Raw genomic sequence first — 72,089 nt, 5'->3', positions numbered from 1 at the left:
GTGAATCGTAGCAATTCGACCCTGGATTGGTCCAGGGAGACCGTAGTTGATTTCCACTGAAATATTGAAGAGCTTCTTAGTGCACCCAAAGACACCGGAGGAAGTCTCAGCTTCTTGGGATTTGACCAGGTTTAGAGGATCGTATTGCACACTCAGTTTGTTAGTCAACAACTGTACTACAGGTGCTGGAATCACACAAGGACACCAAGGCTGTGTGGCGTCATAAAAATGCAGTAGGCGAACCCTCGTTCCCGGCCACCGCTGACCCATCCTACCCGAGCGCTCCTGGGAGATCACCACAGAGACAGTGCAAACACAATTTCTCTAATGTCATTTGCGGAAGTGAAGCAAAACCCCAGGCCTGTCATCGAGACTCAGCTCGGAGCCAGAAAATGCAGACTGACAGATGATAGATTCTTGGGTTTGTGCAATCAGACAGCTCCCACATCCCCACAAACTCACGCCTTCTCAACATCGCCCCTCGCCCCCCCACCGCCTCTCATGTCAAATGGGCAAAAATTAATACATTATTAACTCCCCAGAAGAGGTCAGGTCACCTCATCATGGCTAATCAAGTCAGGCAAGGCATGCATGATTTCAGCGAATTCGGAGAAAGGACTCTCCTCTCCACAGAACCAACACCCTTCCTTGAGGAATTTGCCCCAATTAAAGGTCTGAACCCTCAATTTTTGAACTTCCACACTTGATTGATCACTTCATCGACTGAATCAGTGAACTTGAAGAGTTTAAACTCAAATACGTGTGCAGAAGGTGCTGACCTTAATAATATCTTAAATTGGAAGTGCACTAGAATTTGTTTACCTGTGTAACCTCTGTAAATGTATTTGCCCCTCCAATATCCTTCAAATGTTTGCGTTTTTAGGGTGAGGGAGTTTTGAAGAACAATAATAATAATGTACACCAAAAAATGAAATATAACCATCCTTTGCCTTTTTATTTCAATCTCTTTTTCCAAACAACACAGCAACTCATGTAGCATAGCATTAGCCTTTCACATAGGGTGGATCAAGCAGTTGTAGCACTATACATTTCCCTTTTTCTTCTCTTCTGTAATTGTGAAAAGGTGTTCCTGTCTGACCATGAAAGCAAACCATGCCAGTTGTAGTTGAATTATATTCTTCAAATCAGCTTTTTTTGGGATGCTCAGCAGGAGAAAGTTGATCTATAAGACTATGTTATAACATGTTGACTGCACTGATGAGACACCAATGTATATTTGTATGACTGTGCAAATGACTAATACATATTTATACATAAAAAGTTTTACAACTGTGTTATAAATGTTACAACTGTACCCTACAAAACTTAATGTTGCATACACTTCATTTTACCGTAAACATGAAAGGCTGTTATTTTCTTCCATAGTCCAACATACATTTAGGACTGTAGGACAGTATTTGGTTTTATCCATCCGGAATTAATGGGATAATGAAAAATTGCCATTCTGGAGCCAGGCGGTTGGAGTGGAGGGGTTAAAAGCTAAGAGGGATTTGTGACATCAGCTGTGTTATGACGTTGTCATAACATAACAAGAAAACATCATGTCTACTCTGAGAATGGCACGTGCCTGACTCTATCCTCCTTCCATCTGCTTTTAACACGCCACTTTTGGTTTGTGACACGCTAACAGAGCTGACCTCCACCCACGCTCTCTGTATGTGGGGCGTGCTGCGGTTCACCAGCAGATGGGTGCAGTCAAAGCATTGACAGGTGAGTGGGCGAAGGTGCGAATGGCCGAGATGCAGGGCTCACTTTCTCTCTGCCAGTGAGTAGGAAGCCAGCGGGTTAAAATTTAACCAGGCCCTTTCCAGCCGCAATCCCCCAACCCTCTGTTAAAGATGGCCATGATGGATAGCCACTGTCAGAGTGTTCAGTAGAGGGTCTGGGGCTCAGTGGGGACAGGGCCTTAATCCGACGTCCCTATTCCTATCTGGACAAATGAGAGTAATGCTGTGACGACCTCCAAAAATGTGCCGCACGATTGAAGGACAACAATGGAATGCACAGGAATCTGCACTCGCAAAATTCCAGACATGGTCTGATGGGCGCACATGTTTGGGGTTGACCAGCGTTGGGGGTGACACATTACAACATGAGCTATGCAATCAGATGACTTTTTTCAAGCAACTATTAAAGTAACACATTACTTTTAAATGTATGGCAAAATATGTACTTTGTTTTCCAGTTTATTGACTGACAACTCTTCTGTCCCCATGTTCAGAGAAACTGTGAGTGCAGAGGCATTGTGTGCGCTTGTGTGTGAACATGATGGTTATTAGTTCTGTTAAATGCAAACTCAGAATATTACACAAACCTAAAATAATTTAATATGTTAAATAACACAACTATACTTTATGGATTTAATCTCACTTTATTAACCAATGTCTTTGTTGCTGACCTTTGATGATCCGATTTAGCCATATCAATGAACACAAATTACTTTACTTAAACATTCAATTTGTTTCATTTTTTTATTGCCGAAGAGTGTTGAACTTGTTGTTGTTGTTATTATTAAAAATAATCAAGCCAAGCCCAGGTGAGAAAAAGTTATGCAAAAAAAAGTGACACATTTAGCAATTATTACTTTTTTAGGGAGTAACACTATATTGTTAAGCATTACTTTTAAAAGGAACTTTCCCCAATGCTGGCCAGTAAATACAGTTCTCTCCGCTCACTTTACCATGCTTAAATCCACTGAGCATTGAAAAGTATGAAATGACTGTGCTGAGTTCATCTCGGCCTATACCATTTCATTTGTCACTTCTTCTCTGGCATTAGATGTGTTTAACAGAGATGTGTTATCACACAATACTGACACAATTCAAATTCTGCACTTATGCCCTATGGAAATTAATAAAAAAAACACTTCTCACAAACTTAATATAATTTGTGTAGCCTACTACAAATACAGGAAATTACATTGTAAACAGATTTTGGAGTAAAATGGCAGACTTTGTAAGGAAATAATATTTTTAACAAGTATTTCTTTCACACAATTTCACAAAATTACAGCTTGATTTTAAATGATAAATTTCACAATTGATATTTACCTTCATTTTTTTCTTCGTTCTTCACTGACTGTCCTCTTGGTAAAACAGTCCAGCAACTTAATTGGGTATATATAATCTGTGATACATTTGTGATCAAATTGTTATAAATCACACAATAAAAAACTGTTTAATATTTCTTTATTTCCAAATGTGTTTAAATGATCAAATAGTTCCACAAAAATGTAAAAAAGCTATGCATTAAAACCGCAAAAGTAAATGTTTTCAAAAGTACCCGTAGTTGAAAAAAACTCCTTCTATATATTTGGTGAGATGCATTTAATTCCGGTCTCTGTCCCTAAAAGCCACACTTACGTTCAACCTTTTGAGCGTAGGTCATCTGGAAAGTGTTGCTCAGAGGTTGTGTTTGTGCCCAGAGGTCTCATGGGGAGCAGGAGAGAGTGAGAGAGAGGTAAAAAGAAATATCCACAAACCCCTTTTGCTTTTCTATGAAAAATGTGCCCTGCGTGGGACAAGTCCATGTAGACTCATCCATCAAGCGGACCCGAATACAGCTCGCACCACTGTTGACGTGAGGTTAACAACTTGACACTGACAGCTAGTCAGGCATGGCTGCAGTGCGAGGAAAGGGCAAGATGGAAGTGGTGATCTATCTAAAAATAAACAGGTAAATCTGGCCGCGAACAAACACTAGCCTCAAACAATGAGCAACCAATCCAGTTTTACTTCCATACTTTCAAATCTCGATTTCCCTTTTGGACATATGTTTCCATCGGAAATATTCTAGGTGATATATGCCACTGAGAATCGGTTCCGACGAGGAGGTAAAAGCTGGAGTTGGACATGGGTGCTGATGGGGTGTGTAACGTGTGGCATCCCAAAACACAGAGGTGAACTCTCTTTAATCCAACCCCCCGCTGGTTCTGTAAAATGAGATGTGGTTTCAAACGCAGGCCCAGTTTTTAATTGCACTTAAAGCAGAATGGCAGAACATCAATCTTGATGAGTAGATCTGCATCCCCACTCTCCCCGGCCAATTTATCACCATTCACGCCTACACACACACACACACCCATTACACCATCCCATCTGCGGATTTCCCATGAACTTCCCCCTCTTCGGCCCCCAAGTCTCCATCACCATCAGCACACTGCAATCTTAAGTCAAAAATATCAGTATGCATCTGATCAGTTGCACCACCATGGAATCATATTTGCTGAATGAACTCCAATATTTGTTTCTTAATTTTGCGATGCTGATTCCAAAAAGAGTTTTTTACACTTTCTCACAGAATGTATTTAAAGGGATTTTTGAATTCGAGAACCGTTTGTAAGGGGAAGAAGTCTTGTGTTTCCCCTAATCACCAGACAAACTGCCAACACATGATTCCTGTCTATCTCTGAGCCAGGGTACAACTATTTGTTCAATTCTCAGCCAATTTTCACTTGTGTGACATTATTATTTTATGCCTAATCCCGATTTCCAGGTTAGAATTATGGCCTGTGTCAGAAGAAGCTAGATGTTTTCTGCTATATCTGTAGGTGTTAAAGAAAATTGCAGATTGCGTGGGGGGAAAACAGCTTATTTATTTATTTATTTATTTAAAACTTTGACATTAGAGTATTTGAAGATTTTCTTCTTCTTTTTTCTTTTTTTCTTTTTTTTGATTCCTTTGCAGATTGTTGCAGAAAGCTAAATTAAACATTTTGAACACTATTTTTTTTTTTCTTTTACTTTTGAAATTTGACTATATGTTTGTTATTTTGATAAATTAAAACTGACTATATTATATTTACATATGCTTTGAAAAAAAAACTAGGTTATTGAAAGTTTTAGTGATATTTTTGAACTCAGCATCATCAAATTAGGTTATATTAGGCCTTTTTTTTTTTTTTTTGCAAATCAGCAGATTATTATTTCAAAGATGCAGGGCTATGTAATAATCAGATCAATAATCTATCACATAATATAAGTGAATATAAAGGTGAAGAAAAATGTGTGTGTGTGTGTGTGTGTGTGTGTGCAGAGGCTTTTGAGATAAAGTATGGGCAAAAAAATGATATTTGACCATGCTGAAAATATTTCCATGCTGGTCTAGACTGGTTTATGCCAATTGATACTATTTTGGTGCTGGCATAGGTTGTAGACCTCAAACCCATGCCGTTAAACAGCAACATTTATTTGGTGAAGCTGGCTGGTTAAGATAGTTCAGACATCTGGTTGTTGACACCAGCACAACGGCATCCAAAACACAACATACTATGTTGTAGAACAGAGATTTCACACATTGCTGTGCACTTCCACATCCAGGTGTGAGGATCAGTTCAGCTATTTCACTGCACAGACGTCTGCAGCCCACTCAACTTTCTGATACTGGTGTTCCCATCATGCATTGGGGCATGCATAATGTTTTCAAGCTGTATTTACACTGTTTTATCATTGCTTTTGTGGTTGGGTTTAGTGACTTGCTGTTTTGTGACATCTGGAGTTAATTCATACAAAAAAAATTATCCAACAAAAGTTACAGTTATTGTGTACCAAGTATTACTTCTGTTATGCAGATATGTTGCCTAGACAATATCTACTGTATTATTTACTTAGATGTTCTAAAAAAAACATGGCTAAATTCAGTGTTATTCGGTTTGAGTAAAATGTACTTGAAACAGGGTAGAAACTTCAACTTAGTAGAAATTACTCAACAAACTTTAACTGGCCAAGTTAAAGTTACTTATTTGATTTGTTAATGTTACTTTAGTTAGTTAAGTAGATTTTACGTAATTCCATATGTGAAATTTACTTAAAAAATCTGCGTGCAAAAACTTTTGTTTGTTTGTTTGAAAAATGTAACTAACTGAATAAAAACTACAACTACCACAAGATATGAGATTAATTGCTTGAAAGTTGGTTCAAAGATCTTGATTTACCGAACCGAAAAGTGCTCTTCCAAAGAGAACCAATGGCAAATTAGCATTCTGGATTGGCCTGGGAAGTGAAGTCATGCTTGAAGAGTGTCCTTGGGAAACTTATCATATTGACGGTGAAATAAATTTTCAGATTCGCCAACTGTGCCAATTTTTTATTTGCATTTGACACTCGACGAGTGTTCATTTGTTCATTTGGACCAGGACCAGTGTCACCAGAATGACCATGCTGCAAGTTTTTCTGCTGAAAACCATGGCTATGCTGGTAAACATAAATGCATGAAAAGTACATTTCCTTTAAGAAATATTGCCAAGAAAAACAAGATGGCAAAAGAGGGCCAAATTGAGGAAGGCGAGAGGAAGAGGGCAGATGAAAAATGAGCGGAGGAGAGGGGTGTAGAGGAGTGGGTGTGTGAGTGGGACTGAGAGCCGCTCTAGTCAGCTCTTTTGAATAGAGCGAACATGACGGAGTGGACAGGTTATATGGGAAACCCTGAATGGGGCTTCTTCCCCCTAACATGATAACTTTGATCCCTTGTGCCTTACACTGCAGTCAGCAATATTGACTAATGGGTCTGGGTTAATACTTTAACCAACGCACAGCATGGGGCAGCTGGGGATCTCACTGCCCTTAGAGATCTGCATCTCAATCACTGTGGCATTCCCAAGCATACAGTACACAGAGAGCCAATGAGAGAATCATCTGAGAAACCTGGTAAGATAGACACATTTCCATTCAGTCAAGTATTAGGTATAATTTGATTGTATTATCTTTTATTAAGCTGTGTTATAACTTGGACATTCCATTACGTTGGGGAAGACTAAAAGCATAGATAAACCGACAGCGAGGGAGAGCGTGACACATCAGCTCTCTGACAGCAGGGGGAAATCCTCACTTCCTGTAGATGACAGGACGCACAATGGTTTCACCGGCCATCATACAGAACACAGAGCGAGGCAGGTTAATGATTCAACCGAGCCAGAAAGAGAGAGAGGAAGCCATGTAAAACATCAATTATCTCCACTTACGGCATCATTACATAAGCTCAAGTTAAGCTTTTTCATTTTCCGGACCTCTTCTTGGAATCATTGTAGAATTGCATGTGGTGTTCAGCAGGAGTTTCGCTTTAATGTAGCCTTCATCATCATATGATTAACTCATTATATCATATAATTAACTGATTTCATTAGAGCTGTAGTTTGTACTGAGTAATACAGTCCTTTGTTTCACCGGAGGGACGAAGTTAACCACCGTGACAAATTACTGACATCAGCATATTGTCTCGTTCTCTTTCTTTACCACGCACGCGCACACACACACACACACACCACCGGGACACTTACAAACATGGTACATTTTTATTGCTCATTTAAACTGTGCATGGACTAATGAAATCCCTGTTCTCAAGTCACTGGACAGTGTCCAACTGACCTTCACCCTCTGAAGTGAGCGAGCCAAAACGCAGGGTTACAGGATCATTTGGACGATCAAGCATTTGATATGGTGAAAATTAACCTAAAATCTCCATTATGCAACTCAGACTTTTGTCTATCAGGAGGATAAACACACGTTTACACTGGTAAACAACTGCCAAAGGTAGAAAGAGATTTATATTTATACCCAGAAAAAAGTCGCACTGTATTGATGGCAGTACCATAATTTGCTTTGAAGTATAATATATATGCACCTTGGTATATGAATATGATAATCAAACAGTATGGTGGAATATATGCAATGCTGTTTTCTTATTGGAATTCACTCTGCAATTACAAAATGACAATTCAAACATTCAATTCAGAACTGTTCTCATTCTCAAATAAAATTATTCATTTCTGTGATGACACTTATATAAAAAAAAATCTGGCCGCGGATTTAAAAAAAAAAAAAAAAAAAATGTTCTAAGAACATTTTGCTAATGTTGCCATTAAGTTATGAAAACATTATTTCTGAATGTTCTCTGATTATGCCCAGTTTTTTAAAAAATGTTTTAAAATACTCTTGGTTATGCTTAAAACATCATGGGAATGTTACTTCTGAATGTTCTCTGAACCTATCACGTTTATAAAGATTATCCAAACTAAAATGTTTTCGAAAAAAAAGTTCCACGAATGATGTATAAATAATATTTTGTGCTAACATATTGAGAACATTAGTAAAGATCAGAGAAGTCTGAGTGAACATTCTATTAATGTTAGTGGGTGGGGGAATCCTCAATCTTTCCTCTTTCAAGAAATGGGTCGTGAGAATATTCCAATCTCATCTTTTCCTTTTTTCTTTTTTCGCCTCTGTATTGCCATTTCTTTTAAAACAAGATTCATTCCAACACCCACACAGTCCTGAACCGTAGCTGGTCCAGAAAGGAGGGAAGCCCCCTGTCACTGAGTGTGTTGGCATTCAGGTACACAGAGGTGGGAGGGGGGAGTGAGTGTGTGTGTGACAGAATAGGATGTGCTTCGTCACTCGATGCAAAGAGTAGACGCTTCCTATACATGGCAGCTGCAAGACTCCAGTAATGTATCACGGTCAGCAGAATCATTGATTACTGCTGGGGTTAATCATTGATTGAACGGGGGGGTTAAGGAAGCCTCTATGGGGACACCCTCAGACCGGTGAGGGGACGGCAGCCCGGAGAGAGGGCCCGTGGCAGTTCCATTACTGCACTGTGGCATTGTGGGTATATTTTCTATCAATCCTCATTGACTATGACGCGTCTGGAGCCGTATTTAAAATAAAGACCACCCCACATATTGACATAATCTTACACCTTATGTGGGTGTATGTCACAGAGCCTGTCAAGAACATGCCCAGGTCATATTTCACTCCGAAATCACCTGCAATGGGGAAACAAATCTCATTGCCATTGGTGTGAAGTTGAAAAAAATACTATGTAATCAAAACGTTACAGTAAGATTTTCACTACAGTAATCTAATGAAAATCATTATTGAGAATGAGAATTGCTAATAGACTCAAAAGTTAAACATTTGAAAGCATAGGAATGACACTTTTTCACATTACAGTAATGAGAGAAATAAAACAAGGAATTTGTTGCCGTTATAAGGCGTTCCCACATTGCACTTTTACACATACAGGCAATGCATTGTAGAAATTACACGATACGGATACCAAATACACTGCTTAACCAGAAAAAATAAAAAAATAAATAAGATAAAATAAAAAAAAACATTAACAAGCCCAAATAGACTGATTAGCAACAAAATATGGTCTTGTCAAATGGAATATTAAATAAGTATTCCACTTATATAATATTTCTTATTAAACAAGTATCACACTTAAATGTAATTTAATTTTAAAAAAAGTGTAGAGTAATGTAAAGAGTAATGTAATTGTAAGTCCAGTCCTTTAGATGTCATGTATTATTTGAACTCTCTCTATAACCAAAATTATTCAACCCCCATTGCAAATCAGATTTATTGGCAAAACTGACAGACTTTCAGCTGTTTGCAATGAACAATTCAAACAAAAGTAATTGAAATAGTTCAACACAACACGTTTCAACAGGTTTTCCCAAATTCAACTGAAAGTGCAACTTTTAATGACAATCTAACATGCAGTCAAACATGACACTCAACAAATCTAGCCAGTTCAGATATTTCATGTGTTCTAGCTCAAGCACACCTGGTTACACTAATGAAGCCCTTGATTAGTTGTATCAGGTGTGCTTGAGACAACACCTTTTTTTGTGAGGGATTCTATTCAGGGGGTTGAATAATTTTGAGACTGCAGAAGTCATTAAAAGTTGAATTTTCAGTTGAATTTGGGGAAACCACTTGAAACATTTGTTGTTCAGCTATTTCAGTTACTTTTGTTTGAATTGTTAATTGCGAACAGCTGAAAGTCTGTCAATTTTGCCAATAAACCTGATTTACAATGGGGGTTGAATAATTTCGATTACAACTGAATAATCCATTCTATATAATGGAGTACGGTGGAATTTTGCTGCATATATACAGTTATATATATACAGACATATTTTTCTCAGGCATGAACACCTCATTAAACCTATATCTGTCCCTTCAGGTTATCAAGTAAACCACAAATCTGCATTGAGAGCAAAAAGCCATGCACAAAGAGTACTGTTTCCTGCCATTTGTGTGGATGAGAAATGCTTCCTTTTACCGAATTGTTTAGACAAAAATTACCTAGAAATTGATGTTCCTCAGGATATATGAGTGCAAGGTTACACTCTCCCCATATAAGTGGAGATGCGTCATTAAAAGTGATAGGAAACAATAGAGTAAATGACTGATGACTGATTATCCTCACTGGATTTACAATGGCCTGACCTAGATAGATAGATAGATAGATAGATAGATAGATAGATAGATAGATAGATAGATAGATAGATAGATAGATAGATAGATAGATAGATAGATAGATAGATAGATAGATAGATAGATAGATAGATAGATAGATAGATAGATAGATAGGCAGGCAGGCAGGCAGACAGACAGACAGATAGAGAGACAGAGACAGACACATAGATAGATAGACAGATAGAGAGACAGATAGATAGATAGATAGATAGATAGATAGACAGACAGACAGACAGACAGACAGACAGACAGACAGACAGACAGACAGACAGATAGATAGATAGATAGATAGATAGATAGATAGATAGATAGATAGATAGATAGATAGATACAGACAGACAAATAGAGAGATAGATAGATAGATAGATAGATAGATAGATAGATAGATAGATAGATAGATAGATAGATAGATAGATAGATAGATAGAGACAGACAGACAGACAAATAGAGAGACAGACAGACAGACAGACAGACAGACAGATGATAGATAGATAGATAGATAGATAGATAGATAGATAGATAGATAGATAGATAGATAGATAGATAGAGACAGACAGACAGACAGACAAATAGAGAGAGAGACAGACAGACAGACAGACAGATAGATAGATAGATAGATAGATAGATAGATAGATAGATAGATAGATAGATAGATAGATAGATAGATAGATAGATAGATAGATAGATAGAGACAGACAGACAGACAAATAGAGAGACAGACAGACAGACAGACAGATGATAGATAGATAGATAGATAGATAGATAGATAGATAGATAGATAGATAGATAGATAGATAGATAGATAGATAGATAGATAGATAGATAGAGACAGACAGACAGACAGACAGACAGACAGACAGATAGAGAGACAGACAGACAGACAGACAGAGAGATAGATAGATAGATAGATAGATAGATAGATAGATAGATAGATAGATAGATAGATAGATAGATAGATAGATAGATAGATAGATAGATAGATAGATAGATAGATAGATAGATAGATAGATAGATAGATAGATAGATAGATAGACAGACAGACAGACAGATAGAGAGTCAGATAGAGAGATAGAGAGGTGTGATGTAGAGGGGTTACTGTGGGGGACGGTCCACATAATCCTCCTCAGAATGGCCGGACTTCCTAAACAGAGGCGATGTGGAGCCGGATCCTCTCTCTGTCCACTCAGCACAAAGCATTCAGTGTCCTGAGCTGCAGTTAATAATTCAATAGAAGAGAAGTGAAAAGGAGGATGTGTGTGACTGACAGCATGAAGCTGTGCAGAGGAGAGCGTTTACACACAACCCTGACAAATACGTTCAACAAGCGAAATAAACGTATTATCTCAAATGAATGTGGAGAAAATACATTTAATAATAATGATAACAATCAAGAAGAGTGAAAATATTCTATGATTATGACATTTAGTGGGTGATAACTTTTTTACAGAGAAAAACAGATTCTCTGTCAATATAACAGAGAAATAACGGTAACACTTTATTTCACAGTGTCCTTGTTATATACAGTACTGTGCAAATGTTTTAGGCATGTTAGTATTTTCACCAAAAAGAAAGAAAGAAAGGTTTTAAGCCTGTTATTTAAATCTTTTGCTGTCAGTAGGAAATATCAGTTTACATTTCAAAACATTCCTTTTGGCATGAATTGTAATAATTCAGTGATAAAATACAATACAGTGTAAAATACAATGTATAATTACAGTGTAACAAAGACACCTCAAAATAAAGTGTAACCCACTTTATTTTAAGGTCTCAGTATTACAGTGTATTTATACAATTAAGTAATGAGTAATAATAAGCAACTACATGTACTTACTATGAGGTTAGGGTTTGGGTTTGGTTTAGGGTTAGTTGCATGTAATTGTGCATAATTTATGGTTATAAATACAGTAAGTACATGTAACATACAGAATTGTGCAATAGTCTCACATTAGGATTTTCACAAAAAAATAAATAAATCTTTTGCTGTAGTGTGTCAGTAGGAAATATCACTTTACTTTCCAAACATTCCTTTTGCCATTAATAATCCAGAGGTTTTTTGTTAACACTTTATTTTACAGTGTCCTTGTTACATATGTTACATGTACTTACTATAGTAATATCTATAGATAATGCATAATTGCATGCAGCTAACCCTCAACCAAACCCTAATCCTAACCCGAGCCCTATCCCTACACAAGTACATGTAGTTCATGAATATTACTCAGTACAAATGAAAAATTACACTGTAACAATGACACCTTAAAAAAAAGGGTTACATCTTATTTTAAAGTGTCACTGTTACAGTGTAATTATATATTATATATATATACTATAGGGTTAGGGTAGGATTATGATTTGGTTGAGGGTTAGTTGCATGTAATTATGCATAATTTACTGTTATTACTATAGTAACTACATGTAACATTTGGTATGTAAAAAAGACACTGTGTGTAACTTAAATAAGTTATCCACAAAAACAAACAAACATTGCATTACTGTGATTCATGGACTGTAGTAATAATGTGATATTCTCTGAAGTACCTTGGAACAAGGCCACAGTAAGCAATTCTTGGATCCAGTACAAAACGGTCCGGCCTTGGTTGAAATCGGGATCATTTTCTGGGCCCACTCTTCTCGATTCAGTTCAGGCCCCCTCAAGTCTGGAACAAAAGTTCCAGCTGTCCCCCCTTTTCCGGCACCCCTGCCTTGGAGTACCATGTAAATACCATGGTACATGAATACGGAAATCATTCAGTGCAACAGTTTGAATCAACGTAACATGGTACTAATATCTGATCCGATCACTTCACCAGGACACCACTGTACTTCAGCAGTTTTCTGACAGATCCACAGCAGATCCAAAGGGCAGTCTTCTGTTACAGCATTAACCTCAATCGCAGTAAACAAGTCCATTAATCTCTGACACTAATGCACACATTAATGAATGAATAAATAAGCCGTGTGTAATGGGTAATGGCTGTTGTGTCCTCACATGATGTCCTGACCGTTTCCCTGCTGTCCTCTGACCCAGAGCCTGTGCCAGATCTCCTTCCTGTCTTCCCGTCCCTCCGGGAACACGCTTCCCCTCTCGGCCCGCTCAGCCATTACGGGAAAACTTTAAAGCCGTGCTTGTTTTCCCCTCTTCTAGAACTCTTTTTGAGAACCCCATGGCTGGGAATGCCAAAAATGTGCACATGAGAGACACGTTTGGTAAGAAAAGACAGAAAAGAAAGAGTTGTACGAGGGAGGGCTGAAAAACACGGCCATAAAGATGTCAAAGAAAGGAAAGAATCTGCTGATGGTACAAATAAATGCAGGGCAGTGAGGAGTGCTCCCCGTTATTGTCCCTCCACCTGGGTAAGGATGTCCTCCGCCTGGAGTGGTGTTAATGTTTAGCCGGGTAACCCAGCTTAACTGGGAGAACTCTCATCTAAAAGCACCATGCAGAAACACTCTTTCATTTAGACTCCATTAGCAACTCCTAGTTTTAAGCTTTGTTCAAACAAATCCGATTTGGTTTTTAAATCTAATCTTTAGGACTGATGGTTCAGATTTGGCAAATATGAATTTGAATCTGTTTGTTCAGACATTGTTGTCAGAATCCAGTGAATTTACCCTGGTTGCTATAGTGGTGAAGCACAATAGAAACAAGTGAGAGTAGTTTCACCTTTATTTATATAGTGCTTAATATAATACAGATTGTTTTATAAAAAGCTTTACAGAGATAACACTGATGATTCAATGATGCAAACAGAGTTCAATTCTGCTGTAAAGGAATTCTAAAAGAAAACAGTGAGATTGTTCAGCTGAAGTCAGTTCAGTGTTGATTCAGTTCAGGGTTGTGTTTCCCGAAAGCATCGTTAGCCAACTATGTTCGCAACTTCCGTCGTTATCGTTGTTCAACGAGTCAGTGTTTCCCGAAACCATCGTTCATCGTTCAACGCCAACGAACGAACGAACATGGTATGAAAATGATTCCAGTCTGCATCGCAAGTCAGATTGGTGGAGTGGTGTCATTCAGAATATTTCATCCAGTTCCTTCTGCTTGACGATTGGGATAGTTGTCAGTGAGGATGGAAAAAATAATAATTTTCGACAGTTTAGACTGAGATGCACTAAACTGATTTCAAACCACTTATGGATGTAGTTTTTTTGTTTTCATTTGGATTCCATCATGTGTATCTTTGACATTCCCAACCCTGGTCCTGAAGTTCCCCCAACTTTGCACATGTTTCCCTAATCAAATTAAACTTAATCTACTCCTCAACTTGTTAGAAAATCCAAGAGCCGCAATGGGGTACGAGAGAACTTATAGGGATACTCCAGGAGCCAGGTTGGGAACTATTGGCACAGACTAAAATGAATTCAGATATGCCAAAAATCCGATTTTTGCTGCCTGTCTGAACAAAGCCTATATCTGCTAATATGACACCCACAATAAAGTGTAATAACGCCCACGTTGATCTTTCCAACGACGGCTCTGTCAAACCATCAAACCTTCCTCAATCAAAAATCCACACTCATGCCTACCCTTCTTCAAAGCCATCTACCCTCGGCCACCCGCGCCTCATCTCCACGACTCACTACCTGCCTAGTTAATTATTGAGCAGATACGAGCGGAGGAAGGTGTGTGGCAGCGGTGAAGAAAAGAGGAATGACAGATCTGCCTGCGTCGTCTCTTCTCAAACGCAGGGAAAGAAACTCAGGCGTCAGAGAGAGCAGAATGGAGACGTTCAGTGGAAGTGCTCTGGGGCGGTTCGTTATTGTGACGCCATGGTTTGTTTCGCGGTTCGCGCCCTTGAGGGACACCGTTGATCACACCAGCTATTTGTATCTTTCATCAGAATGTAAAGCAGAGACACCATTGAAGAAAAGTGCAGCATAGAAAGTTACTGCAGTCGTGGAACACCGTCGCTTTCTGTCTGCTCCGCGACAAACGACATGTGACTGTGATATTCGGGAACTTTTGAACACGTTAGTGCTTTGATTAGTTCGTTTTAGATTGATTGAACTGGAGGATTTCATCAGAATCACATCTTTGATCGCACGACAGTCAAAACCATCACAGTCCTCTGTCAGAACGTCACAGCTGTCACTCAGGATTTCCAGAAGTCTTACATGACAACTGTAGAATGCAATTTAAGAGAGTCAAAGATTTGCACAACTAAATTGGCAGTTCAGTTCTTATTGGTATTAGTCTTCAGCACTGTGAGAAATGTTTCAGCAAATTCATGGTTCAGAATTGACAGCTGCAGTTTCCAGAACGTGACCATTGAGAATAAAGTGGCAGAGCTTCAGGCATCATGGGATGACATTTCAAAGCTCAGCTTACTTTAGTGCCATTTCTATTGAAACGTATATGTCATGTATTTAATATATTTGTAATTACACATTTGTAAGGATGAATTTGCAATTCGGTACATTTAAAATATATTAACTTTTAATATAGTATCAAGTAATACACCACACTTGAAATTATAATCAAGCACTTTTCATGTGCTTTAGTATGTTAGAATAAGTGCACTTCTTTAAAGCCTGACAAAAGACTACAAAAACATAATGAAAAAAAATATATATAAGTAAAACTTTCATTTGACATTATTACCAAGTGCTCTGTGTTAAGTGTTAACAAACATAGTCATGAATGTGTACTGCCATTAAAAATAAATGTAAATGGATTTTGATTTCATTATATGTTATTTGCAAGTACAGTTTTTACTTTTAAGATTTTACTTCTTTTTCACATAGTGATAACCACTAACCCAAAAGAGGTGGTGAAATAGAGGTTATAATTACAAACATTTAATACTTTTGTTATGTATAATAATCATTTAATATTTAAAGGTAGATTTTACATTTATTTGTAAGGAATTTTTGACAAACAACACATTTTCTTTATAACACTATAATTTGGCATTTGGGCGACGCGTCCCCAATCCCTCTTGAGGATCTACACCAGCATTTTTAACAATAATACTGTATGTTGTTGAGAAAGAAGTAAACTTTGGGCTGGCGATTTCATAAATCTCTCTGTTAAATGGTGAAATCTCTCTCTCTAATGGCTTGGTAATTGACGTCACGCCAGGCAGATTCAAGGTGCTTTCACTGCTTTGACAAGTTAAGTGGGGGGTGGAGGGGGCATGGGGCCATTGTCTTTCAAATGAGCTGTCAAGAGGGGGCGTCCCGTCAGCAGTTTGCCTTAGTACCTGCCCGTTAATAATTGAGCCGTGAGCTTGTGGAGGTGTATGGCGTTTAACAGACAACTTATGTGCTTTGATTGACAGATGAGCTAACTGCGACTTTTTTTCCCTAAAGGATAAAAACAGAGGCAGGAGACACACCAGTGATTGAAATCAAAGAGAAACGGGAGGTCTAAATAGAAATGATGAGTGTGTTCAGATGGGTTACTTATTGTGTGGTGTGTGTGTTCTCAAGGCATTGTAAGCAACTTCCTTTTTGGGTTCTTGTTGGTGATAAGTGTAACTGAATGGGTGCTAGTCCATGACATGCATGCACGCCTGTGTGTGTGTGTGTGTGTCTGTGTGTGTGTGTGTCTATTCAATGCAGAAAGAGGATGATGCACCCAATGTAAGGCAGCATAAGTTTCCAGAGCCGGGTGTCATCCATCACTGGTTGCGATGTGTCCGCTCTAACCTGGTTTATGACAGCCAGAACAACATTACACTAAACAAACCTGTTTTATGGCACTAGTGATTGATTCCCTCTCTATTTCCACACTGTGCTTTCACATGTCACACATGCCAGAAATCACTGTCAAAGCAGTAGACTCAACTGATTCTTATTCAAATCCGTTAAAATAAAAAATAAATAAAAAAAATAAGACTCAAACTGAATGATTTTCATGATAACGGACCTTGAATATCTTCATTCTTCTCCAATGTGGATGGAACATCCATAATAAACATCTGGCTGTATTTACTGCACCACTGTTGAATCTACACCACCACATCAAAAGGAATTATGATTTACAGTTGCTGAGTTGTAGTTCGATTCACACACTGATTCCAATCACATGCACACACATTTTGGAGGGCAGGTGCTTCAGTGAAAAAAGGGCATCCCTCTTATAATTATGCATAGTCAGTAAAGTTACATATTGTTGATAATCTTTTAATTAACTACACTATTCAACACTAGACACTATAGGGCTGTTATACCAATTAAATGAAACAAAACTCCATCTTACCATTCATTAAAATCCATTTACTGCAATTACAATTGAGATTAATGATCTAAATATAACAATTTGAATATAGAAATATCAAATGTTTGGGAAAATGAAAACGATACTATTCTATATTAAACTGCATCCGCCAGTGAATAATCAAATTACTCACGTCACGCGAGAATTATTCATTCAACCTGTTGGTTCAAACCAGCTGATTCATTCATAAGAAGCACGTGTGATGAATGAGTCACTGAATCATTGACTCAACCAATTTGTTCAAAAACTGAATGAAAATGAAACGCCACTGTGTGTTGCTGGGAGATGCAACTTGTCTGCATTGTTTGGCAATATTTTTGTTAACAAAATAGAGCAAAAACAGTCAAAATGCACAATATTTTGTAAAATAAAATTGTCAATTCAATATAAAGAACTAAAAGGATTAGTTCAGTTCGGAATTTTTATTTCCTCACCCCCACGTCATCCAAGATGTTCATGTCTTCTTTCTTCAGTCGAAAATAAATTAATGTTTTTGAGGAAAGTGCAAGACGAGCATTAGTGGTTAAGTATATAAATGTTTTTTTTTTTTTTTTTTTTTTTTGAAAATGGCCGATGTTTCACTTGATAAGACCCTCATTCCTCGTCTGGGATCGTGTCGAGACTTTGAAGCTGCACTGAAACTCACATTTGGACCTTCAATCCGTTTTTGTGTCTGTTCCTTTAAATGCAAATGAGCTGCTGCTCCCGGCACAGGGGGCGGAGCTTCAAGAGTGTGTTAACAGCTTCGATTACCTCACACAGACACACTGAACATTTCTACAACTTTTAGCCTTTTATGTTCAAACCGGAGTCAGACAAAGATGGAGAGACTCAAGAAGAAGTGACAACATGTAGAAGCAACATTTCTGAATGGTTAGTTGATGAATTTATATAGCTTATGTGTAGTTATCTTCTAGTCATTGATTAGCATATTCTGTCATGATAATCTATAAATCGTGTTCAGGGGGCGGGGTTTATGTAAATTCTAGGGTTGGTGATGTCACTAACCTGGGAGGAATGTGTTGTAGTCTCTACCAGCCGTTTGTTGTAGTCCTTAAAAAGCGATTTCTGTAAAAGCAAATATCTCCCTTTGCTTTGAACTTTGAGCGTTGTAACTTTGCAGATGTTGTTTATGCTCAAACAGCAACATTACACACTAACTAAAGTTACAAAAGTGAAATCATAATCAACCACCCCTTTAAACATGAACTAAAAATGCAAAAAGGGCAACTTGGGGTCTATCTGTGCAATTGCCTGACAAACTGATTCTTTTTAATGAATCAAATGGATAGAAAACAAAAACAATTATAATTTCAAATCAGTTTAATAATCCACTCACTGAAACTATCCGAATGATTCTTGACTCGAAGTTATTACTCTCATCAGTGTAATTCCTGGCTGCTAGTTCATAGTAAAATTGTGTGTTTAAGGAAGAGAGCTTTGTCATAAATTTCTAAACAAACAAACAAACAAAAAAAATTTTATTAGCACCAATTATTCTTCAAGCACAAAAAGGATCATTGATGGAATGGGTCCACGAACTGGAATCCAATTCCTTACGATTCCCGTTCCTAATCAGAACAGCAGCGTTTGAAAGAGCGTTTGAAAAGCACAAATATTTTTCTAAAAGAGATGTTCTGGTTCCTAATTAACAGGAAGACGTCCGGAGGCGGTGCGGAGGTTGAGGATGGCTGGGAGCTGGACTGGAGGAGCTGGCAGGCTCGGGGAGGAGGGAGTCTCTCCTTAAACCAGGCAGACGTGAAAGACACAGTTAGATGCTGTTTTGGGAAGTGAAATTGCCTCCCCTGTTGGGCATTAAGGCCTCTGCAGTCCCCCATCACAGAAAGCCTGTAATTCCCCGCGTCCCATCAGCCCCTCCTGAAGTCTTTCCCAGCGAGGCTTGAATTCAAATAGAAAAATTAATGTGGGAATAATAGCCCTGGGCCTCGCCATCCCGAGATGCTTTCATACACTCTCCTTTTACGAATTTTATGAGAGGGAGGTGTAAAAAAATGAGCTTCCATCCTTTCTTTCTCTCTTCTATCTTCCATCTCTCATCCAGCATATACATGTAGCATGTGTTACACCCAAAGATGCCAAAGTCACACATTAATGTGCAAAACTCTCTCACATATAAGAGAGCTAATCTTTCAATATATCAATATGTTAAAAGGCGGATTAATTCTTATGTAAAAGCATATCTGTGTTCTCTCAGATTAGCGATGCTGTATATAAGCTTCATTCTTTCTAGGACAAAAAAAATCCTGTATTGATTTATTTTAAAAAACCCATGAAATCGATTGACAAGCCTGGTTTCTTTTTATTTATTTATTTATTTTTATTTTTAATGTTTTGCTTGCTTGTATGTGATTTTTGGTTCATTTCCCAGTTTGTTTGTTTGTTATTTATTTCCAACCTCAAAACTAACAGCCATGAAGTAAAAGCCACATAACTTATTTATATAATTTATGGAATTAAACATAATTAAATTGTATGTGGTCTAAAATAAGTTTAAAAGGTTTAAAGGCATTTATGAAAAGTGTAAACACTTAAATGAGGATAAGCAGTTTGTACATAAGGTGTTTATCCATCATTCCAAAATAATAATTCACCCAAAAATGTAATTTTTGGTATTTAATGGTATTTCAAAAATAAGATTTCAATATATCAGAAAAAGAGATAAACGACAGCATGTCTAGGTTGCTTTATCCAGCTAGATTGTGACCAGTGACTATCAAGTTTTAAAAATGTAAAATATATATAATTTACTTGAGAGGCAAAAGCATAAGATAAGATATTTTAAGTTTCTTTTTTTTACCCCATGGCAAACAGTTTTTTTTTTTTGTTTTTTTTGTTGTTGTTGTTGTTGTTGTTGTTTTATGCATAAATCAAACAACATTTAATGAGGTTTATGCTTAAAACCAAACACAATTTGCCGATGGAGTAATAAAAATTAACCAAGTGTATATATATATATATATATATATATATATATATATATATATATATATATATATATATATATATATATATTTGCTTCAGTGTACAGTTTATGTGCAATATGTTTCTGAAGTGAAGTTTTGTGGGGAATATTTGTGTACTTTGCTCTTTGTGAATGTAATAAAATGCACGTGCAGTAAACATGCCAGTGCAAGGTACAGTTCAAATGTTCACTAAGGCTTTTTTCCGAGGTCTTTCACTAAACCGAGATGTGTCCTGAGCCCACTCATGATGATAGATAAACACATACAAAAAAAACATAATTACAGGAGAGCTACAGGACTGTGTCTTTGACAAAAAAAAAAAACATGATTTTCTCAGCTTTTTGCATAAAATGTTGTTGTTTTTTATGAAACTTACCAAATTTCAAATGTTGATTAAAAAATCCCAATGCATTAAGCTAGAATAAAAAAAAAAAGTTAAAAAAAATGATAAAAGCAGAGGCTCTGTTCTTTCTTTTGATATATTGCATGTTCAGATATTCATACAACATGAAACGTTTGTGAAAATGATCAAAAACGCTGGCGGTGGTTGGAAACTTGGTGGCAGGGAAAGAGTTAATAAACACTAAAATAATTGTCAATTTTGATTTCATGGTGACTTTAAGAATAAAAATATGTTTCTGCACTTAGGAAAAATGACAAAAGTCAGATAAAAAATAAATAAATAAATGTCTGTACTAAACAATCACAGAGTGACCATAAAACAAAGCTTGAAACACACAACTGGTGAATCACCGGCGACTTTACCACAGTAAAATACAGACTGGAAAAGAGGAACTGAGGAAGACGGAGTGTCATCAGTAAACGCCTGTGCATTTACCATGTTTTCCAAAGCCACAGTGTGGTGACGTAATACCACTGTCCATTTCACCATTACCCGCTCTGATAGGGCCATTCCTCGGCTATCTCAGCTCTTCTCCTCCCTGGCAATGAAACGTCTCCTTATGCATCCTTACCCAGAATCCTTTGCCACAGAAACCACATCTGCAGCCACTGCCACTAGTATATTGTAGCAAAAAAATACAAAGGCTGCAATTATAATCAAGCAGATCATTTATAAGCCGAAGTCCATGGCTCTCAGGCTCGCAGTGAACCAAGATCCCTATGACTGCGTTCGTGGACTGATAATACGTCATATTCCCACAGCAAAAGAGAATGAATTCATCAGGTCTCATGGTCGCTGATTTCAACTTTGCATGACAAACCTTTTTTTTCAGTTTTTTTTTTTTTTTTTTTTTACTGACAGAGAGAGTACAGAGATAAAATGAGGGAAACAGGATGTGGTCTGGACTTAACCCCTCGTCTCCCACATGAGCCGGACATTGTCTTGGAGACATTGTGCGATAGCCACCTTATTGCAAAGAGGTTGGACCTTCAGAGCTCAGGAGACTTTGAGAAATACACAGTTCTCTTCATTTATAAACTTTGTGTGTTTTTATTAGGCAGCAGCTATTTCCAATAAGTGCAAATAATGATAGATGCTATTTAGTGCCGATTGCAACAAAACATACTTTCTACTGCAAATAGTGTTAAATGATGTTTACAGTAAGTGTAGATAGCCATAGATGCTAAGTGGAAAAAAGCAGTATTTTCATTGCACTAAGTATAAATAGTAGTTAGATGCTATTTATATAGTGCAAACAGTGGCCAATACTATTTGCACCTCAGTGTATTGTTGTACAAACAGTTCAATAATAACAAGTTTAGTGTATTAAAATCATTAATGGATGCTGATTTATTGGGACATTACCTGTACTTGACAAATAAATACTTGATTCCCACAATTAAATTCATGTTAGGCACTATATTCAAATATATTCAGATTTTTTTTTATAAATAAAGGCCTCTCTGAGCTGATACGCACTGGGAAACGGGAGAAGAATGAGTTGGGAAAAAGGCGGATTGGGGTCATTCACGTCAAAAGCTGTAGCGCCACTCGCCGTACTCTCCACGTCAGTCTTCCTGCTGTCAGTGGGATTTCTTTTGTAATTTAATTCATTTGAATAGCATCTGGTGGGCTATTTGAACCTTGTCTTTATTATTTCCTATCAAAGATAGCTTTAAAAATGTGATGAGAAATAATCGATGTTGAAATCTGTGACTTTGGCTTCTTGGCTAATCTGAGACCACTATGTGACACTGTTGAGAGGAGCAGCATGTGAGATCATTGGGACTTTTTCTCAAGTGAAATATCAGAACAGTTTTTTTACGCAACCTTATGTCGCTCTGAACCCGCTTTTTTCAACAGATCACACACAAAAAATGGATTCAAACGACTCCATCTAATCTCTCCTCCCCCTAGAGACTGCAAAAAAATAATAATAGAGATATTACAGAGATCTCATTAGTAATGTCTTCCCTATGGGCATATAGAGTTCCTTCATGATTGGAGGTCACTTTCACAGTCATTTCATGAACGCCGGGTTGAGGAGAGGTGTTGTGGGTTCACAATATACCAATCTCTCTCTTATTTCCTTCCTCTTTCTCTCTTTAATGCATTTTAAGGCTGGTGTGAAGCGCAGGAAGTTAACGAGAGTACGCCTGGAAAGCCTGGTGAGTGTTAGGAGCTGATTCAGTGCCAGGTTGGTTTCAGGCGTTATAAAAATCAAAGTCTCGGCCGCTTCCCACACACAGGCAGCCGCACAGGAAGAACTGCAAGTTGGACGGCAGGAGTTTAGCAGCGGAAGAGTCGTGCAGATTTGGGTCTTGAAGTCAGGGATGCCCGGTGGCCGTTTCTGTTCAAACATTTGAAAGGATTAACCTGCCGTGCCGCGCGCACATCGCCAGGGCATGTGGCGGGATTCCTGTTTCGGGCTTCCTGTTTCTCCTGACGTTGAGGAATTTTGGGCGGTGAGCGGACTCCCCATGCTATGATCAAAACGCACATATATACCTGGATCAGCAAAAATATGAAGCAGAGAGACCTTACACTTTCCAGGCACAAATATAAGAAGATAAACAGTACACAGCCGCGGGTGAATATCATGTTAATGGGAGCACATATTAAGATCAGCATGCTGATGTGAAAGAGAGTTCAATGGGCAGTGGAAATTGACAATTTCTTCTAATGTTTAATACACCTTTTCAAGACAAGAGGACAATAAAATAGATGTTTTACATTTTGTGAAGAAAATGTGAAAACTCGCCATCACAATGCCAGAAAGTCAACCCAGGCTCCTTGGGGAAATTATATCCCATTGCTTCTTGCACGTTTTGCGGCATTTTCAAAGCGAAATTTCCAGTGAGTGGGGCTAAAAGTGTGTTAGGTTTGACCCTAATCTGCAAGATGCAATCTGCCAATGTTTTATTATGTTGGCAGAGATTGGTATATTGTGAATCCCATCAGTTAAACACTGTAAAAAATTAAACCGTGATTTTTACGGTAAAAAAACGGCAGCTGTGGTTGCCAGTATACTTTACCGTCAAAAATACGGTAGCAACGTTATTGGTTTTACAGACTTAACTTAAAATTTACAGTAATAAACCGTAATTCATTATCTGATATAATGTGAATTTAACGTCCTATTGAAGTATTAATATCTGTTTTGTACCATTCTAATACACTGATAACCATACACTGATAACCAACAATCACAGCAGTGATGAGAGTCACATGATCAATCAAAGCTCATCACAAGCAGCTCTTCCACAAGAAATGTAGTAATAATATAATAGAAGCTGCACAGTGTCATTCACACAAACATTAAACACCATCACGGTAACACACATGAAATTTAAAAAATGCAATAAACATTAATTTAACAACATTAAATGTAACATAAAACCCTAATGTACATAACTGATTAGAACAAACTAAGAAAACTATGAAGAAACATAGTTATTTTAACAAAAATAGATCAAATGTGAAATGTCACGCAGGGAATTGTGGGAATGTCAATTTACGGTTTTTCACTGTAAATTATACAATGAGTTGTTCTTTTTCACTTGCAAAAACCATAAAAATGTAACGGTATTTTACAGTAAAATTACATTAAATGTACCATTAGATCTATCACAGTTATCTACCGTATATAGTACGGAAACTTTCTGTTAACCAATTAACAGTTTTTCACTGTAGCATTTTTACAGTCTTTTACCATTAAAATCACGATCATTTTTTACAGTGAAGCTACAATATGTTTTTTTTTTTTTCGCCACTAGGGGTCACTAACCTCTTACAATAACAAAGGCGTAGGTTGATGACGCATAAGCGGATTGATGTTTTTAACATGACTGTGGAATGAAGCAGGGCGTGAGTGCTAATGAGAGACAGATATCAGCGACACACGCGAGTCCCGCGGATATAAAGGAATGATGACATTTCATTCTACCGAACTAACTTATCACACTAAACTGCATTTGAGTGTGTTGAAAGTTATAATGTTATTCTATGTGTTAGTTTAGCCCCTTTCACACAGCGCGATGATCCCGGCAAATTGCCGGGAATTTGCCAGAACGCCTTCTGTGTGAACACAAACACGACCCGGGATTGATGCCGGGTTGGGGACCTAGTAACATTGCCGTGTTCAGTCCCGGAAGTTTATGATCGAATCAGAGAAAAAAATGCACAATCGTGGTTTGTGTGCACTCACTGATTCCGGAAAATCACTGGCAGTGTGAATGAACCAAAATCAAACGAACCCGGGTCAAATCCCGGGTCACTTTATCCGTGTATTTTCCGGAATCTCTGTGTGAAAGGGGCTTTTGTCTGTATGAGACTAGCAGTGAGCTAGATCAACATCAGAATAACATACTGATCATATTCTAACATTTCATCATGTTGAGCTATATAACATTGATTAGTTTTATGTACATTTGCTCACCTGTCTAATAAAGTACATGCAAGAGTGGCGAAGTCGAAGTTAGTCGCGTACGCTAGCTCTCGGCATCTCGAAAACGCCTCGCTGATATTGATCCTCGTTTTAGTTCTCCTTTTGTCCGCTTGCCATGGTCCATAATGTTTGAACGAAACAACAACAGCGTGAGCGTGCCGCTAGACGTAATGCAGTTGTCCACGTCTGTCGCCATGGTTACTATGGCAGTACGAGCGGAAACCAGGGATAACGCGGATATTTCGTCATTGACAGGCGACAAGTGAACAGGGACGAGCCATTATTTAAAATTGGAATTTCTCTCAAATTAAAAATCTTTGGGAACTTATGGGATATTGTAAGTACACAACTGCAGGAAAAATATCACACTGTGCAAGTGATTTTTGGATATTTTATTACAAAATTCGTACATATTGTACCTTTAAATGGAAATAAAAAAAATGAAATGTCCGTTGAGTGCTGCTTAAAGGTTAAAGGAATAATTCACTTCAAAATGAAAATCATAAATCCTGTATGAATTAATTTCTTTCTTCTGCTGAACACAAAATAAGATATTTTGAAGAATGTCCGTAACCAGACAGTTGATGGACCCCATTGACTTCCATAGTAGAAAAAAATATATATGGAAATCAATGGGTCTGTCCTGTGTTCATCTGTAACTGTCTGGTTTGGTTCAGCCACCAGATCAGACATCAGGAGACTACGTTACGGACAGTTAGTCTAGAACATCTAGACACAGGATCACTTTCTTCCCACAGGCTCTTTTCCATCTGAACAGTTAAACACCTTCCAAGTGCAATACCCCACGTTTTGTGCAATATCCTTGTAAATTCATTTAGTCCTATTTATTCATATTATTATTCACACAATACTGTAAATATGTTAATTCTCTGTAAATGTTTATTCTGACTAAATTCTGTCTCATACTTTTTGTTATTCTTAAATGTTATGATGTGTCTTGTTATATTTATGTGTGTGTACTGGAAGCTTCAATACCACATTGTAAACCGAATAAGTTGGCAAAACTCAAAAAACTTGAGATAATCAGTTACATCAAATTTTTCAAGTTCAGAAATTTCAAGTTAAAGTAAGCAGAACTTGAACTTTACTCATACATTTTAATAGCTCCTTACTTGAAATATTTGAGTAAGCTAATTCATACATTTAACTTAAAATTATCATGTAATCTCAATTTAAATATTTTTAGTAGTGGAAAGTGGAAACTTGGCTAGCTTTAACCAGCTAATTCAATAAATGCTGACTTGCTAATTGGTAACACAATTCCTGGTTCCACTTTATTTCGATAGTCCACTTTAGACATTCTACTAACTATAAGTAGCTTTGCAATTACATGTCAACTAACTCTCATTAGAGTATTAGTAGACTAGACTGTCAGTAGACTGTTAGGTTATGGTTAGGTGTTAGGGTTCAGGTTAGGTTAGCTGACGTGTCACTCATAGTCTGTTGAGGAGCATCAAAATAAAGAGTCAGCAGATATTAAGCAGACCTTAATAGTAACCTATAACCTTAAGCCTATATCTCTTCTCGAACTAAGTTCATGCTCCACTCATCACCATGATGGTAACCCTACAAAAAAAACAAAAAAAAAACAATGTTACAGAGCGTTTTCTAAACTAGCATAACAAAACATTAAACACTACTACATTTCCCACTTAACATTAATATTGCACCAAAAACATTAGCATTTACTCTCCCTTTTGAGTGTCATGCCAAAGCATGCTGGGAAATAGAAATCCCAGCCCAGTTTCAGTTAAATTTAAGTTTGATGAAATTAAAAGAAACAAGTTCATTAAACTCAAAACAAGGAAACAATTCAGATTACTTAAAATGTGTCAGTTCTATGAACTCAAAAGAAAAATAAAGTTCTAAACACTCATAAAAGTTCATTTGATTGAACTAATTTGTTTAATTTGAGTTGGCTCTGAGTTGAGTTGAGTTGAGTTGGTAGATTATTTGTATGTGGGCCTAGTCAAAATGTCTATTTAATCAATTGGAGAACAACTTCACAGCCAGAGATGAAGGTGATGATGAGTGCTTGTCAAGTTCACTTCTACCAGGTGATGAGTTCGGAGACTACATGGGCGACTGAAGAAGGGGACATGAGAAAAGGAGGCATGAGACACATCTGAGGAAAACAAAACCCTCGTCTCTCTCACGGCACAAGCCTGCAGGAGGAACATGTGACGCTAATAACCGCTTTTACACAGCCTTGAGACTTAACACCATTTCACATTCCCTCATCAAAGAAACCACATGCTCAACTTTATGAAATTTTCATTCAGTATGTTCACTTTCTTCTCTTTTTTCCTACCTCTGTCTTTCCTTAAAACAACTGCCACCAAAAAGGGGGGAGACGAGGAGACATCGAGAGCGAGAGACAGTGTTTTGCAGGACCATTTCCTTCCTGCCTGGAAGCCCTACTGTAACTTGTTAGATCAAACTAAGAGAACTTCTGCAGCTGCCAGGAGCAAAATAAAGAAAAAAAGAAAAAACACGAGGAAAGAAGAAAGAAGAAATCTTTAAAAAAGAAAAGCATGTAGCAGGTTGGAGAATTTACTGTGTAGAGGCAGGAGCCTGATGGAGACCTGGAAACTAATTACTGAAACAGTGTGTGGGAAGGAAAGACAACAAACGTTGTTGAAGCATCTTCTGTCCCTGTGGACGGTGTAAATAAACTTGCTGTTTGCCACTGATTGCCAGGAAGAGTTTCATCATAAATTCCCCTGTCACTCACAAAGAAGTGCAATTAACAATTTATCTACACAAACCCCAAATAAATGGGTTTAAAAAGCAATATTGAGGCATAGTGAGAGCTCCTCTTAAAAATAATGTTCTACACATCACTGTAGGTTTAATATCAAGAAACATTTTTCTTGTTTTTTTATTTTTTAGTTTAGCTACTGTGTATCAAATAGGACTTTCAAGGATCTCTTGGTTTGATAAAAAGGTTATCCTATGCATCCTACATTAGTAGACTGTCTGCATAGTATCTGCTAACTCTTTATTTTGATGATCCTCAACAGACATTATACTGACTATAAGTAACTTGGCAACTACATTTCAACTTATATTCAACTTAACTGAAAAGATGAGACGCTCCACTTCCAAACAAACTCTGGAGCGGTTCGAATGTGGTTCGCAATATACTGTATATTTGGGTTAGGTGTTAAAAATGGGAGTGTGAAGGCTAAGCAACCAGGACTAAGGGTTTGTTCACACTTGTAGTTTGGTTCACTTGGTCTGGACCAAAAAACTTTTAGGTTTTAGCGTTCACATTGGTATTTTAACACTGAACCTAAAAATACCGAACCTTAAGGCACAGGGATACTGTATGTTCACAACCTGATTGGTCGGCTTTTATTATGTATATTTCGTGACTGAACTTACCGAACATCCAAAACAATGCTGTATTCTGGGCTAAAAGCGCTCGTTGTATGTGTGTAGCTTCATATGATGGTATTTTGACCAGCTGAGAACTCGTGAAGAGCTTATATAATGTGTAAAGGAGTCAAAACATGAAGATCTGCTTTTGAAATGAAATGGAGATCTGCTGTGAGGAGACCCGGTTCTGATCCTGCACTGAACTGTGATGGGCAACATCACGACTATGATGAGAAAAAAACAGGCAAGCTTGAGCATTTTGTCCATTTTAGGGTTGTATCTTGTGACATCATGTCCTGTTTTTGGTTCGTTGTAATACAGTATTACATTCAAACCGCTCCAGAGTTCGTTTGGAAGTGGATCGAGACTCATATTTTCAGCGTCTCGGTCCTCTTGTTTGGAGACACCAGGGTTCAGATGGCAGCGTTCACACTTATTCAAATGAACCGCACTAACAGAGCAATCGCTCCAGGGTTCGTTTTAATCCAGCCATGTGTGAACAAAATGTTTAAGACCATAAGAGCCAAGAGAAGTGAACTGTGGACACCCTCATCCACTCGACACACCAGATACTGTTGATACCTGGAACCAGGTCCATTTCTCTCCGATTCAAGTGAGAATGATATGTCAACAGTTTATGAGCACTATACTCATTTACAAAGCATTCTCATCCTAGGGCGTCATATACTGACGCTTTTGAAATTTCTTCAATATCCGACGCAAAGGACACCCTTTAGCGTCAATAAGAGATGCCGGTTATGGGTAGGTTTAGGGTTAGACCGCTAGGAGGCGCCTCCTAGACTCATATTTATCTGCGTCTCATATTGACGCCTAAGGGTGCCCTGTGCGTCGGATATTGAAGAAATTTCAAAAGCGTCAGTATATGACGCCTTGGGATGAGAACGGGCTGTCATTTATAGCACACATGCTATACATGAAACATGAATCACTGTCTGTCCAATGGAGGTTCAGTAAAGATAGGATCATGGTTTTTCATTAGTATTACAGCATGTGTATGCTAGCACTGTGTGTTGTTTTGTGATCTGAAGGAGAGTTCACACCCAGAAACTGTATCGTCAGACTAAACAAGTGGACGAGGAACTGAAAATGGTTCTTGTTTCTTCTATCATACAGAATTTCATCATAATCATAATCATAATCATCAGGCTGTGAGATCATTTTTGGAGACTTGAATGATGAGCGGTTTGGACGGGCATCTGTATAACGGTTTGAGGGAAAGGGCCTGTTACTGTTCTAGCGCGTGTTTTCTCCCCCCTCCATCCAGTCATCCATCAGAGAGGTGGGTGTTGTTTCTGGCCCAGCATGTCTAACACACCAGTATAAATCACTCACAGTGATTTCAGGGTCCAGTGTTTAAATAATTAAAGAGCTTTAATTTATCAGGATTTAGCACCTTCAGACATGAGAGCTGACAGTCGCTGTGGGACAGAAAATGAACAACAGTAATGGAGTTAGAGCGGGCGGGGGGAGAGGGATTCACACTGTAACCAAATTGAAAGCACATGCATTAAACAGAAGGGGAAAAGCAATATGTGAAAGGGTGAAGTAATAACGGCTGTTTTTGAACATGCTTCAGTAACACAATCAAGGATTGAGAAAAGATACACTAAAACAGTTTCATCTGAAACATTTAAAGGCTTTTGAAGAAAAAAAAAAAGTTTATTAACTATACACAAGCAATTCACCCAAGAAATGTACAGGTTAATGAATCAGTATCATTAAGCACTAATAATAATAATAATAACACAAGAATAAAGCAAGCAGAGCATATGACGTATCTGCATCAAACAACATGCAACACTTCATAGTTTCAGATGTTTCACTTTATAGGCTGCAATTTTATAATTTTATTCAATATATCGTAGGATTTCAAACTACTACCAATTTAAACAGACTAACTTTATTACAGAACTTATTATAAAACTGCTATCTACAGTATGACTGCTATATAAACATGAACAAAAAAAGGAAGAGTGCAAACAGGGTCTATGGGGTTTACATTTATGCACTTTGAGCTTAAAAATGTCACTTAAAAATGAATATTCTGTCATCATTTACACCTCCTCATATTGCTCCAAACCTGAATGACACTTTCTCCCGTGGAGCACAGAGGAAGATACATTGAAGAACAGTTTTGTCCACACAATGAAAGTCTTGGATATTTTTGTTTGTGGTCCATTTGGGTGTGGAACGACATGAGGGTGAATAACTGCAGAATTGAGTTTTTTTGGGTGAACTATCCCTTTAAGGGCAGATCAGAAGTCAGACCAAGTACATCTACAGTGGATTAATGATGCAGTACTGCCCCCTATTGGTTTGAAGATAAACTCATCTCAAAACGTGAAACGCACCTCCAACAAGTGTTAAACTGCTTCTTTAAACAACAAAATAATAAGAAAGATCACAATCTCAGGATCAAAAGACTGATCTGATTCAATATCAGTATTTCTACCCTATGAGCTCACCTCAATACTGAGGTTTCAAAATAACCCATACAAGGAAAACTCTTTAAAACGGGCCATTCTGTTCCAGTGCCACACAATCTGACAATATGCTATACAAACTTTACTATATGAACAAAAATCTGCTATAAAAGGTGAAGTAATTATAGATTGGCAGAATATATTTATTTATTTTGACAGCTATGAATGTATATCGTAATGTCTTGTACATGAATATATGCGATCCATATGCTTGTTATGACTGAGTTTGAATAAGCAAATCATCAATATTACACCAATGGGAACTTTGGCATTACCAAAATTAGTGTATGTATAATAATATATCAGAATAGCCCTGAATCCCCTTGTAGTTTGTTGATTCTCTTTTAAGCACAATCAGTAGTTTTTGGTTGTGTTACGTTCAGCTGGGGCTCCATATCAGTTTTCCATCATAGAGCGCTGTAGAGCCTCCTGGATCATGGCTTGCTCATCTGTAGCATAATCCTGAGAAAAACACAACAATATCCATTTAGGATCGGTCACAAGCAGTCTCAGCAATTTCAGTCACTTAAAGGTTGACTCAACTATTTAATCTAGGAAAAAGTTGACATTGCATAGACATTAAATAGTCAATTTTTAGGCAATTTAGTCAAAGCAACTTAAAATATTAAACAGCAAAAACTCATAAGTTTGATCAGTGATGGAAGCCATTTAGAGTAGAATAATTTCCCTCTGATCATAATTACTATCATGATTTAGGTTTGAAAATTATGATCTTTCATTTAATAGATTTTATAAAGCAATATGAGCGACATGTTCTTTGGTCAATGCATGGTTATATAGGGACGTGCAAATATTTGTAATTCAAAATAAGATATTTTGGACAATGTTGGTAATAAAACAATTTCTGGTCCCCATTGACTTTAGTATTTATTTTTCCCCATCTATGGAAGTCAATGGGGTCCAGCAACTGTTTGATTACCAACATTGTCCAATATATATATATATTTTTTGATTTCAACAGAACAAAGAAACTCGTACAGGTTTAGAACAACTTGAGAGTCAATTTTTGGCTGAACTTTACCTTTAAGTTTCTCCAGTTTTAATAATAATTATACTTTGGTGCACAAACTCATGCACTTAGAAGTTTGCACAACTACAACACAAATGGTTTAACACAAAGCTCTGCTAAACTAAAAGGCTTTATATCAGTGAGACGCAATTAATGTCCAGCTTAACTTAAATTCGACTTACTATTTATACCAAGGGAAATATACTAGTTAAGTAAAATCTTAATTTACTAAGAGGGCCCATGTTAAATCACTGAAAAAGCAAACAGCAAGATTGCCGACAGCTGGATGATTTAGTGTATCGACAGTGTGACATTTTTCTTTTAACAGTGGAAAACCAGGCCACTGAACTGTTATAACCTACTTACCACAAAAGTGTCGTAAGAAAAAGCATGTCTTATTTTGAGGTGCTGGAAGAAGTCCGCGCTCCTGTAATTGGGGTCGCCCCAGGGCATCGAGGCACATATCGGGCAAACCTGCAGGAGAGACACGAGGTTCACAAAATATATTCAGTATACATCACAATATATGTCGATGAACACTGATTACATACTCTTTGCCACTTCTCAGACTCTTCTCTGTTTAAAGGGAAAGGCTCACGCAATGGAGAGCCACCAGGAACCTTAGAAATGACCCTTTCAAAACTGATATACTCTATAAAGAACTTTTTTCCCCCCTAATTCTCATTTATTGTGGCATTGTGCAGAAACTCTGAGATGGCGACTTCTTGCTGGTTAAATTGTTCAGAACAAATATGCAATTTACAATAATCAGCACTGGTTGCAGTAAAGCCTGCTTTGACCAGTTGCATAAAAATAGGCTCTATGTGAACCCGACGACTCTGTTTGGGTCATTTTGATATGAAAGGGTTTATTTAAAAAAAGGAAAAAAAAAAAAAAAAAGCAGGTGTTCATCTGAATGGTACCACACTTTAAATAATAAACACAAACACACACTAGATTCAAGTTTTTGTGGGTATACAAAAAAACTAGTCCTTAATCGTCTCCTTCTCCTGACCCGTCATAGGAAATGATTGGGAAATACAAAAAAATATTTATTTATTTTTTATTTTTTCATACAAATCCACACACACACACACACACACGAACGCACGCACACACACACACACACACACACACACACACACACACACACACACACACACACACACACACAAATGAAGGGATGGGAATAGAGAATATAGAATATCCCCAATGCAGAACACACACACAAACACACCCACAAACAAACACACGCACAAACACACACACAAATGAAGGGATGAGACTATAGAATATCCCCAATCCAGAACACACACACACACACACAAATGAAGGGATGGGAATAGAGAATATAGAATATCCCCAATGCAGAACACACACACAAACACACCCACAAACAAACACACGCACAAACACACACACACACACAAATGAAGGGATGAGACTATAGAATATCCCCAATCCAGAACACACACACACACACACACACACAAATGAAGGGATGGGAATAGAGACTATAGAATATCCCCAATCCAGAACACACACACACACACAAACATATACATTTATCTTTTATAAAAGATTAGTTTATATATATATATGAATGCATACAAAACAAAATTTTATTTCAAATAAATAAGTTCCCATAAAATTGTTCCCATATTCCAGTTTCTCTGCTCAATATAGCAGCTCCACTGAGACCCTTTATGCCCTCTAGTGGCAATAATCATCAAATGTGGGTCATTTACATTTTTTCCCTTGTAAGAGATACTAACGACTCATTGCATGACCTAATATAATGACTTCACTAGAATAGGACTGGAATAATCTCTTTTTGTTGCTGTTTTTGTGAAATAATGTAAAAAAAAAAAAAGAAGAAGCTTATTTTCAATTAAAATGATATGGTTCAAGAATATACAGGTAAATAAAATAAAAATCAACAACAAAACAGAGAAATAGACTGATATTTATGGACAAGATTTATAAGATTTATGGACACAAAAATGAGTGTAATGTTTAAGCTCTGGGTCATTTTGACCTGCGAGGAGATGATCTGTTAAACTCTGAGGAGGAAAAGAGTAGATTTAAGACTGTGTCTCAAGAACCACTCAACAACAGCTAGTCAGCAGTCTTACTTTCCAGATTCAATTTAGACCAATCTTCCTTTTATGTAACTGACTTTTAAAGGTTATGACCACTCCTGAAGAAAAAAAATAATTTAAAATCTAAGCATTTTATGCAACCAGCCTCTACCAGTGTTTAGTCTCCTAAACTTACGGCCATGTGAAAGCAAGTACAATTCTTGGCTTTTTGACATATTTGCACCCCAGCAAAGATTTGATCCTCTTTGAAACAATGCCTATTAATGAAACTGATACACAGCATATGATAAATAAGTATAGCTGTAACTGCAGAGCCCAAGGATGTACTTACTTTTTCCACAGAAGAAAATAACATTTATTGATATTTTGTTGAATAAATGATTAAAATGTGAATTTTCCTTGTGGGTTTGTTCAAGTAGGTAATAGGCACTGTTTCAAAGAGTCTTGCTTGTACAAATATGTCAACAAAAAAAAAAAGCCAACAATTTCCACAGGTGTACTTATTTTTTCATGTGACTAAGTACAGCAAAATATGCTTTGGTTCCTTTGTCTCAAGACTAAAGTGGCATTTACATTTTCAAAAAATGATTTACATTAAACTACATTAAAGACATTGAAAGATTGAAGAGACACAAGCGAAGCCTCACCACTGGGCGCGGGTCGTGAGCGTGGCGGGAGGTGCAGTGCTCCACGAGACCGTCCTGGTCCAGGTTCTGCTGCTTACAGAAGGGACAGGTGAACGTGTGGCGGTTCGGCACTGAACTAAAGGAACAGGAGACCAAGCAGTGTGTGTGTCAGTCTGATGAAGGATTCAACAGAAATGGGTGAAGCTAATTTAGGCAAAGCTCAGTAACGATGTAATGATCGTGTGAAGTTCTCAGATTCTTTGATTATTTTTTTAAACATTAAACTTTTTTTTTTAACTTAAAATAAAGAAATGATTAGTTGTTATTAAAGAAACATATCTTCTTTGAATGATAAAAAGTTCATTAAAATGATTGAATATGCATACCCCACACAAAACTGTATATTATATAAACACACGTCATGTATGCTCATATCTCATGAACCATGTGAGGGAACGGGTTTTTCTGAAAATGTACATTTATTCACTTCACAACTTAATTTGTGTCAACATTAAAAAGCATGCTGTTTTAATTTGACTTTAATTATGTAATAATTGTGTTCAGTCAAAGAGCTAAGTAAATAAATACATTCTCTGGGTTATGGTTATTATGAACAATCCAGTTCCTAAATTCCTTAATTATCTACCCTTATTTTTTAATATTAAACATATATAACCAATGTTCTTGGTAAATCAGACATAATATCATTTAGTTTGGTTGATGTTTTAATATTTTAACACAATAAATGGAAAAAAAAGAATACAAATATTTCTTTCAAAATGAACAGAAACCTTCATCTGACAGTGTTAAAAACTGACAAAGGTCCAACTGAGGTTACAATAACTGATTGACAAGACAACAAATTAATTATTATGCCTGACCTGCTTGACTTCATAGAGAGCGAACATGTCCGACAGCATTTCTCACTGCTTAAAGGGATAGTTCACTTCAAAATGAAATTCCTGTCATCTTTTACTCGCCCTCGAGTTGTTTCAAACCTGTATGACTTTCTTTCTTCTGCTGAACACAAAAGAAGATCATTTGACCACTGACTTGGGGTAAAAATACTATGGAAGTCAATGGGGCCCATCAACTGTTTGGTTACCCATATTCTTCAAAATATCATCCTTTGTGTTCAGCAGAAGAAAGAAAGTCATACAGGTTTGAAACAACTCGAGGGCGAGTAAATGATGAGAGGAATTTCATTTTGAAGTGAACTATCCCTTTAAGCAGTGAGAAATGCTGTCGGACATGTTCGCTCTCTATGAAGTCTATTACACCAGGGTTTGCTATTGCTGTGATCTCATGTGAGTGACAGGTTGTAAAAAAAGAAAGAAAAAGATGTGTACAAGTAAATTATTTATAATAAGAACTGCAATATTCCATAAAAAAATAAGAATCATCAATTTTGATTTCACGGTGACAGTAGATGTAAAGATGCTATGCATTTAAGGCATATCCTATATGTCTGTATGTATCTATGTATGTGTATGTATATATATATATATATATATATATATATGAAGAGTTCAGATGCAAAAGCCTCTGAAATTTTCTTCTAAAATGAGCATTTTTTTCAAGCTCATATGTTTAAGTTCAGTAATTTCACTTTAATGACAATTAATGGGTCATTTTCATTGCCATTAAAGTGAAATTACTGAACATAAACACACAAGCTTGATAAAAATGATCATTCTAGAAGAAAATTTCAGAAGGCACTTAGAGGCTTTTGCATCTGAATTCTTCATATATATATATATATATATATATATATATATATATATGATATCCTAATTGAAAAATCACCCATATACAGTATTAAATGCTGAAGAACGTTATATTACCTGACAATGGAAGGCTGGGTCTTTGAAATGGACTTCATACCATCCTTGATATAGTCTTGATATTTGGAGCAAACCCCTGTGTGGCTTCTCATGTCAGACAAAAGAACCTGGGTAGTAGATACACATTTTAACCAGTAACATCTTGGATTCAGACAGAAGCTCACGGTCAACACACAAGTCTGTTCACGGCCCGGCTGATGCATACCACACACTGAACTCAACAGCACTTGTGGGAATCGAAAGCTCAAATCAGATTGCCTGAATTTCCACAAATCAGGGTGCAGAGGTTTTGATCAGTCTGACACGAATCTAAACGCATTTAAAAGGTACTGGGTTAACTTAATAATTTAGTAAAACTTAGAACAACTTAGCAATGTAAAAAGACTGAATAAACCTCCATTTGATTGAAGAGATCAACAGATATGTCTGTGATTGGCTACATTGCTCAACGCTGCAAATATCTCTTTTGCCACTAAGGCAAATGCTATCATTACAGTATCTCTGAGCTGAGTGAGTGAGTGGAGGCGGGGCTCATTTGCATATTCATAGAACCGCATATACTAAATGAGGTAAGGGTGTCGAGTTACATTCAAGCTATTTTAAAGCATGAAGAAACATTTAAATGTCACTTTGGTGATCAAAGGCGTGTTTTAAGTTATAAAATAAAAAATATGATAAAATGATTGACTACAGGGGGACTTTAACTGGGAAATTACCTTTGATTTGAACTGGCCCTCTCCTAAGATTCTCAGTCCTCTTTGTTCAACAGGTGTTTCGTCCTCACTAACACTGCCTGTGTGCTGTATACCTCTGTGTTGTGTTGTGTTGTGATGTTTGTGGGCTACACTCACTGAAACATTAGGGGCTTTCGACCTGAGGAACCTTTTCATAGTTCCTAGAACTAATAACGGAAGTACACACTTTTTGGCGTGTTCGCACCACAGGAACTGGGAACGGATGTAGTTCAAGGAACGCCTTTCGGGGGAACTTAATTAGCTCATACTTCAGAATAGGGTCTAACACAAGCACAATAGGAACTACCAGTGATGTAGGCTAAGTGTACGTTGATTGGTCGAACGCATGCTATACGAAACAGCACCTGACATTAAAAAAAAAAAGCTGTGTAAACACACAGTTTACTCCACAATAAACACACAGAGAGTGAATTGTAGCCCCGCAGGTTAACATAGGAGATTTCCTCTCTTAGCCCTCCTTTTAGCTCTTTCCATTGCATAACTTATATACATTCCATCTCCATTAGGCGGGTGTGTGGCTGATAGCGGTGGGGATTGTGTGAAAAGACTTTGGGGAGCAGAGCCACATTCTTGTTCCTAGCTCTGCTAGGCTAGCGGTGTTTCGTTATTAATTTATTCCTGAAAACTTTAACGTTGACTTCGCTCTACTGAGACAGTTTTACTCTGGCTCGCTCTAGCTCTACTGACTCTGTCTCTAAATGGTCCTTCACACCGGCGGAGTGTTCTCCTAGTTTCTAACTAATAACGGAAGTACTCGCTTTTTGGTGTGTTCGCACCACAGGAACTAAGTTGATTCTTAGCAAAAAACACTTTGTTCTTTCAAAATGATATGTGCTCATTAATGTGTAATTACTTCTACCAACTAATCAAGTATTCTCGTAAGCGTAGAATCTGCCATTCAGAATACATACGAGCGATGTGGTATAACAAGAATATCTGAGGCAAGAGCTCTTTTCAGACACTGCATTCTTTTCCTCCAGATTCTTTTCTTTTACATTTTCTGATTATTTTCTTTTTCCGCTCTATGAAAAAGGATAACATATTCTGTGCATTTGTGGTCTGCTTTCCTGATTTAATTTACGGTATATCGCATTACGGTATATCGTCTTTTTTGAATCATTTACTACCCTGAATTTGCCAGTAAATTCTGTTTCTATTAAGAAAAGGTACATTAATGAGAGTACCAGTGCTCAGTTCATAGAAGCTATAGCCAGATCCCCAACAACAAGTGTTGAGTCAGTTGATGCTCTCTTGGATAATTTTAATACTAAAGTATTGAATGTCATCGATCGTGTTGCACCGGTTAAGGTAAAGAGAAATTTATGAGGCGCCACGTAGGATTTAAATCAAACTTCGCTCATCAATACATACATAACACACGTGCATATACACCTATAAATTGGACCAATCAGCGGAAGGGGGCGTGTCAGGCCACCCACATGTGGAAAACTAATTTTGAAGTCATTTATCCGTTTTTTGCCTGTGAACTAAAAAAACGAAAAATCAAGCCGAAATCTCGTTTTTTCGTGTTTTTTCGTGTGTGTTTTTTTTACGAAAAAACGAATAAAGGGGCCGTTTTATCGTTTATGCTTATTTAATTTCAAATTGGAAAACAAACTATCAAAATGACACAAATGACTTTTACACTGAAATGCCTTCCTTTTACACTGAAAAGTGTTTATAGGTGTATATGCATGGAAGTTTATATGTATGTGCGAGTGTTTATAGGTGTATATGCATGGAAGTTTATATGTATGTGCGAGTGTTTATAGGTGTATATGCATGGCAGTTTATATGTATGTGCGAGTGTTTATAGGTGTATATGCATGGCAGTTTATATGTAGGCTATATGCGAGTATTTATAGGTATATGCGTGCGTCAAGTTTATATGTATATGCAAGTTATTCACAAGTGTATATGCATTCATGACTAACATAATATGTATTGGTATGGATTTCATATTAGTGTGCACGTGTATTTCATATATGTATTTTGAACATCCAATAGTATACATGTATGCGAGTAATTTATAGGTGTATATGCACATGTGTTATGTATGTATTGATGAGCGAAGTTTGATTTAAATCCTACGTGGCGCCTCATAGAAATATGAGCAAACAGAAATCACCATGGAGAACCACCATGGCGGTAAACACCCTTAAAAGAGAATGTAGGAAAGCAGAACGCAAGTGGCGGAAAACTAAACTACAAATTCACTATGACATTTATAAACAAAGCCTTGGCAATTTCAATAATGAGTTATGAGCTAGACAGCAACACATATCGGAAATGATCAATAATAGTATTAATAATACCCGCACTCTATTTATCATGGTTGACAAGCTTATAAATCCAATACAGCAAATAGCATCAGAATTTACATCCACCATGAAATGTGATGAATTTGCGTGTTTTTTTAGTGAAAAAATTGTGAATATTAGACGGATTATTAGTACTACACAGTCTAACACTGATTCCAAGACATAACTTGGTTACTATGTCTCATTTTAATGTAATCGATCAAAAACTCCTAGAAGAAATAGTTAGACATCTTAAATCTTCCACGTGCTGTTTAGATATACTGCCTTCAGACTTTTTTAAAACATTTTTTAGCTCTATAGCAGTAGATCTGCACCAAATAGTCAATAGTTCTTTGCAATCAGGCATTTTTCCTACGTCCTTGAAAACCGCTGCCATTAAGCCCATATTAAAAAAGAGAACAATGGATGCTTCTATAATGAACAACTATAGACCTATTTCAAATCTCCCTTTTATAGCCAAGATTATTGAGAAGGCTGTTTTTATTCAAATAAATGAGTTTGTGACTTCAAGTGGTCTTTTAGATAAATTTCAGTCAGGTTTTCGACCACATCATAGTACTGAAACTGCCCTAATTAAAGTTTTAAATGATATACGGCTGAATACTGATTCTGGTAAAATAACAGTTCTGGCTCTATTAGATCTCAGTGCAACATTTGACACTGTAGATCATAGAACTCTTATAGATAGGCTGGAAAACTGGGTAGGAGTCTCTGGGACAGTCCTTGATTGGTTCAGATCGTACTTGTATGGTCGGAAGTACTTTGTTACCATCGGAAACTCTGAATCTGATAGGGTTGGCATGACATGCGGAGTTCCACAGGGATCAGTTCTTGGACCGCTTCTGTTTAATCTCTATATGTTACCTTTAGGCCAGATTCTACATAACAATAACATTAATTACCATAGTTACGCTGATGACACTCAAATATATATGGCTCTTAAAGGCACACTAGGCAGCTTTCCGTTTTTGTCAAACAGCGACCCCTAGAGTTGCTGTGGAGTACTTGTATTTAACGTTACTGTCGTAAATAGCACTCGCGCAGAGCTGTCTCTGCACTCACGGCCTGATCCCTTCCGCCCTCTATACCGGTACCTGTTCAATAGGATGGAAGCTGTAACGAGTGGAAATAAGGTGTGGCCCCTTTAAGAGCTGCGCGCGCCCTGTTGAACTGTCGTCGGCAGTCTGTGTTGTATCATGTGCACCTCGAACACCCGTATGCGGGTTATTTCAGTTTGATGCTCATTCTTATCCTACTTTTGTTTATCAAGTAAAGATGTGGACGTTAGAACGGGTGACAGACAGTTACACGAGTTCGACTGGGGAATAAAGTGCAAGTTGTGAAATGCCAATCGCCTCCGTGAGTCTGTCTGGCTCTCGGTAATAACTTCATCTGTGAGCTATCCCTATTTCTCCTCCTGACAGAACGCGTTACAAAGCGTCGGACATCGAACAGGCACAGATAACCTCTGAAGATGTCTACTAGTCCATCAACAAGAACGATATTTACTCGAGTCTGACTCCTTGCTCGGTCAGTCTGCCGTTTCCTTTCTTTCGTCCTCCGACAAAGCTTTCCTAGCTTTGTGTGCAGTGCCGTAAAGCAATTTGTTACATCGCGAGACCTGATATCACGCGATACTTCCTGACGCGACCCGCCGGCCCAAAGTTGCAAGGGTGGTTTTTCCGCTCACAGGCGCTCGGGGGATGCGCGACGACCACCATTCAACCCGAAACAAGTCATATAACTATTCCAATGACTCCGAAGCTGTTCGGTTAAGGTAAAAAAGTTACTTAGTGCACCTTTAATTCAGATGATAACAGTTCAATAGATTCTTTGTGTCACTGTATAGACCAAATAAAAATCTGGATGAATCTACATTTTTTACAACTAAACCAAGATAAAACTGAGGTTATTGTGTTTGGCAACAAAAACAAAATAACAAGTGTTATTAAAGAATTAGATTCTCGGGCCTTTAAAACCAGGGATCAAGTGTGTAATCTTGGTGTTATAATAGACTCAGATTTTACATTTAACGGCCATATCAGAGCGGTCACCAAAACAGCATTCTATCATTTGAAAAATATTTCTAGAATCAAAGGCTTGGTGCCTCAAAAAGACCTTGAGAAACTCATCCATGCTTTTATTTCAAGTAGGGTTGATTACTGTAATGGCTTATTAACCGGACTTCCGAAAAAGACTTTAAAGCAGCTCCAGCTCATCCAGAATGCTGCTGCTAGATTATTAACCGGGACTAAGAAAATAGAGCACATCACTCCGGTTCTTAAAACTTTACATTGGCTCCCAATCAGCTATAGAATAGTTTTTAAAGTAATGCTTTTAGTTTATAAAGCGCTGAATTGCTTAGGACCTGAGTACATTTCGGAAATGTTTGAAAAATATAAACCAAGCAGAACTCTTAGATCAATGAACTCAGGTCAGCTAGTGGAGCAAAGAGTTAGAACAAAACATGGAGAAGCTGCGTTTAGCGTCTCTGCTGTACACGACTGGAACAAATCACCAGAAGATGTTAGATGCGCCCCAAATGTGTTGACTTTTAAATCCAAATTAAAAACATTTCTTTTTTCATGTGCTTACGATTGAGCTCTTAAACCTAGCTATACTTTTCAGCCTTACAGTTTCTTATGCGTTTTTATTCCATCTTTTACTTTTTTTATTCTTTCTTGTGTCTGTGTATTTTGTACTATTATTATCATGTTTTTATTTGTTGTTTTTTTATTATTTTTCTTTGTAAAGCACATTGAATTGCTTTGATGTATGAATTGTGCTATATAAATACATTTTGATTTGATTTGATTAATATTTCACTGGAATGCACTGGGAATCTCTCGTTTTCTCCCCAAACCCTCACGTCTCTTTCCAGGTTTGTTTTCACACGGATGCTTTAAAATATAATTGTCTCCATTAGCAGAGTTTACTGGAACATTTCTAAAGCAAGTAAATACAATATTTATTGTCTGTCAAAATGACGGAAAACACTTTGAAATATCATCACTCAATTTTCCAGTTAATGAACATTTTTGATTAAGGCAGCGCGTTACATAATACAGACAAATATTACTACAGAGATATTTAACGTCCAAAATATTGCTGCAGAAATAATCAAGCTTTGGGGTTGTTCTCGGTCTGAGGTACTAACTAATTGGTTAATGCTTTTACACTTTTACATGTCCTTTTAATGGTCAGTGGTTGAAGGGTGAGTAGAATAATGTCATCATCTCCTTGTACCTAGTTGTTGATGCTTATTGCGTTCATAGAGTGAACCTTTCACTGATTGTTTACAGTTACTCCCATAATTTGCATCATGAGGCGTAGGAAAACGGTGGATAGGAACTACCAGTGACGTAAGTGTATCAGGGCTCGACATTAAGGCGTGTCCGCTTGTCCGGGACAAGGGATTTTTTTGTAGGACAAGTGGAAGAGAAAATTGGTTGTCCCACTGGACAAGTTAAATTTCAAACAAAATAAAATGCCATGTTACTTCACGTTATGTGCCACTCATTACGTCTATTTTACAGATTTAATTTTACCGATTTGAAATGAACACATTTTTTTCCCCACAATCCGTCGAACCAGCGTCCAACTCAGAATGCTTTGATTGGCCAATCAGGAGTCGGTCCAAGTTTAAAGAGATCCTTATTTCTTGTTGAAGGGGAACTCTATTCTTGGGACACGTTTCTTTCTACGGTTTCAACTGAATTTTATTAATATTGATAGTGTTTGGATGCTTTCAATGGTTTGTTCTGCATTAGAAAAACACAAAAAAATAAATGATAAAATTATAAATCTTTACCTGGACAAGTGACTTTTGTGCATGGACAAGTGAAACATAAATTTACTTGTCCGAAGGACAAGTGCCTCAAAAAGTTAATGTCAAGCCCTGTGTATGGTGATTGGCTGAACGCATGTGAAAAACCTTTTTTTTTTTAAGCCATGTTTGACATAAAAGGTGACATATATATTTAATACGTTTAGAAAATAAATGAATGCTCTTATGAAGTTAAAATGAATCAATTTAGGGGGGCAAATATCACCTCTTAAAGGGGACCTATTATGCGAAACTGACTTTTACATAAATGTGTGTCAGCAGCGAGTTACACAACTACCCTGTGGTGGTGTCAGGGTTTTGATGTTTCAGTGTGTTTTAAGTTCAGTGCCCATTTGCCCGTGTGACCCAGTTTCCCAGTGTGTGCCAGTTTGTTCCCTTGATTGTATATCCCCATTCACCTGTTGCCCATTAATTAGCTCTGTGTATTTAAGTCCTGTCTTCCTTCAGTTCATTGTTTGGTGTTGTCAATGTTAAAGTGTGTTTTGTCTGTTTCTTGTGATATATTTGGATTAAAGACTATTTTGTTTGAATCTTCATCTTCATGCGCTTCCTGGTTAGCAGTCTCTGTGACAGATGGTAACTACAAAAACAGTGTCTCAAAATGAGTCGTTGGCTAGACGGATGTGTTTGACCTTTGCGTTCGCGTCTTGGCATCTTTTATAGCGTCTTGCACAGGAAACAGCGTTTTAAAAACACAGCGCTCAATTAAAGGACGTTTAACTTGTAAAAACCGTAGGAATGCCTCGAATTGGAGGGGGGAAAAAGCAAGGTCCTTCTAGCGCATGTTTGCATGGAAAATAATGGAAAGGCAGCGCAGTGGAATTCAAAAACATGTTTTGTGGAAACTGCACTATGGTGTTCTCCAGTTTTGGAGTATCTGAGCTGAGGCACGAAGGCTCTGTCCTCTTCTGGAAATGGGCGCGGGGAGCAGCAGCTCATTTGCATTTAAAGACACACACACAAAAACATCTTGTTTTTGTTTCCACACAAAAGCGGACATTTTGGGCATGGTAAAATAAATGATCTGTGGGGTATTTTGAGCTGAAAATTAAGTCACATTCTGGGGACACATAAGACTCATATTACATCTTGTAAAAGGGGGCATAATAGGTCCATTAGTTTCTGTCACTACCATGAATTAATCACCACACAGAATATGAAGAATATGGAAATCTTCAGGAGTCAGCAGTCCACAACAGGCCTAAACCTTCCAAGGTACTAGCGCAAAAACACACTCAGCTAAATTTTACATTTAATTAAAAAAAGGCACACCAAGATATCTTTTTTTGTCAATATTGCAACCCTGCTTGTCACTAATTTCTTTAAAATTTCCTGTACAACCATTCAATGCCTTTTTTTCTATCATCTATTAGTCAATTATTGCAGTATAATCTATTTCAGATAAACATGTCCCTACTGTGTTTAACAATCTCCCCCCGATTAAGTGGGTGTTTTTTGGACAGAATAAGCACTTATAAATGAATACGTAATGCCATCTAAACGTAACATACACAGTTTAACTTGCAAACATGCACCCACACACCTCTGTTGTGCAGCCTTTGCACCTCCCGATTGATCTCTGCATCAAGTCTTGCAAACGATCTGCTTTATCCCACTTGCGCAGATCAGACCTGCAGACTGCACACACAGGTTTCTGAGGCCGCAAGCACTCCCGAAGGCAGCTTTCACAGAATCTGACCACACAAAAGGGATATGTTTTATTTAAACAGTAATGTTTGATGCAAATATGCACATTTGAAGATACATGACTGTTTCTCACTATGTAGGGTGAATTAAGGGTGACTGGGACATCATTTTCTCGCCTAATGGTTGAAAATAAAAACTTTTTTGCTGAGTCATATCTGTGAGACCGCATAATCAAAATCGGACGCCCTCATTGGTGTGACGACATGTAGGTGGGCGGGGCAGGCATCAAACAGGAAGTTGACCCTAAAATGCATGAAGTAAGGAAAATAACAAGCTTTTCATAATAAGGTCATAAAATTGTCATAACTACTATTTTACACAAACTTTTGATGGAACCATGGATATGATGCACTACTGCAACACAATCAGTAAAAATGTGTTGTTTCTATTTTCAGAATTAGGTTTTTATTTTTATTTTGTCCCATTGAGTGATTGGGACAGTGCTTAAAGACTTAGCCTAGCTAATTAAGGAAATGATTAACCTTGCAATAGATAACCATTGATTATGCTCTAAATTTGTGTTTTCCGACATTTTCACTTGAGCAAACCCTAATCAACCACAAAAATGTTGGGCTGTTTGGCTCAGTTTACATACAAATGTATGTCATGCATCCATTCATTACAATATAAACGTGTTTCCTGTTCAAATGGTTGACATCTTTCAGATTACAGAAATGCATCATGTGTTGGGCTGATGTTTTTAATTTATGGCAAGAAACCTTACAATCTCCCAATCACCCTTAATTCACCCTATATATTTTTAATTGATATAATGCACACTTGAAGATTTCATTAACACTGTTACCACCATTTTCCCCCAAATTTTAAATAAACTAGCCCATGAATCAAAATACTCTTCAATTTATTTTAACAAAGTATTCCTCTTTGTATCGCTTTTACTGGTGTTTTGTTATGATTGTCGGTAATGTATGACCCTTAAAATGTATAGCAAAGTCCTTTTTTTTTTTTCTTTTTTTTTTACCTCATCAAAATGGAAAAGACCCTGTTTCATAGGTCACTGTGGGTGTTGTAGTTTGATCAAAGCATAATAAAGCTAGCACTACAATTCCCACAATCCCACACTGCAAAGTTTTCTTCACAAGAAGCAAAACTGAAAGTAACCAATTTCTGTCTTCTGGGAAACTCATATCACAACTACATTTGTTGATCATTATTGGGCACAATCATATTAAGTTTAAACTACATGGCATGAAGGCTGTGCGTCGGTTGCACGTGATAACGAAATAAACATTACACATGTCAATCGAGAAGTTACTGCGGTAAGGCACTAGACCTCATGGATACTCACGTATGTCCGCACTGTGTGGTCATCGGAGAGATAAATATCTCCAAACACACAGGACATATGAATTCATCATCTTCAGCATCGTTCACATCAGTTTGAGGGATTGTTTTGAGCATTGCCATGTCTGCTGCGCTGTGTTTCCGTGTTCTTGAACTCCAGTCCGGTGAGATTCACTGTCGGGATGGGAGGAGCACAAACTCAGCTGATCTCATGCACACGCATGAGAAATTACATTAATACAGACCTGTTTGACTAATGACAAAAAGCCGCAGAGGTTACCCAAATGAGTGAAAGATGGTACATATGTAGTGTGTGCGTGTGTCGTCTTTTAATCAAGAGTTGTGAGCGTGATATTGCTGCTAGTGGTATCCGATTCATAAACGAATCACTTGAACCGGTTCGTTTAATTGATTCGGAAGGCGTGAATATAGAAATCATGAATTTCTACTCGACTGCGAGGTAGATGAAACCATAGACAATAATACATACGTATTTACTATGTCTACGGTTGAAACTGATGGGTGAAAAACGTAAACAACATAACATTTGACTGGAATGACAGCAACAAACTGGAACACATACGTAACGTCGTCACTAAATATTTGTACAATTACAATCCTACGCTAACTGACTCGGGGCCTGTACCATGAAGCCGGATTAGGTGGCTAGCCGGCTATGTTTCAGCTTAGTTTCCGCCAACCCTGGGTTTTAGGTACTATGAAAGTAGCTCGGCTTTAATCGGTGTTCGTTGCCATGGTATCTTACGCTGCACGGCTAACCTGCTCCGGGGCAGGTTATGTTCTGGATTCGAGATCTCAGACTGAAGTTTGACCAATCAGCTGAGAGCAAAGAAACATATAGGTGACGTAACTTATTCCAAGTGTTTGTTGCAATGACTTCACCTTTTCTTCCAAATCCGGTGGACATTTCAGCGCAAATTGTTAGACGAGCACTTTGTAAAGAAAGAGATTTTAGCCTGACAAAATCCCCTTGCCTTTCCTGATAGTTACTTGAAAGATACAGCTTTTCCGCGGAAGGAATGTCTTATTTTGCGAACTTCTTGAGCCGCACATAAATTATTTAACACGTCGAATTCATGCACTTACTGTACCGCAAATGGTATTGCGTTTGTGTTTTTTTGCAAGTGGTACATACTTGCACGGTGGGTGACGCACAGAAGCTAGGAGAAAACACGGTTTGTCGAACCTGAATAGTTTCATTAATAGCCTATTGTTCCTCGGACATTTATCGACTATGTCCATAAAAGAGGGCTTTTATAAAATTGCCGGTAAGATATATTGATAGGGTGACATCACATGAACACTTTTTTTTTTCTTCAAAAAGCACATTTCACAAATGTACTATACAATATAATACATGTTAAGAATTATTTTAAATCTTTATTATTATTCTGTTAATCTTATGATAGGATTCCCAATAGTCTATTGCTCCAGTCTCCACTGCTCTAAGAGAACATGAGGCAGATGTTCATAGGAAATCCTATCACTTCAGGTAGAGATGATGTGAATTTGTGAGATGATTATTTTCTGTGAGATGAATCTTTAAATTAGCAACATTAACAGATATAAAAATGATCTACTAAACATTTCATCTGCAGACGACTTGTGGTCATGAACGTATGATCAAAAGTTTGGATGCTAAATGGCCTGGCTCCAGTGCTTGACTCACAAATTTTCCATGAGTCTGTGTTGTGTCAGTGCTTTGAGGAAAGCAAGTTAAATTTGGTACAGTAAAAAACACTTAATTTGAACTGAGATAGAAAAACCTACACAATAACCCCCTGACCTCAGACAGGGCCACAGCACCGCTTCAATGTGGCCCTCAGTTAAACCAGAGTGAAGATCGAGATGACCTTTGGCCTCCTAAAGGCACGTTTCAACTGTGTTCAGCCCTTAAGAGTCACCAGAGCGGGCATCAGAGATAGTGGCTGCATGTGCCATTCTGCACATTATAGCCACCAGTAGAACAGAGCGAGAACCACCACAAAACCAGCTTCTCCCCGATGAAACTGACCCGATCACACTTGACCACCCAGCTGGTGCAGATGTAGATGCAATCACCATACAATATTACATTTAATAAAAGCACAATGAAACTGCAGATAAGTCTCAAACTGTTTTATTGGTTTTGTGGGATGAGAGGGAGAAAGAAAGCAAGAGAAAGTTTCATTAATAAATATTAATACTAAAGTGTTACTTGATTAAATAAGTTCACATACTGAGATCAGTATTATTCAGCTGTTTGATCTCCATTTTTTTTTTCTCAGCTCACAGTCAGCTCCTAGTGAACAGTCTAGTTCAAGACTCCTTTAGTGAGCAGTCTAGTTCAAGTCTCCTAGTGTGCAGTCTAGTTCAAGTCTCATTTTGTACAGGGCCCTGACTGAGTCTGTTTCCACCTGAAACATAATTCCACCACAAACATGATCATTACAAGTTTTCTGGAGGCTCATCATATCACAAAAAATTCCTTGACTTCCTACAAACACAGGACTGACTGTAATTTTTGTCAAGGGTTTTAAATCCTTACACATTTCTTCTGAAGCCCATTGAGGTAGAGGCCTCAGTTTCTGGGGCAGGTTGTGAAAAATCCTACAATAAAAGAGATGTGTAAGGGCCCGTCCCTTTTTATGCCACACATTCAAATGTTTGCCATAATAAAAAGCCCAGTGCATTCACATCAGCAACTGTCTCAGAACACACAGACAGAGTGTTTTAATTTCCTCCACCCTAATAAATAAAAATAGGCCAATGTAAAGCATAACTGTTGTAAAGCAGGTTATGTTTCTGGTGTTCTGTCTGCTGCATACTGACCTCTGTGTGGGAGACTGTGTGTATGTGTGCTGGCTTCAACAGGGACACATTTCCCTCTACTGCAGAACATACAGTCAGCCATATTTAAAACTTAAAAGTAGTAATGTATTGCACACGTACCCAGTGTTACTTGCTTAGAGGAGCCAGCACCAGGGTCAGATTGTACAGCACCTGTAATCCCATCCATAATCAGCCATCCCTTATTGCCTACTAAGAGCCAACTCCTCCGCCACAGTGTATTCTGGTTTTCTGAATTTAACTCTTTATTTCTGTTTGCTGCAAACAAGTGTTTGTGATCAAATGTTCACAAAAGTAATAAAAGGTTGTGGTAAATACTCACCACTTTGAATTATTATTTTTATATTTTGTCTTTATCTGCTGCCAAGAACATTTGGAGTTGGGGTTGCATCTAAAAATCAAGGAATATTAATCTTTCTTAGTACATACATGTACATTTTTTATAGGTATATTATACAAATAGGCTATAGGGTATAGTAAACATATAGGCTACACATACATAGCCTATACATAATTTTACATAAATATAGAACGTATTTGTTTAACTTACACATTAACCATCAGCAATCTTTCTCCAACAGTCTTCTCTTGCTTTGGCAGCAGAGACCGTATTGTTTCGAGCTTGAAATACATATTTAAATTCATCGTAATTCTGAATAATTATCTCTTGCTCCTCCGCGGAAAAATATAACGCTCTCGCTCTACTAGCCGCGATTGGCTGTTCAGTGTCGACGTCACTCTTTTATGTGCACGCGCGCGTGGAGTAATCATAGCTTAAAGATCAAAGCCTGAGTTGACAGAGAAAGTTGATGAGCTGCATCATGGTACCAATAAAGCCTGATAGCATCGGTTTGGATTTGTCAACTCAAAACCAATCCTGTAACCCCGAGTTTGTTCAGCTACCTTCATGGTACAGGCCCTCGGTGTTTGAGCAAACATTGTTAAAGTACAAAATAAATAAATAAAAACACACAAAAAAACAAAGACGGTGAATGCAACGCAGGGACTTCTGGGATTTTGAGCGATGACTCCAATGAATCGAATCATTTAGCCGAACCGACTCGCTGAATGAATCGGAGATTCCAACGCTAGTCCTATCTGCAGCCTGCAGCCTCGGGAGCGCGCAGAGGAGGCAGTGTGGCGCATGCGCAGTGTGGCGATGGGGATTTCCAGCGGAACATGAAGGTAAGAGGCGCTGGATGATGGGGAGGAGGGCGGCTCATTAATGGTGCCCAGCACCGCACGACACTCAACGGGCATGTTTACATTCAAGTCTTGTTCATATTGAGGTAATTAAATAGTAAATGAAGGATGGTGTGTGGTTAAATTGTGTGGTGTGTGGGTTTACAGGGCCCTGCAACTGCGCTAATGTTAGCAGTGGTGTGCTAACTGCATCTGATATATTATCCATAGAAACGAGTTAAGAGTAGAGTAACGACTTTATTAATGTCTATCCCTGTAATAAACACTTGTTAAGAGATCAGATCGGACTGTCTGGTGCTTTGACAGATTTATTTACTAAGTAAACGAGACTCATATTAGCTGTGTGTTGCTAACACACGTCACTGTTTATCACTGTAGCAATGCAATGCAGGCAGAAATAATCATGTGTTAATACTTCACTGTTCTCTGTAAACCCTGGTTTGTTTAAGTGGATTTTTTCACATTTTCTATGTTCAGTATGATGTTGTGATTATGATAGGATGATATCCTGATGGTGGTGATGACAATAATGATAGATAGATAGATAGATAGATAGATAGATAGATAGATAGATAGATAGATAGATAACTTAGTGTTAAGTGTATGTATTTGCTAGCTTGAATGACAGTCTCATCAGTTTTCATTGAACTGGTAAATGCTGGGAATACTGTGTGAGTATTCAGTTGGCAGCCTAACCAATGAGGAACGAAGTGGTTTGTGTGGCCTTATTGTACACAGTCCACATTCACTACTAGAAACAGGTTTTGAGCTCCTGTATTATATACAGGATTATATACACACAGCTTTGTGGAAAGTTCCAAATTCCTGTCATTCACAAGATTGACAATTCAAAAATTGTCCCCTATCCTTTAGTTTGTTTGTTAATGTTTTTTTTTTTTAATATATATGTTACCTGGAGAAAGCTAGAGTTCTCATTCATCTCAAATTCTCAATAAACTCAGGAAGTAATCTGCATGCGGCTATCTTTGGACACAGACACGAGTCAGTCACCTGAGCAGTGAATGCTGATTGGCTGATGGAACCACAGTCCAAAACCCTTCACTGCTGGCTCTGTTGGTTACATGAGCTGATATATCAAAGGCCAAAAGTTTAGTCCATTTTGCATTAATCCATTTTATTTAAATGCCATTAAAAAAAAAAAAAAAAACAGTATAATTTTTATAATGAAATATTTGCAGTGTATATGTTGCCTGCCAAAAAAAGGAATTTTGTACAAATACATGACTACATTTTAATGTCTGTCAGAGGAGGAGGATTATTTGTGTACCTAAAATGGTGTTGTTAGATGAGCTAACTGCCCATGCTAACTTTCAAACATTTTACTCCGTTTAGGCTAACCCATAATTAAATCCATTCCACATAATTACACAGATTTCCATTCACAAAAGCTCAGAAAATGTTTAAAACCAGTCTAATTTCGACCACATCACACATATGTAATGTTCATTCTCATGGTCTGCTTTGGTCTTTCTGTGATGCATGCCTGCATTATTAACTAGCTCTGTGATTGCAGGTCAATAGACTGAGGCAAGCCTCCACTTATTACACGGAGTTGTGTTATTCAAACAGGTTTTGTTCTTCTCTCATTGCAGCAGCTGGCAGCATTGGACATGGTGTTTTTAACGTATTCTCCTCTGCAAGCCCTGATCTTCAACCTACTGCAGGGGGGCAACCTGACAGTGAGGGCTTAAAAAGGTGAGGAGTCTTCATTCAGCCCCCAGTTCAACCACCTTCTCATGTCATGTTGCTTCTTTTGAGGTGTTTTGGCTAATGAGGCACGCAGAGATGCCTATAACAGCAGGACAGAGCCCTGGGCAAGGTGTACGCCCAAATTAAACCGCACACCTCTTCACTTTCATTATTCCATATCACTCCTTTGGAGGATGATCGCAACTTGCTGATTTTCCCCACTATACTGCACCGTTGTCCCAGGTCTTTCGGTGTCCAGTGGGAGAGAGGCCTTGAGATGGCAAGGGGTCCCATTTAAAGAAACTCCTGGATTGTGGGATAAGCGGTTGCCAGCTACGCAGCCCACTGCCACCAATGGATGCCAAGTTGCGAGAAGATCTGTTCCGCAGGTATGTGGCATCTCTGGAGAATCGGCTCGAGGAGGGAACCGGTGAAGGAGGAGGAGGAGATAAGCCAGGGGCTAAGACTGAGGAAGCACTGATTTCCACTGCGACGGCACTGCTAGGCTCATACCAGCCTGATCCCGGGCAGCGCTTCCGCATGGTTCGGTTCTACGACGTAGCGGAGAACTCACTGAGAACTCAGAGAGGCGCAAACTTGCGGACATTGGAGACAGCCTTTGCGACGCTGGAAACCATCTGTACCAACTTGTTGCTCTTTCCGTGGAAGAAGGAGTTCCGATGCATTAAGGTGAGTCGAGAGATTGAAGGATTCTCAAAAAAAAGGCCACAAAAAAAAATCACATTTTGCAGTTCTTGACTTCTGTGGAGCACAAAAGGAAAGATGTTTCTTTTTGGGTGAACTACGATATATCAGAGGAAACAAGCTGTGTGAGGAGCTAAGGTTGTAGATTCAGTGTATTTTGGGGTTGTTATTGAGCCTTTTATTAATACCTTACCTTACATTTTCTTGTTTGTGAATGTGAAAGATATCAGACAAGGCAGTGTGAATGTCATAATTCCCTTTGCTTTTGACCGTTTAATGACTTTTCTTTCACCCTTCCAGACCTTCACAGGGCCATACGTGTACCAGCTGCAGTCGGTGATATGCGACGCGGACCTGCGTTCACTTCTGCGCTCCATGGGCTATTCAAGAGACCAAGAATTGCAGTACCACGTTCGGGACCATCCGGGCGGAGCCTCCCACCTTCGGCAGCTTTCCTTTGAGCTGCTTCTTGCCCAGGCTGAATGCCGGTTACTCAGCGAGGTGGTGTCCATGTCTCGGGGCTTCGCCTCGGAGCTGGAGGCCGTGGATGTGAGGAGGAACACCAGAGAAGATGCAGCAGGGTGTGCTGACGCCCTCCGCCGACGGGACAGCCTCACCGGAGACTTGTCCCGCCTGTCGGTGCGGCCCGTGGATCTCGACCGTGCCCATCTTCGGAGAAGCGGTCGGCCCTCCAAATCAGTGGATGTGACGGACAGCGCAGGACACTGGCACCAAGCCAGCAAGCCCGTGTTAAAGGCTTCGCTCAGCCTCCGCAAAGAGCCGCTATTCGTCGACACGGAGGAAGACATGAAGGATGAAATCCTCCGACCGAGTCCCTCGCTTTACCCCGTGGCGGCTCCGCCCTCGTACAGCCCAGTGGCGGACTTCTTTCCCATCCAGTCGCCCCCGTCCGAGCCATACTCCTACCACTTGTCCTCCCTGGATGAGGTGGACTTGTACACTGAGCGGGGTTTGGGTGGCCTCCAGACGGCCTCCAGACCGCCGAGCCGGGAGCCTCGAGAAGCCCGGGACGGCTGGGTTCTGAAGGGGCACATGATGAAGTGCCAGGGCTGCGGGATGGGCTGCCCTTCGCTCTCCTCCTGCCAGCGGTGCGACATGATCTTGTGTTCGTCCTGCCATGCGGTGGAACCGACGCCTTGTTGCGGCTTCCAGGATTACACTAAAACTTCCCGCCCTCTGGACGGATACATGCCCATCAAGGAGAAGTTGTCCGTCTACTCCAACGCCCACTCGCACACTCACCCTCACCCACTCCCCCACGCTCAGTCCCACTCGCTGTTGCTGGACAAAGCTGTGATGAGCAGCAAGCTGTTTCCCAGTAAACCCGTGGGATCGGTGGTCAGCTCGGTCAGCAGCGGCGGCAGCGGCAGCGGGGGGGAGAGGATGAGTTTGGGCGGCTCCCGCTGTGGCTTTTGCAACAAGCCCGGGGCCTCCCACACCTGTGTGAACTGCTCCAAGGTGTCATGTGACATGTGCATGAGCCTTTACGGCAGTGATGTGTGCACCCGCAAAAATCCTCATCATAACTTTGTGCCCAATCATCAGCTCAATTTCAAATCCAGCACCATATCCCACCTCGTGTATCGATAGACCGGGAACACAGCCGCGCTTCAGTTGTGCACTACACCTCTATTGCTCCTTTTATCTCGGCCTTTTTCACCCTTGATTTGTTTTGTTTTGTTTTTTTTATTTAACGTTTCCTGCTTCCTCTCTCAGTTGGCACTTGTTTTGGTCATGTGATGTTGCGGTGCATTTCTTGTCCCTCAGTAGCTCTACTTTATCAAGGACAAAAAAAAAAAAAAAAAAAAGGTGTTTAACCAGAGAAATCCATTCAGTATCAATGTTTGTTAACTTTAAAATAACCATGCAGCGTGAACTGTGAAAGTTTAGCAGAGACTTCACCCTGGAATTGAATTGAGTAAGTTGGAACTTCTCAAACTTGAACAAATGAACAACAACAAAAAAAAATATTACACTGGACGTAAATAGTATATATTTTGAATTGTGAAACTATAGATCTATGTAAGACTTTTCCAGTTGAATGGGGTTTAAGTTGTGAATTTGTATCAGAACTTCTAGTTGCTGTTAAGTCCCTATATTGAGTCCTCTGACAGGAAATGCCTTGTGGGTTTACCCCGAAGAAGTCAGCCTACGCTGTTCAAAGATGCTGCTGTTGAAAGAAAGACCAGGAGAGGGCACTCCTGGCTTCAACATGTTTTGCAAGAACCATGAATCTCTTCTTGGCAAAGTTAATGCACATACTGTATGATTATGTCTGTGTATATTTTATTTTTTTCCTCTGTCCAGGTTTCCTTTACATTATTGTAACCTGTTAATATTATAATTGATTTGAAATGGAGAATAATTTAATATTTTGCTACACTGACTGTCATTAGAAACGGTTTAAAGTTTGAGTTTTTTTTATTTTTATTATTCATTGTACATTAAATATATGATGGTGTGTACACATACCATGACAAACTAAAGTGTTACTACTGGGTGAATGTCACAAAGGATTGTATGGGTCATATTTCACCCCAAAATCCAAATAAGACATTATAATATGCTTTGAGGAAAATAAGATTATCATTATTGCACTGAAAAAAAATACAGCATTGAAAATCATCCTTTTTGGTCTAGAATGATTTTTTTCTGAACTCAGTACATCAAACACTACCGCTTTCTTACAGTAGTACTTTACAGGTGTTGATTTCACTTATGGTTGAGGATTATGAGAATTAGAATTTATTTCAGAGTGTATTTTAGGGGCAATTGTACTTAATTGTTAAGAAAATAATGCCACAAAGAAATGGGCTAGCATAGGCTTAAATGCAGAATATTATCTCTTGCAGTTTTTTTTATTTGTATTTATTTTTTTTATTCTGGAGTAAAATATGACTTTGACATGTTTTTGTGAAATTCACCCTAATAAGAAATTTTTAGTCATTGTATGAGCACAATTTTCGAAAGTCGGCCTGATTTATATTATTCAATGAAGGTAACACTAATTAAATTATGTGTATATACATGTATGTATGTACACACACTGGCTGACCACAAAAAAATAAAAAAATAAAAAAAAGTTGCTGTTTGGATTTAAATAGGCAAATGCTTAAGAGTCTATGATTGAATCATTATTGCAGTGATTATTATGTTATATGTTAATTGACGGAGTGTGTAGCTTTTCCTTTCTTAAACAGCCATGTAGGAATATCGTCATATTCCAGGATGACGATGTCCAGATTCATTAGGCTCAAACTGTGTAAGAATGGTTGGGAGGGAGCATGAAGAATCATTTACACATGAATCTGCTCCTCTGAGTCCAGATCTTAAACTCACTGAAAGTCTGTGGGTTGTGCTGGAGGAGACTTTACAAAGTGCTGGACTCTTGCATTGACTATACAAGATCTTGACCAAAAAATGGTGCACCTCTTGATGGAAATAAATGTTGTGATGTTATTCCATCAATATGGCCATGCTGTGTTTTCCTACATGGTTGTTTAAGAAATGAAAAGCGACACTCTCCATCAATTAGGGTTAGAAGAACTGTTGCCAAACAAATAACATGATAGAAACATGATATTCACTGCAGTAATGATCCAATCATAAACTCTTAAGCATTTGCCTATTTAAATCCAAACGGCAAATTTTTTATTTATTTTTTGGCAGGGCAGTGTGTATATATATATATATATGAAGAGTTCAGATGCAAAAGCCTCTAAGTGCCATCTGAAATTTTCTTCTAGAATGATCATTTTTATTAAGCTTGTATGTTTAAGTTCACTTAAATGGCAATGAAAATTACCTATGAATGGTCATTTAAGTGAAATTACTGAACTTAAATATACAAGCTTGATAAAAATGATCATTCTAGAAGAAAATTCAGATGGCACTTAGAGGCTTTTGCATCTGAACTCTTCATATATATATATATATATATATATATATATATATATATTTTTTTTTTTTTTTTTTTCTGCCTGTACGAACAGAACAAAGTCAGTATATCGTTCTGGATACATATCTTTAATTTCAGAGACCTTTCAGCCTGCTCTCCTTGCTGCCTTAGGTAACCTGAAGGCTGCACACAATGCAGGACTTGATGCTTAATGTCTGTACGCAGCATAAAGCGAGGGCCAAAAAAAAAAAAAAACGTCAGGGAAACAGAATCTAGCACAAGACATGAAGATGGCATGTTCTGACAAAGTAACTTCAGTATGTGTTTTTGATTTAGTGAAATAAGTGTTAGTGGATGCGGCTCGTCCTCTAGCCTTTGTCTCTCTGTTGAACGAAACTCTTGCTTCCTCCTTAAAATCCTGCAGTTGTTTCCAGTACAAAACAGCAGCCAAGAATTTTGTGATTGGATTTTCCACCCAAATGACAGCATGATTAACCGGTCAAACTGCAACGTGCCAAACACCCACAGGCTGTGTAGGTAAAACTGTACCTTTAACTGCTTATCTGCACAGTATCTGAGCCATTTGAAAGTGTTTTAACCTTTGAGGGATGGATGACACTTTCTCTCACACACGTCATCTTAACCTGTTAATCTGTTTGTGTGGTTATTTCACTGGAGATGAACTGATGGTGATGAGTGAGTTGACCCTGACACACACACACACACACACACAGAGACACGTACTCTTCTGCTCCTCATGTTCCTGCTGTTCATCAAGCATTAGTCAGATCTCTCTCTGGCGTGGCGGGGCGAACTGGCTGGGTGGATCGGGGGGGGGGTGTGTCAGTAAAAGTATAATCCTATAATTATATAAATTAATTAAAGCGATGATTTTATAAAATAATTTCAAAAATAAAATTCTACAAAAAAGCACTGCCTTTGGTGTTTGGGTTTTGGATAAATATGAGCTTAAACAGGATTTTTCAGTAAAAAAATGGTTTCAGTGGAAAACTGTTGAACACAATTGTTTGCTACAACAACATTGAACCATATTGCACTGTATGTACAATCGCTCACTGATTTACTCTGGCTTTTGTGTGAAGGACTGTTTAGGCTGTAATGGTTTAAAAGCCTCTTACAAACACTAGTGAAACGAAGGCATTCATATTCAAATTTCAAATCTAAACAAAATTTACACATTTGCTGCTAAAAGGGTCTTAGATTTATTACAGCATTTATAGTCCTCAATGGGAAGTTTGGGTCTTTGAATCTCGTTCAGCAAAACGAACAAATCTTTTATTTTATTTTTATTTGTTTAGTCATTTTGTTCATTTTAGCAGAATATAATTGAAATGTTACACATTAATAGCCAAATTCCGCAACACATAAATTTACGCAAATGTTGATCACATTTAGAAGAAAAAAAAAAAAACTATAATGGAACCAAGGCCAAATTATGAGAAACAGTAATTATTAATTCGCTGCTTTGCTGGGACTTCAGGCTATGGAGTGTTTGTTTACCTCACCTCCCGATTTGAGTCGTTCGTTCTTTTGTCACATCACATGAAGTTCTGCAGTCTGTACCGGAAACAGAAAAGATCAGTTCACCACCCGAGACCGCGTCGTCTGTAAATATTACGAGCTATGGAACATCATGACAGAAATTCACAAATTTATAAATTGTTCGAAATTTGAGACCAGAAAGGCATCACATTAGCCTAGAAATCTAGACGCACCCTAGCGGCAGCAAAATGTATTTTGCAGCCAGGGTAGTCTAGCAACTCTCCGTTGACTTTCGAGCTGCAAAAACCTAAATTGGGTCAGGCCAATCACATCGTGTATAGAGTAGGCGGGGCGGGCTTAACATAATGACGACAGAGTTGCGACGGTTCCCTGCTACTTGAAAACAAAGAATGGCGGCTGCTGGAGAACAGTCTGTCGAATCGGCTTTGGCCGCGACTCTGGAGGACTTGGAGTTAAGCTTTTCTTTGAGAAAAGAGCAAAGAACGGCACTTAAGTCATTCTTAAAAAAGGAAGATGTGTTCGTAGTTCTGCCGGCCAGATATGGCAAAAGTCGAATCTATCAACTAACGTTAGCTCCGCTGTTGGGAAAACGCTCTGGTTGGTTGAAGCGCTGTCCTATTGCGTGCAGAGGGAATTTGAAAGACAGCCGTTTATCCCGCCCCTCGGATTGAGCCGTGTCTATGGTGAGTTGCCAGACCTAACATCTTGATGTAGGTCTGGCTTGCCAGGCTAGCATCACGTAACTGTAAGAGTAAAAAAAAAAAAAAAACTTGTTTGTAAGGAAGGTTGGGAATTATTAACAAATTTCTGTATCCAATAGAGAGCCTAAGTTCCTCCCCTCCCGGTTGACCACCATGGGACCTTATTTCGGAAAAATATTGTATGGTAGTCAATGGCGAGAGACAACAATTATTTTGATCTCGTTTGAATTGTGCCCTGAATTACACATATGATGTTTGTCAATTTAAAAGATACATTTTAAAGTCAAGAAAGTCGCAGTTTGATGGAAAACTGTTGAGGTATAAGACTGTGAAAATACGTAATTACAAAGACTACAAACCCAAAAGGCGCACGTGTGACGTCATACCTTTTCTCTCAATGAATGAAGCTAACTTTACTGAAGCTAACGTCTGTCTGTTTCTATAGTCTTACGTTATAATCGTAACGTTACGCCGTCATGCCTGAGTGTTTTGTACCAGACTGCATACATACGAGCCATGTTGGGGACGTACATATAGTGCGAGACGAGAGATGTAGTTCATTGAGCGATTTTCACATAAAACTAAATGTTACTCTTCTGTTTTATGACAAACTGCGACTTTCTTGACTTTCATAATTATCTTTTAAATTTACAAACATCATATGTGTAATTCAGGACACAGTTCAGATGGAATAAAAAGATAAGTTGTCTCTCGCCATTGACTACCATACATTTTTTTTTCCAAAATAAGGTCCCATGAGCCGGAAGCAGAGGGGGAGGGACTTAGGCTCTCTAGACGGCTGTCATGTCACGTGACAAAAGAACGAATGACTCAGGAGGTAAACTAATGATTTCTGTTTCCTGTAGGCTACAGAACCTATGGGATGTTGTGAGTCAACACAAAATTAACAAATCACTCTGATGCTGTGTACGAAATCACCCCCATTGACTCGCATTCACTATTCCCTACATTAATTTACTCCACTAATATAGTACACTTGAAGGAGTAAATTAAAAAAGTGAGTGAATTCGGAAACTGAGTGCGCCGGAAGGGCTGCCGCTTTTGCGTAGGGTGTGCTTTAATAACCATTATAAATATAGCAAACTGGCAGCTCCAGTAGTAATGATTTATCTTGAACCCTGCCATGGAAACTAGCATGTATAAACATTTGAATAATCAATTAAAAAGGAAGTTATACTTGTATGGTATTACGCTGTAGCCACATTGGACCAGTGGTTTGGAAAATGGATGATTCAGCTGCGGCGCCTTCTTCTGGTCAGACGCGGGAATTCATTTGACCCACGACTCTCACAATGCATTATGGGTATTAATCTCTATAGCGTACATCGGTTGTACACTTGTTATCGCACAGTGCATTGTGTGATTGAATGAGTGCACTTGATAACTTCCACAATGGTTACAGACAAATGGCTGTCCCTTCAAATAGTGCACTATTTAAGGGTGTAGGCCGAGGGTGATTTCACACACAGCCAGAGACAACTTGTTCCAGAGTCATATAAAAAATTCGTTCATAATGTATGAATCGTTCATGATTGGCCCATCACTATCATATAGCCTACACAACACTGTTTCTTAAACACTACTGAAATCCCTTTCATACAGATGTATGACAATAGCTATGTATGTTTCTATCTAAAGTTGTGAATTTAACTTTGTAAATTTGGAATATCACAGAAAAACATTTGCGAATAAAGCACTGTTTTCATCCAGTGAGCCGAAGAGAAGAAAATTGTCAGTTCCTGATAAACTGGCGTTAAATATCACTTAGAAAAGTGGAAGTTGCTGCAGTAGGAGAAAGCACTTTATATAATAATTTTGTGTAGCCTAATGATTTCGTATATAAATAGGGTAGCCTATCGTTTGTTTGTTTTTTTGTACGGCTACAAAGCTATTAATATTAAAGCTAAATAATATTCAGAATCACATTGCACGCATTTAACATTAAATAAAGCACATAAATATTACCTGAGTTTATCATTGCCATACTTTGTGTTGTTGTTCCAGCCGCGATGCTCAGAAAAAAAAGAAGAAAAAAAAATCTTAAGCCACGATATTCGCATACAAGTCACATTTCGCCCCCCTAGCGGCAGTCGCACAGAACTTTGAAATTGTTAGTTTTTGCTGCGGTATATAGGCTAGCCCAGGGGCGTAGAATTTAGTAGGGACGCTAGGGACGTGTCCCTACCAATATCCAGTGACACTGATATATCCTTAGCAATAATTTCGATCAAAACTTAAAATATATTTATATTGATGTCCCCGTCCCCACCAATTTCAAAATCAAACCTACGCCACTGGGCTAGCCCATGCTGTTTGATCGGTTACACTCACAGTGTGGATGAATCGCGTTTGTGTCGAAGACTTATCTATTGAAGATAACTTATGCAATGCAGAATCTCTTACAAAACAAACACAAACACTCGTTTTTGATCCATTAATGCATCTCTAACTTACTGTATGTGATCATGTCACTGTTTGAAGCGCCTGTCATAGGAAATCAACGTGTGCTGTCATGAATAATTAAGCGAAGCGTCTTCTCATTGGATAAGGACACACAGCCTCATGAATAATTATTAGACACTGATGAGTCCCTTTTACAGTTGGTAAACATGGTGACGTATTTGTGTGGGCGGGGCTTAGCTGGAGGCAGAAAGATCCCTCTGGCCGCTTCACTAACGCTAGTTTGCAAGTTTTGTTAGCTTGTTTTTTTTTAACAATGACTGGAGAAAATCCGATTTTGTCTTAATGTGCAAGGTCACTCACTGTCCAGAACCGCGATTGTTATTTGCAAAAGTTAATTTTAACAGACAGAACCAGATGACCGTACACACTCAGTCAATGGACGATTTGACAGGATTAACGTTAATGCTACCTCCGGTTGAGTGGCCTGACTTCTACACCTACCCGATAGAGAAACCAAGGGTAAAGAGAAACTGAGGGCATATATATTTAGATGCCTATAACTATGTGCTGAATGGTCATGTAAAGACTTGTGTGGTACGATCTGCAGTTCTGCCTAGCCAGCGCCAAGAAGACGACAATGTAAAGAGTGACACTACGGTGCAATTTTAATGATATGAATATTTTCTAGAAATAAAAATTCCAGATACAGCATACTCATTTTTCATCGATTCTTGCACCCAACAACACAACAAGATGACATTTAATAATAAAAATAATAATTTAAGCTCCTTATTATGTAGCCAAATCTGTGCTGGTTTGTATTGGCCGCCTCCAGTTTTCCGTTTGTTTTGCCTCCAGCTAGCGCCGTGACGTAACTGTGATGTCGGGCGCAAAAGGGGTCTATACTTTAAAATACCTCTTATGCCATTACATACATACATTTCCATTCCCAATACCTTATCCAACACATTGAAGGTTTAACTTTTTTGTGTATTTTGGTCCAGTTCACTATCATGTAGCTGTAAAATAGTACTTATTGCCTGCTGAAATAGAAGCATATACATCTTTCATGGCTAACTGTGAAGATAGACACAGGTGAGTCAGGTGTATTCATCTACAACAACTGCAGTGCCAGTTCTGTAGCCTCCTCTTAACTTGTGCACAACTATAATGAAAGAAGTGTTTGCACATGGTGCACTCAATCATTTTACCAAACTCTGGCTTTTCACAGGTGTTACAAAGTACTGGTGGTTGAAGGGTTAGAAGTTCTGGCAGAATGAAAGATACAAAACATTGCTTCGCTTTAGGTAAATCCTTCTGCAAGAGCTCTTCGTCTCTTGGTATGCGATTTACAACCAGCTCCTGAGTTGTCCACACCACAAAATCACAGTACTGGACATTGCAGGCAAACATGTGCAGTTGAACCTGGTGGTAGTACTGGTGTGTCTTCTTTAGTTGGAATTGTTGGTCAAGGCAGAAATCCTCACTGACTGTCACACCCTGCAGGCCTTCCCTGTATTTGTATGGGCATTTGATTTCCAAGACCCCTTCCCCACAGCAGGAGCACACAACTTTCCCATCTGGAGATGCGCCTAGGTGCGGTTCATCAGGTCGAATCACAAAACCACATAGACTAACCGTTACATTTTGATGGGTTTTGTTGACCACTTTGGTGTAGCACTCCCTAGCAATTTCCTCATTGTCTTTTCCCCATACAACTGCTGGAACCTGTATATTGGTGTCATGGTAGTGCATGATTTTGTCCAGGGTGGTTTTGTGCAGATGGTCACCTTTACATACAGTATAAAATGTTGTGCTGGTAATCCTGCCTGCCCTGTGAGTGTGCCAGTCTTGGGACTTTGCCTGCAGTTTTGTGATGGACTCAAGTTTCTCACACTGATCAGGGTGGATGTTTCTTCTCATGTTGTGATAGGCTACCTCGGATTTATCTCTGATGTCCCCATGTGTGTGCTGTCTGAGCGTGGGGTCGTACAAGGCTGTGAGTGGCTCTGGCATCTCTGGAGGATGCTCTAGCTCTAGCTCAGACTCAGACGCTGTTTCAGTGTCACTGTTTTCTATACTGGTCAGAACAGCAGCGTCAGGGGCAATCGAATACAGTTCCTGGATGTCTTCATCTGTGAGCTTTAGAAGATGACATAGGACAACAATATTTAACACACATTCATTTAGATGATTGGCATCTTATGAATATACAGCTAAATGAACATGCAAAGTGGGTGTAAAGCATATTACTATTACTATTTACTATCTGATGTCCTGGATTAATAGAACTGCTCCATCCGATATTGTATTGCTTTCTTGGTTGTCTTATATCTAGTAATTTTGTTGTATGTAAAATGTGGTGAGATTCAACTAAGCACTTAAAAGTTTGACTGGACACTTTGAGAGTGAACCTTCATCTAGCAGAATAGCTCTGATCTGGTCAGTTCGTAATTGCAGCTTAATTCTTAACTCTATCTTAGATCACTTTGTTTCTCTTGACAAAGTAACAAAGCCTCATCTACTCTGGTACATGCCTCTAGCACTGCTACTGAACCTCCTGACTTTGGCTGGAACTGCTGCTGTCAACTGTCTTTTAGGCCTCTGGAAGTTGATCTCCCTAACTCTGGCTGGTTTGACCTCTCTCTTTGTCTGTTTCCAGAGACATTCTCCTGATGTGCCTGCTGGCTGCTCAGTCCTCCCCATCCTAACATACAGCTCCACCTTAAATAGCACTGTGGCTGCATGGCTGCAGCAGGACCCTAGACTTATGTCAGATGGAAAATTTAAAAATGAAACTAATTGATAACTTGTTGCTCATCTCATAGCATAACTAACACAACAACATCACTAACACAACAACATAGCTAACACAACATAATGTTAGATAACATAACTGTTAACAACAAAAGTGCTTTTTCCATTTAAATTCAATATGAAATGTGAGCTTTCTAATCTGATATTAGCTACTCACCCAGCCATGCAAGTGCAGTTCGCCGTCAAGATGTAGTTGTTTCTTCTGTTTACAATGACCCAAGCCTGATACATGGTCGTCTTCTGGCCTTGGCGCTGGCTAGGCAGAACTTCGGATCGTACAACACAAAACTTGTCTGTTAAATCTTTGTATTTTAAGTCTTGTACGTGACCATTCAGTACGTAGTTATACGCGTCTAAGGATTTATACGCCCTTAGTTTCTCTTTACTATACATGCTCGGTTTCTCTATAAGGTAAGTGTAGATGTCAGGCCACTAGGGGTGTAACGGTACGTGTATTCGTACCGGACCGTTTCGGTACAGGGCTTTCGGTTCGGTGCACGTGTGTACCGAATGACTGAATGCAATATTTTGTGTGCGGAACATAGGTACATTTTCGTGTTTCCACACGAACATATTAAGTGGCGGAAGCCTTCGCGTTCAGCGCAAATCCCGCCCTGCAGCTGATTCTAAAGTTTTACCAGAGCCCGTCTGGTTTTAGTTTTACCCGTCGTCACTGTAACCTAAACCAATGAAATCGACTGCAGGGCGAAAAAAAGGTTTTCCGCTCCGTGTGCGCCGCCGCACTCTCCGTTCCGTGTGTATGTGTGTGTGTGTGCGTGTGCGTGTGTGTCTGCGCGCTGCGCTCTCTGCTCAATGTTCGAGTCCGTGTTTGCGCTGCGCGTTCTGCTCTGTCGTTAACGGCCCAAACACTCCAATCATGTACCGATCATGCACTGGAAAAGCAAAGTCTGCTCAAATAAGGTGAAATTTCTCAGTAGTAGACTTCTGTTTGCTGAGCTGGTAGGCTATAGTCATGCTGGGCAACAATAGTAAAATGACCTGCTCTGATCACATGCTCTGGTAATAATAGCTTTGTAGGAATATATTTTATTTTGATAATTAGTAAAAAAATGGAAAAGAAATCTTAAATTGATTGTTGATTGATTATTGAAAAATAATAATACATTGATATATATGTTTAATATTATTTTAATATAGGGCTATTTTCTGTTCCTTTTTTTCCCCGTGTTTCATTTAATTAGGTGATTCTAAGTTTAATTATTGATGATTACAAGCTTGGAGGAATTGCAATTAATTACAGCAAATTGTGCAATTAAAGTTCATTTTTTTCCCAGTCTTAATTTTTAAATATGAGCAGGCCTACAAGCTGGGATTGGTAATGCTGCACTGTAATCATAGTTATTTATTTATAGTTTTCATTAAATTTATTATGTGATATTGGTTTGAGACTGAGAGTATTTTATTTAGTGGAGAACTTTGCAGCAGTATTTTATTTCTTATTCTTTTTTTTATTTTATATATATTTTATTGTATTTTATTAAAAAGTGTTTAAAAAAAGTGTTTAAAAAAAGTGTAAACAAATTGTTAAAAAAAAGTTTATAGTAATAAACAACCTGCAGTTTAATGTTTGCATTTCTTTCCCTTACTGTACCGAAAATAAACCGAACCGTGACTTTAAAACCGAGGTACGTACCGAACCGTGATTTTTGCGTACCGTTACACCCCTACAGGCCACTCAATCGGAGGTAATCCTGTCAGATCGTCCATCCAATGAGTGATTGTGTACGGGTCGACCAATCTGGTTCCGTCCGTTAAAGTTAACTTTTTCAAATAACTATCGCGGTCCCGGACAGTGAGTGACCTTAACCCTCTGGGGTCTAAGGGGTTTTTGGGGTCCTTGAGATGTTCTGACATGCCCATATTAATGGCAAAGGTGTAATTACACTCTATTTAGCACAAACAGGGCTACCATAATATGTGAGCAACGTGCATGTACATGTTTGTATTTTTGAGAGAATAATGGTTATGCGTGGTTATTGAACTTTTTTTTATTGTTACTAAAAACTAAAGTTTCTGAAATAAGGCCACAAAACACATACTAAATATGTGTCAATAAGACTTTTGACTAATGAATGTCGTTGCCTAGGGTTTTTTCTTCAAAATGATGTGAAAATCATCCTCCCTAATCATTCACATAACACAATACATTGATTTAAATCTTGTAAAACACTTTTTGTTTGGAAAAGCAATATGAGCAAAGGGCGTCAACGATTGAACACCATCATGCATATTTAGTGATTCACACCTCAGGAGACAATGGGGCCCACATACTTAATGAGCCATTCATTCAGGTGTGTCACCTATAGCCACAAGAAAGAATGTGTAGCCGCACTGGGTAGTACGTTAACATTAGCTCAAATGATCTATAGGGAATTTTAATAATTAATCATGAATATGATTAATATATTGCATATTACAGTTACATTAAATTATCGAATTTGAAAACGGATCCGATTGTATATATGAATAAAAAAATCAATTACAACGAATTATAATTCCTCATTCATATATCAATAGTCTTATTTCAGATCGATTTATGTGAGACAACCCTAAATGGAAATTAATATAATTATCAAACAGTTGTTTGTCCAGCAAAACGGCCGTAAGATTAACTTATCAACTTCTCAATAAAGTTATCACTTATAATTTCAGGAAAAATAGTGTCTGGCCATTGAAACAACTCTCCTGTCCTTATAAAATTTAGGTTACTGAAATTGTAACAAGATAAAGCGTGTAGCTTAACCCCCTGAGGTCGGCGCGACAGGCTCGTTTTTTTCCTTGTCAGTGCAAAAAATAAATAAAAATAAAAATATTAATTTTTATCTTATATGCTTGTGTTATACATCAATCGATCCTGTTAAGTGTGTATTATTTGTGTGTATACTCACAATAAAAACAAAGTGTTGTGCTTTTCGCCAAATAAAGAAAAATAAACATGATGCGAGTTCTGCCTCCTCTCTGTCAGTGAAGTCCATTCTGAAACGCGTCCGAAAATGAACCATAACTCAGCGAATACTCAGTCAAACAGACATACAGACACATGAAGCTTGAATTCACTTCTTTTAAATGAAGTAATTTTTTATAAAAAACAAATATTCTCTGTTTATGTAATCTTTATAAAAAAAAGAGAGAGATGTCAGTCGTTCTCATCTCAGCTAATTATTTTTAATGTGACTCCGCCCACGGAGAGCGCACGCTATTCAAACGCAAATGACTGAGGCGATCCGTGCAAACTGTGAACGCCCCCATATCAGCTCAAGAAAACACATCAAGCTTATACAGATCATTGTAGCCTACTTGTTTACACCGTCTCGCAGCGCTGTGAAGAATAATAATAATGGAAAAATGTACCTCAGAAGTGCTGGTATTTCGAGGAGCAGATGCAGCTGAGCTGAGGAATACTATAGTAAGTTTTTTTTCATTCTCAAGTGAATCGCGTTTCTGTGTGAATGAATGAACGGCAGAGATGCGCTGTTTACCACAGCTCCACACTCGCGTTTCTGTGTGTGAATGAATGATCTGCTTTTAGCAAACTGTATTGCTATACTGAGATGAGTAAAAATCTACTGAAATATGTTGAAATAAAATGTATTTGTATAAGCAATGTATTAAACTGCAAATTAACATTTATATTCCTTATAATAAAAACGAAAGACCTATGTTACAGACATATGAAAGACAACATTTCATTGACTAGTTTTGGATAGATTATATATTTTTACAGTAAAATATCTGCCACCTCAAATAAGCTTTTGTTTGCCAATTTTTGCTAATATGTTAAATATAGTATGTTTTGTCAATGTAGGCTATATTCAAAGTAATGAATCCTTAACTTTGAAATATGTATGATAAAATGTATACTTTAGTTTTTACAAAGAAAGATTACACTTGAATTGTTATTGTAATTGTAACCTTTTTAATAATATATATATATATATATATTTACAAGGTAGATGTAAACAAATGTTAAAAGGTAAATATAAGCCTTTTCTTTAAATAATTTTTATTGTGTTTTATTATTGACAAATTTGGGGAGAGGATACATATTCCAAAACTGAAAATACAGTATGAGAATTAACTGCACAATTACTAGACATGTTTTCCTTGGATATTATACAATTTGCAAGCACAATTTGTGGAAAAATAAAATAAAATTGAGATGCTTCCAACTGTGAACCAATGCTCTTGCATTCTTTCTTGTGGCTATAGGTGACACACCTGAATGAATGGCTCATTAAGTATGTGGGCCCCATTGTCTCCTCAGGTGTGAATCACTAAATATGCATGATGTTGAATCGTTGACGCCCTTTGTGCATATTGCCTTTCCAAACAAAAAGTGTTTTACAAGATTTAAATCAATGTATTGTGTTATGTGAATGATTAGGCAGGATGATTTTCACATCATTTTGAAGAAAAAACTCTAGGCAACGACATCCATTAGTCAAAAGTCTTATTGACACATATTTAGTATGTGTTTTGTGGCCTTATTTCAGAAACTTTAGTTTTTAGTTTTTTCAATAACCATGCATAAACATTATTCTCTCAAAAATACAAACATGTACATGCACGTTGCTCACATATTATGGTAGCCCTGTTTGTGCTAAATATAGTGTAATTACACCTTTGCCATTAATATGTTTATAAGCAACTGAAAAAAGCACAAATGTCAGGGCATGTCAGAACATCTAAAGGACCCCAAAAACCCCTTAGACCCCAGAGGGTTAAGATCGAAACATCTCATTAACTTAGTTATATGAGCATTTAAAACAGAGACAGTCAGGAATATATGGAATTTAATAGTGGAACTAATGAATACATAACTACGATTCACACAGAGTAAATATGCGCATATAACAAAACAAACAGTAAAACAATACAAGACAAACGGATAACAGATGAGAGAGAGAGAGGATGAAAGAGTGAGTGAGGATGAGAATGAGAATCTGCGATCCGAGAGAGATCACGGAATGGCAAAACTCACATATGCACCCTTTTGAGAGAGACAACAAGGAATCACATCAATCAAATCAAATCAATACTTGCGTATGGTTCTCTTTGTATTTGCTTGAGGAAAGAAGGCGCGTGTGTCGTTTTCTTGGAGCTAGTTCTCTCGTGTCTTCCGGGCAAGCGCGCGAAGATTTAAAGGTTCACCGAACGTGAAGTTACCACCTTGTGGAGGGAGATGCGAATATGAAAATAAAACTTAGTAAAGGAAAGAAAAGAAAAGAGAAATCTTCTCTCACTGAACGATGAGGGTTCGTAAAAAAAAAGTGCTCCAGAGAGAGTTCTGTGTCCGTCTCTTATGGAGAGGATGGGCTCAGGCCTGCTTTGCGTGCATGAACCAATCATCTTAGAGCATCTCGGGCGGGAAAAGTTCTTCTTTGTCTTGTCAAGAGAACTTATTTGCATAGTTTATGATGGTATAAAATTTCGTCATTTCTACCCAGAAAGATTGTACACACAAAACAATACATTTTACTGTAATCTCCTATGTATGACTGGTTTAGTCAAAACACGACAGTCAAACAGATACCAAGGATGGCAGGTACAAGTAGAGGAAACATAAAGTTACATTCATATGCAGAATTACACACATTTAAAGTTTTGATTAAAGGGATACTTCAGGATTTAGCATTAAGCTTTGTATTAGTAGAAAACCTGTAGTATTTTCGAATTACCGTGCTTTCCACCCTCATATCCCCCTGAGACAAGAGATTTATGTATTTTTTGTCTGGAAAAAATCCTCCGATGACGCAAAAATCAGTCATTTTGCGTCATCAGAGGATTTTCTGGCCAGAGGCTAAAGACTACAGCCAGTAGAAGGCGTTGTTCCGCATGTTTTCAACCCGCCCATAGGAGGTGGGATCTCACTCACAGAATGTACACAGTGTCAGCGTCTTTCTTTGGAAGCTAAGCTAGCAGGCTTTTGTTCTGTGAAGAAAGCTGAGTAGTAGGAGAAAGCTGAGTATTAGGGGTTACCGTCCTCTTTTTCCCGGACTTGTCCGGCGGGCGAGATCGTTCAAAATGTCCGGGATTCGGCTTTTGCTGTCTGCAAAAGCAATTCGAACTGAATTAATTCCGATTGGTGAATCTGAATGTAGTGTTTACATGAACGCTAAACAAGTGATCGGTTGATGTGCGTTTTACCATTGCTAAGAAAATTCCCGCTCCTCCATGAGAGATGCGAGACCGCAGCGTCTCAGTGATGACGCCACCGGCCCCGCGCCGTTCTCCCGCGGCCGTCAGCCTCGTCCTGCTCGCCACAGTAAACATGATGAATGGCGACTGTAGAACGCAAAAGCCGAATCCCGGACATTTTCGGCGATCTCGAAATCCCTGGCAAACTCATCACGGAGTCAAAATAGTAGCCTAGCCTTGTTGTTTTCAACTGCGCTCTCTTACCGGTAGGCGTGGCCTCCTAGGGCAGTGAAGCAAGTGCATTCTGGGAGTTGTTGTCTTTCATCCACATAAGCCAAAAATACATTTTCTGGCTTTTCTCAGTCTAGAAAGCTCCAAATTCAAAAATTTCTTGACATTTCTTCTACATAAATGACCTATTTTAAATACACATTCATCTTTCCAGAGGTGAAGTATCCCTTTAACACACGATAAAATTGCAGATACACAGATTTGATATGGGAAAATCAAATCCTTGTTTATACATTTCTTAAGTGGTTATACATATAGAAAATGTAGGATTAACACTTTATTCCTACTCCTCTCCTAGAATCTCAGCTTGCTTGACATTCCGTTAGGGCAATAAAAAAAACAAGTGGGGGGGAAGGAAATTGCCAGAGAACGACATTCTCAAAACTAAAACACTTTTGATTCAAGATTACACATTAGAAAACTACACCTCTATTATAAAGCAACAACTAATCACACATACATATCGGAGTGTGCATACGTTAAAGGGATATTTCTATCCTAAGTTACCCACAAAGGTGTGTGTGTGTGTGTGTGTGTGTGTGTGTGTGTGTGTGTGTGTGTATGTGTGTGTGGGATGATGACTCAGTCTCCCGGGGGTGTTGTAAAGTGTTATCCTATAGCAGGGGGGTCAGGTTACAAGACCATGTTTCTATTTGAGAACATTACTTAGGAGAAACACTTCCAAGTTACAAATCAGAAAATCATAACTATGGCATGAAAGGGCTAACCAAACATGCAGGCCTTAATACATCATCTTAGGTTCTGAATCATTCTGAATTAAATGGAAGGTAAGTTTTTGTGTGTTTGGAATGTCGATAGACAGTTTCGTTATCTCTTTGGTGCAGAGAGAAAGGGGGTTTGGAATGCAGAACGTTGTTCTGAAGTGTGTCTAGGGTGCTATAAAGTGTCGCGAAAGACCATTTGTTGCAGACTAGCTGGAGCCAACATAAATGATTTGCATTCGGGGGGTTCAGAGTGTGAAAGCAAGAAGGAATGTGCAT

At 38.3% G+C, this 72,089-nt stretch overlaps 2 protein-coding genes across 3 annotated transcripts; one reads left to right on the top strand and one right to left on the bottom strand.

Annotated features, from left to right (window-relative positions):
• Positions 1 to 30,400: 30,400 nt before the first annotated feature.
• rnf114 (ring finger protein 114) lies at positions 30,401 to 47,173 on the bottom strand. Its single transcript, XM_084099985.1, has 6 exons — positions 46,790 to 47,173; positions 45,317 to 45,467; positions 36,851 to 36,957; positions 35,028 to 35,142; positions 32,645 to 32,752; positions 30,401 to 31,710 (listed from the first exon to the last, which is right to left on the bottom strand). The coding sequence occupies exons 1-6, from the start codon at positions 46,906 to 46,908 to the stop codon at positions 31,645 to 31,647; spliced, it is 666 nt and encodes a 221-aa protein (XP_083956111.1). The 5' UTR covers positions 46,909 to 47,173; the 3' UTR covers positions 30,401 to 31,644.
• Positions 47,174 to 50,726: 3,553 nt separating this feature from the next.
• On the top strand, positions 50,727 to 55,899 carry spata2 (spermatogenesis associated 2). 2 transcript variants are annotated; one of them, XM_084099210.1, is made up of 4 exons: positions 50,727 to 50,820; positions 52,452 to 52,554; positions 52,792 to 53,238; positions 53,554 to 55,899. In XM_084099210.1, the coding sequence occupies exons 3-4, from the start codon at positions 52,903 to 52,905 to the stop codon at positions 54,862 to 54,864; spliced, it is 1,647 nt and encodes a 548-aa protein (XP_083955336.1). In that variant the 5' UTR covers positions 50,727 to 50,820; positions 52,452 to 52,554; positions 52,792 to 52,902; the 3' UTR covers positions 54,865 to 55,899. The 2 variants fall into 2 exon arrangements, with proteins under 2 accessions (XP_083955336.1, XP_083955335.1); XM_084099209.1 differs by having other exon boundaries at positions 50,780 to 50,924.
• Positions 55,900 to 72,089: the final 16,190 nt, after the last annotated feature.

This window comes from Abramis brama (genome assembly GCF_963993115.1).
Source record: "Abramis brama genome assembly, chromosome: 22".
In the NCBI taxonomy this organism is placed as follows: domain Eukaryota; kingdom Metazoa; phylum Chordata; class Actinopteri; order Cypriniformes; family Leuciscidae; genus Abramis; species Abramis brama.
This window is presented reverse-complemented; position numbering and strand designations above follow the sequence as displayed.

Coding starts and splice junctions, on each gene's coding strand:
- rnf114 (XM_084099985.1), bottom strand. CDS start 46,908: ATGGCAATGCTCAAAACAATCCCTCAAACTGATGTGAACGATGCTGAA. Junction 32,753..35,027: donor CTCACGACCCGCGCCCAGTG/GTGAGGCTTCGC, acceptor TCTCTCCTGCAG/GTTTGCCCGATATGTGCCTC. Junction 31,711..32,644: donor TTTCTTACGACACTTTTGTG/GTAAGTAGGTTA, acceptor TGTTTTTCTCAG/GATTATGCTACAGATGAGCA.
- spata2 (XM_084099210.1), top strand. CDS start 52,903: ATGGATGCCAAGTTGCGAGAAGATCTGTTCCGCAGGTATGTGGCATCT. Junction 53,239..53,553: donor AGGAGTTCCGATGCATTAAG/GTGAGTCGAGAG, acceptor TCACCCTTCCAG/ACCTTCACAGGGCCATACGT.